Source organism: Natator depressus, chromosome 2 (genome assembly GCF_965152275.1).
Source record: "Natator depressus isolate rNatDep1 chromosome 2, rNatDep2.hap1, whole genome shotgun sequence".
In the NCBI taxonomy this organism is placed as follows: Eukaryota; Metazoa; Chordata; order Testudines; family Cheloniidae; genus Natator; species Natator depressus.
Window position 1 is genome coordinate 263962237 of NC_134235.1, and position 69260 is coordinate 264031496.

Consider the following 69260-nt stretch of genomic DNA (forward strand, 5'->3'; position numbering starts at 1 on the left):
GCGCAGGAGTGGGAGAGACTGGGGGGGGCTCGCCCCAGCACATCTAAGGCAGCCCCCAGCCATGGCACCAGCCGGCCCTGCCCGGCTCCTGGGGCAGAGGAGGCTGCTGCTGCCAAGGGCCAGGCTCCCTGGCCCTACGCCGCGCCCAGTCCCATGGTGCCTGATCTCCCTGCCCAGCGCAGCCGGTCACGCTTCCTGGGCCAGGCAGGAAGCAGCATGGAGCTCGGCCGCGCCTGCTGAGCAAGGCGGCATCGCATCAGCCTCTGCCTGCGGGGCCCCGGAGCGGCTGCCCGAGACAGGACGCGGGGCCCCGCAGCCCTTCCATAGCCCCGCGCCCCCCAAACGGTGCTGCTCCATGCACCCCCCCTCTAGCACCAAGCCCCTTCTCCAGCCAGGGCCGGCTCCAGGATTTTTGCCGCCCCAAGCAAAAAAATTTTTGGTCGCCCCCACTTTTTTTTCATGCCCCCCGCCCCCCGCTCTGCCCCTTCCCAACCCCTTCCCCAAATCCCCAGCCCTGCCTCCTCCCCCGGGCGTGCCACATTCTAGCCCCCACATTGCTTCCGACGGCTCCCCCCTGCAACGCCCTGCCCTAGCTCACCTCTGCTCCGCCTGCTCCCCCGACCGCACCACTGCTCCACTTCTCCCCCCTCCCTCCCAGGCTTGCCGCACCAAACAGCTGTTTGGCGCACAGCAAGCCTGCGAGGGAGGGGGAGAAGCGGAGCGGCGGCGGCGCGCTCAGGGGAGCAGGCGGGGGCAAGCTGGGGGGCGGGGGCACATTGCGAGGGGCAGCATGGCCGGGGCCGGAATGCCGCCCCTAGAAATGGGCCGCCCCAAGCACCTGCTTGTTTTGCTGATGCCTAGATCCAGCCCTGTCTCCAACAGCCCCCTTCTAAAGCATTGAGCCCTACAGCATGCGCCGCAAGTCGGGGCCCCCTTGGCCTGGGGGGCTGCCCCAGCCGAGCCCCAGCCTGGCCGGGACTTTCTGAGGCGGTGACTGCCTACCCAACCCGCCCCGTTCCCCATTCCCCCAGAACCTCCGCCCCCTCCAACCGCTCCTTGTCCCTTATCCAACCCCTCCTCCCAGCCCCAGCCCAGCCCCCTTACCATGCTGCTCAGGGCAGCGTGTCGGGATGCCGCGCGGCCCGCTGGAGCTCGCAGCCCCCACCCATGCTGCCCAACGTGGCAGGCGCTGCAGAGCTGCCCAGGAGCGGTCCGGAGAGCTGGTGCCGGTGGCACGGCACGCTGAGGCCCTGCAAGAGGGAGGAAGGCGGCGGAGGGGCCGGGGGAGCCCCCCTGGCCGGGAGCTCAGGGAGCCCTAACAACCGGTTCTAAAATTGCTTCTCAATTTAACAACCGGTTCGCGCGAACCATTGAGAACAGGCTCCAGCTCACCCCTGGATACAGGTTGTGCATCAGTGTTAATGAGAATAAAGAGACCCACACGGCCTATAGAAATCGGGGTCCCTTATGTCTTTAGGGGACACCAGACCAAGAAGAAAAAAGAGAGTTGACACTTTCATGCACATGTGGAGAATGTAGGAATAGGCAGAATCTCATTATAGAAAGGGAGTGCCCAGAGCGGGAAAATGGGGCTTCCCTTGGGAAAACTCCAGCAGGAATCATCCCTCTACTGGTGATCAATCCAAGAGAGACCCATCAGACCCTAACTCTATCCAGGAGGATGCGCCAGGGTCCCCCACCAGCTCTCACCTTCCCCCGGCTTTGCCCCATTCGCCTCTGCCCTGCACCCTGGGGAGTCAGTACAGGCCTGCACCGTCCTGGGTTGCAAACCACAGTGGCCTGTGTCCGGGGCGGCCCGCAGTCTGGCGTGGGCCAGGGAGGCTCATGATCCCCAGGTGCAGTGGGTAAACCCCGCCCCCGCCAGGGCTGCACCCCCAGCTCCCCACCTCGCCTCTCTGCACCGGGCTCCCCACACCCAACCCGGGCAGCCCCCACAGCCCTGTCCACCCTGCCGGGAGCTCTCCTGGGAGGAAGCGAGCCCAGCCGGACCTGGGCTGCAGGTTCCTTGCAGGGCTGCCTCTGGGTAGCCGAGCCCCCTGCATGCGGCACAATCCCGGGACTCGCTCAGCTTCCAGAGGGGGCCCATGGCCAGGGCCACCCCCGGGCGAACCCCGGCAGAGATGCAGAGCTTTGCACCACCCTGAGCCTGCCCCCTGCAGCCTGGGAACGAGCTGCAGCGAGCTGGGGCTGGGCCTGGGAGCACTTATGGATACGTATAGATTGTAAGAACCTGCTGTTGTAGTAAACTGCTCCCTGATGTAGCAAATGCGTCCAGATGTAGGTGAAATTGCTCTGCGTAGAAATGTGCTTCTGTAGCAGTTGGTGAGACGTCTAGACTGCAAGAAACAGCTTTTGCAAAAGGATGCTACTTTATTTGTACATACTTGAAACCTGTTGCCATGTTTCAGCCTTCCCTCCTAGCTCATGTTTTCTAGACCTTACATTTTCACAAGCTGTCTGAGTGTACTCTCTGTGCCATTATCCCAGCCGTTAAGATTGTGAATCGAAACGTGTCCAGACCTGATCCCTGCAGAGCCCCACTCGTTGTGCCCACCTTATTTTAGCTCCATCTAGGTTTCATTTCCATGGTTTGTTATGAGAAGGTCATGGGAGGCAGTACCAAAAGCCTTCCTAATGGCAAGATAGACCACCTCTACCGCTTGCAGGCTTGTTCCACTGTGGGTTAAAGGGGGCGATCCGGTTGGTTTGACGTGTGAGACTGCTTGAAATACCTTTGTCAGCAAAGTAGGACCTGTCACTGCTGCAGGTAGCATTTCCACACACTCACAGGAATGACCCTGCAAACTATAGGGATGTGGTCCCTGTAACGCTGCACTGTGATGTAGCTACCCCTTTGTCACGGAGTGCCCGGGCGATGCTCTGGAACTGCTCCCCATGAAGCCAGTCAGGACTCTGGGGCAGTCGCCTTCCGGTGAGCAGCCTGTCCACAGGGCAAACAGCTCACACGGCTTCCACCTTCCTGGGTCTGACCTCGGAGCATTCAGCCTCCTCTGCCCCTCCGTGTGCTTCCCACAGCGAGTCCGCTCAGGCGGGGCTCCTGGGGAAGCCAGAGGGTCCTGCACCCCAACTTCGCAGTCAGACGGGACTCTCAGCCAGCCAGTAAAACAGAGGTTTATTAGACGACAGGAACATGGTTTAAAACAGAGCTTGCAGGTGCAGAGAACAGGACCCCTCAGCTGGGTCCATTTTGGAGGGCAGTGAGCCAGACAACCACGTCTGCCCTTCACTCCATGTCCTAGCCAGCCCCAAACTGAAACTCCCTCCAGCCCCCCCTCCTCTGGGCTTTGTTCCTTTCCCAGGCCAGGAGGTCACCTGATTCCTTTGTTCTCCAACCCTTTAGCTCTCACCTTGCAGGGGGGAAGGGTCCAGGCCATCAGTTGCCAGGAAACAGGGTGTCGGCCATTCTCTGTGTCCAGACCCCTGCACACACCTGCCCTCTAGGGCTCTGCAGTGATCATACACCCTTACCCCACCACCTAGATACTTAAGAACTGCATAAGGGAAATTGAGGCACCCCCACAATATTCGGAGGAACCATTAAGAACAGTCCCACTTCGTCACATCTCTCCCCCCTTCGAGATCGAACTGAGCGGGGTCACTTTAGGCGGTGACCTGGGGAAGTTCGAAGCCACCAACGTTCCCATGGATGCCCCAGCGTCTCTGCCATTCCTTGGTAGGAGTTACACCAGGCCCTTCCAGTTTCACGCCCTCCCTTAGGTCGGGGGTGGTCGATAGCACTCGCAGGCCGCATGTGGGAAGGTTTCTGCGGCCCGCCCTTTGGCCACCCCAAAACCTCAGGGGGTCAAACTTGGATTGGGTCTTCTCCCCAACAAGCTGGCCAAACACAGCCACTTGGTTATAGGACTGTTTAAGTTTCTTAACAGCTTTCACTCCATCTGAGACCTTCTCAAAGCTATCCACACTGGGTCTTTCAACAGGACAGTCAGTGGATCCATTCACAACAGAAAATTTCTGGCTGTTAGGAACTGAAACTTTCTTGATTAAATCACTTTCACACCCTTCAGTTGCAGTAAACTGCTTGCAAAGACTCCATGAGGATTCCTTTCCCTAGGGCTTTTCTATGCAACAATTCACCCCTCCCAGAAATTCTGCTCTTACCCTCTTTACCTAGGGCTTGCTCTAGAGGAACACATTCCTGAGCAACAACAGACTCTTTCTGGGTCTCCCTTACATCCAGAATTACCTATGGCCCGTCCGGTGGATTCCTACACAATCCCCTTTCAGGCAAACTGACAGACTTCCTAGATAAATGGTCAGAAGCCTTCTCCTTCCCTTTGCCACACACAAGTTCAGGAATCTTTTCCTTCTTGCTACAGGTTTCCACACCCTCCATAGGTAACACAATCACATCACCTTCACGCTCTCCTTGTGCCCTGGCTAGGATCTCACCCTGATTAGACAGAGTTGCGACACCCTTTCCCAACCACACACGAGCAACAGGCAAAATACAAGCACCAGAATTGTCTGGTCTCTGGGATTTTACATAGACACTAACTGGATGCGACCTAGTTACAGGGCCATTCTCCTGAGCAGACACAAACTTAGGACCATTCCCTTCCTGGGCTTTAGCTGAATCCAGAACCAGCTCTGAGACAACTGCACAACGCTCAACCATCACAGGCTGCAAGGCCCCTTCTGTCTGCTCCACAGACCAAGAAGAGCCGGACACACTTTCTCCTTTACCAGACACACAGCTTGGGATCTCATTCCCCTTGTCCCAGCACACAAGGCTGATCACAGACACCTGCTTGGAGATCAGGGTAGCTCCCTCCACAGGCAAGTCAATACCTCTGACAGGCACAGGCACGTTTCCTTCACTGTCCCAATTCTCCACCCAGCTAACAGGTAAGGTCCAGGGACACTCATCTTCCACTCTCCTCGCCTTCCCACCCTGCTGACTAGACAAAGCCATCAGATCACAAGGCTGCCTAGGCTCATCCAAACTTTCCTTACCAAGCACCTTGCCACTCCCCACAGATCCCCTCCCCTGCCTGTGTCTCCCCCCACTCAGCTGGGGTCTCAGCTCCCCCTGTGCTCAGCGCTGCCCTTGCTGTCGCAGTGGGGGCAGGCAGCGAGCTCGCTGCTTTCCTCACTGCATCAGAGCTAGCGTGAGCCCCCTCTCCAGTGTGCAAGGGGGCGGGGAGCATCCCTCTGTCCCACCCAGCCCCAGGGGTCTGGTTACAGGCAGGCAGGTAGCCTGAGCCTAGCCGCTCCTCCCCCATGCCAGCCAGGTCATCTGCATTTTCACTGACCATTTCCCTCTCCACCGATTGGTTCCCTGGATTCAAATTCAAACCCTTGGCCGTTACAGGAGCAGGGCCTGGATCCTGTCCCAAAGAGACACAGTCACCCCACAACAGGGTCTCACAGCTGGTGTCCTGGAGCACCCTAACAACCAGCCAGCCCCACCCCTCCTGGGTCTGCACAGGGATCTGGGCCATAGGCAGGGCGAGGGGCTTCGTCCCTGGGACCCTCACCCAGCTCACACAGCCCCTCAACCTCTGAGGCTGCACCACCCAGGGCCTGACAACAGTTCTCTCTGTCCCAGGATCTCGCCACCCCAGGAATGTCTCCCCATTGACCATCACCTTCCGCTCCCACTGGGGGTCCGAGGGGCCTGGCCCCAGGAAACTCCACACAGACATATAGGTTGGGGTCAGGAGTGGGAGCCTGTCCACCTCCCCACCCATCTGGCCGACAGAGTCTATGGCCTTGGGACCCAGCAAGGGAGCTAGACACCGGGGCTTTTCCGCAGGGTCCCCCTGGTTCAGATCTCCAGCCTGCTCAAAGGCAGTGAGGTGGGCATCCACATCCCCCCCCCCCTTAACCAGGGGCAGCAATTTAGTCTCGAGGTTCCCTGCGGAACTGGCCCCCCGGGGTCTATCCCCACTCACCCCGGGGGGGTCCCCTAGGCCTCTCCGCTCCCCCACCGCCAGTTCATGCTGCTGCTGCTTCTGCAGCTCTTTCTCGGGCTCTCGCTGTCTCTCACGGTCCTCTTGCTCTCTCGGACTCAGCTCCAATCCCGTCCATCTCCGATCCCCGGATGGGGAACCCGATCGTGAAGACCCTCGTCTGGTCGGGGACAGTAGTCTTGGGGGTGCCTGGCTACTACTCCAGCTGCTCCCAGATCCTGCTATAGCCCCATTTGGGGTCAGGAATCTGTCCCTTAGAGCGGTCATCCTCCTCCAGCTGCACGATTAACTGTGCTTTGGTGAACTTTCCAATGCTCAACCCTCTCTTTTTGCACAGGGTTACAATGTCCTTCTTAAGGAGACGGTGACACACCATCACTCCACTCTTCCCAAGTTGTTGTGGACTCACAGGCCTGTGTGCTCGCAGCTCCCCACGGTTTCCAGGGAGAACCCCTAGTGTGCCAGCCCTTCTCGAGGTCACCACCTCTTTGCCAGGGTCGAGCTGCAGACTCCTCCGCCCCTGGGACCGCTCGCTGCAGTCCCCCGGGGGACCCTGTTACTGCAAAAGTCCTTTTCTCTGGTCACACAATCCTAGGGGTTAACCGCCCCCTGAAACCGTCTCTCTCTGAATCTTCAGCACGCCTAGTCCCCATCAATCCCCCTTTGTTTTACTGCTCCCCAGTCACTTACTGCAGGAAGCGCCATCCACGGGGTGCAGTAGATCCCACCGCTGCCACCAGTTGTCACGGAGTGCCCGGGCGATGCTCTGGAACTGCTCCCCATGAAGCCAGTCAGGACTCTGGGGCAGTCGCCTTCCGGTGAGCAGCCTGTCCGCAGGGCAAACAGCTCACACGGCTTCCACCTTCCTGGGTCTGACCTCGGAGCATTCAGCATCCTCTGCCCCTCCGTGTGCTTCCCACAGCGAGACCGCTCAGGCGGGGCTCCTGGGGAAGCCAGAGGGTCCTGCACCCCAACTTCGCAGTCAGACGGGACTCTCAGCCAGCCAGTAAAACAGAGGTTTATTAGACGACAGGAACATGGTCTAAAACAGAGCTTGCAGGTGCAGAGAACAGGACCCCTCAGCTGGGTCCATTTTGGAGGGCAGTGAGCCAGACAACCACGTCTGCCCTTCACTCCATGACCTAGCCAGCCCCAAACTGAAACTCCCTCCAGCCCCCCCTCCTCTGGGCTTTGTTCCTTTCCCAGGCCAGGAGGTCACCTGATTCCTTTGTTCTCCAACCCTTTAGCTCTCACCTTGCAGGGGGGAAGGGTCCAGGCCATCAGTTGCCAGGAAACAGGGTGTCGGCCATTCTCTGTGTCCAGACCCCTGCACACACCTGCCCTCTAGGGCTCTGCAGTGATCATACACCCTTACCCCACCACCTAGATACTTAAGAACTGCATAAGGGAAATTGAGGCACCCCCACAATATTCGGAGGAACCATTAAGAACAGTCCCACTTCGTCACACCCACATCAGCCATCTGGCATAAAGTCTCTATTACCTACGTCATATCCGTACCGTCCGCATATTTTCATAAAGAATGTAGAGTATAATGTCACACCCCACATGTATGTTTGCTGATCTGCAAATAGTAAAGGGGCATGCAGCTTTGGGTGCAAACACTCGTGACAATAGAATCATAGAATATCAGGGTTGGAAGGGACCTCAGAAGGTCATCTAGTCCAACCCCCTGCTCGAAGCAGGACCAAGTCCCAGTTAAATCATCCCAGCCAGGGCTTTGTCAAGCCTGACCTTAAAAACCTCTAAGGAAGGAGATTCTACCACCTCCCTAGGTAACGCATTCCAGTGTTTTACCACCCTCTTAGTGAAAAAGTTTTTCCTAATATCCAATCTAAACCTCCCCCACTGGAATTTGAGACCATTACTCCTCGTTCTGTCATCTGCTACCACTGAGAACAGTCTAGATCCATCCTCTTTGGAACCCCCTTTCAGGTAGTTGAAAGCAGCTATCAAATCCCCCCTCATTCTTCTCTTCTGTAGACTAAACAATCCCAGCTCCCTCAGCCTCTCCTCATAAGTCATGTGTTCCAGACCCCTAATCATTTTTGTTGCCCTTCGCTGGACTCTCTCCAATTTATCTACATCCTTCTTGTAGTGTGGGGCCCAAAACTGGACACAGTACTCCAGATGAGGCCTCACCAATGTCGAATAGAGGGGAACGATCACGTCCCTCGATCTGCTCACTATGCCCCTACTTATACATCCCAAAATGCCATTGGCCTTTTTGGCAACAAGGGCACACTGCTGACTCATATCCAGCTTGTTGTCCACTGTCACCCCTAGGTCCTTTTCCGCAGAACTGCTGCCTAGCCATTCGGTCCCTAGTCTGTAGCGGTGCATTGGATTCTTCCGTCCTAAGTGCAGGACCCTGCACTTATCCTTATTGAACCTCATCAGATTTCTTTTGGCCCAATCCTCCAATTTGTCTAGGTCCTTCTGTATCCTATCCCTCCCCTCCAGCGTATCTACCACTCCTCCCAGTTTAGTATCATCCGCAAATTTGCTGAGAGTGCAATCCACACCATCCTCCAGATCATTTATGAAGATATTGAACAAAACCGGCCCCAGGACCGACCCCTGGGGCACTCCACTTGACACCGGCTGCCAACTAGACATGGAGCCATTGATCACTACCCGTTGAGCCCGACAATCTAGCCAACTTTCTACCCACCTTATAGTGCATTCATCCAGCCCATACTTCCTTAACTTGCTGACAAGAATACTGTGGGAGACCGTGTCAAAAGCTTTGCTAAAGTCAAGAAACAATACATCCACTGCTTTCCCTTCATCCACAGAGCCAGTAATCTCATCATAAAAGGCGATTAGATTAGTCAGGCATGACCTTCCCTTGGTGAATCCATGCTGAATAGTGCAGAGCCGTGCAAGCTCCATGAGTCTGTGTGAGATGGCAGACAGCGAGGAGGGCCAGGCAGGTTAGTGAGTTTAGAAAAAAACGTGTAAACATTATGTACAAGTTTATGTATGGGATACATGTAAAATGAGTGGATGGTTAACAATGCATTATAAGAAGTTGGATCCCCTGGCCACAACCACCCCTGTCTGACCTGTTTGGTACCCAGCATACACTGCCACACCAAAGCTTCCCAAAATACAGTGGGTGGACAGTGGGATATCTATTCATGGGGCACCTCACTCTGAAACTATACACATGCTTCTGGTGAGTACCCTGACTGCTGAGACAAGGAGTCCAGGAGGCATGCACACAAGTGACATATTTCAGAGTAGCAGCCTTGTTAATCTGTATCAGCAAAAAGAGCAGGAGTCCTTGGGGCACCTTAGAGACTAACAAATTTATTTGGGCATAAGCTTTCGTGGGCTAAAACCCACCGTAGTGACTCTATGCTGACATAACTTGAGTTAACCCACACTTAAAGTGCAGAAATGGCCTTAGGTATGTGAAATGTTTGGGAGTATGAGGGTAGACTAAGATTCATTCAGGTGTTTAGGGTCAAGGCATTGGAACTGGCCTTGCTGCACCCTACAGGCTCAGGAACAAAGAGGCACATAAAAAAAAGAAATCATTTATTTATTACAATGTCTTGACTCGAGGGTGTATAACTCATGATTTTAGAATCCTTGGGGTTGTAAATGTATCCTGGGGTTGTAGATGTGTGTTCATTATATTTTGAAAGGCAAAACTATGAATGGGTTGAACAAAGAATTCGATCAGTTCCTCAGGATAAGTACATTGGCTGTTAGCCAAGATAATCAGGGATGGAGGCCCAAGCTCTGCATGTCCCTAACCCGTCCTTTGACTGCCAGATGCTGGGAGGGGACAATGGGATGGTTCACTGAGTCATCGCCTGGTCTGATCATTCCCTTAGAAGCACCTGGCATTGGCCACTGTCACCAGACAGGACACTAGATGAGGCGGACGACTGGTCTGACCCACAATGGCAGTTCTAACTGTCTGCAAAAATTACAATAGATTTTTTTCCGGGGAGAAAGACGTTATAGGAGATAGTATACGGCCTTCATTGAATATTTGAGAATCAAGCTGTACCCAACGGCATGCGGAAAACCACTAAGGCCTAGACTGAGAGGCAAAATAACAGTTGCAAAAATGCAACCCCCATTGGTGGACTGACTCAAAACAAAGTTTTGACACTAGGCCAGAAATTCCGTCGGAGTGGAAGTCAGATCCAACAGAATAAACATCTGCTCAAAAAATTAGAATTAAAAATTCAGGGAATTCAGCGAATCCCAGCAGCAAATAAGAGAACTTGGGACACTGCTCAGAGACTCCATGCATTCAGACACCGAGGTGATAAGGGGTTCTTTGATTCTGAGGGGATATATGTAAAATGTTTCACTGAATTAAATCTCAGGGATTATCTGCACTGGCAAGTTAAAGTGCTCTAATTTGCTGGCTCAGGGGTGTGTTAAACCTCGCCCCTGGGCTTAACCCCGCCCTGATTTTCCCTTTAGCCCCGCCCCTAACCCTGCCTCCAGCTGCTGGACCCCACCCCCGGTCCATGTCCGCCCCCGCTCAGACCCCGCCCCCCGGCTCCGATTCGCCCGCGGCGCCAAGCGCCGCCCCCAGACCCCGACTGGGGAGACGGGCAGGGGCGTCAGCGGACGCACAGCGCATGCTCCGTGCCGCGCATTCCGAGGCAGGGCGGAGCGCGGCGCTGCGCACCCAGCTGTCCGGGGCGGCCGGCGGGGCTGTCCGGGGCTGTCCGCGGTGAGTCCGGGGCTGTTGGCGGGGAGGGCGCGGCGGCCCGGGGCCGGGCCTGGCTTTTCAGCCGCTGGCTTGGACTCCGCTTTGGGGGAATCGGCTGCGGGGGGGCTCCAGCCGCTCCCCGCCCTCCCCGGGCGGCCCCCCACCTCTGACACGCGGGGGCAGCGCCCCCCAAAGCCCCGGTGCTGCTCCGGGCCCCTCCACACCCTCCTCTCCCGCTGCGAGCTGGGCCCCCCCCCCGGCTGTCTGCGCCCCTGTCTCAGCCTGGCCGCTCCGGGGGGCAGGGACCTGCCCGGCTCCGGCTGCTGCTGGGAGCGGGGAGCAGCCCGTCGGGGGGTGGAACGTGCCCCCGGCTGGAACGGCCCCGGGCAGGGCTGCTGGGGCCGGGCTGCGCCCTGCTGACCCCCCCCCGGGGCGCTGGCAGGGCTCGGCGCTAGGCGCTGGCCTCGGGGGGGCAGGGCTCGGCGCTAGGCGCTGGCCTCGGGGGGGGGGGGCAGGGCTCGGCGCTGGCCTCGGGGGGGGGGGGCAGGGCTCGGCGCTAGGCGCTGGCCTCGGGGCAGGGCTCGGCGCTAGGCGCTGGCCTCGGGGGGGGGGGCAGGGCTCGGCGCTAGGCGCTGGCCTCGGGGGGGGGGGGGCAGGGCTCGGCGCTAGGCGCTGGCCTCGGGGGGGGGGGGGCAGGGCTCGGCGCTAGGCGCTGGCCTCGGGGGGGGGGGCAGGGCTCGGCGCTAGGCGCTGGCCTCGGGGGGGGGGGGCAGGGCTCGGCGCTAGGCGCTGGCCTCGGGGGGGGGGGGCAGGGCTCGGCGCTAGGCGCTGGCCTCGGGGGGGGGGGGGCAGGGCTCGGCGCTAGGCGCTGGCCTCGGGGGGGGGGGGGCAGGGCTCGGCGCTAGGCGCTGGCCTCGGGGGGGGGGGGCAGGGCTCGGCGCTAGGCGCTGGCCTCGGGGGGGGGGGGGCAGGGCTCGGCGCTAGGCGCTGGCCTCGGGGGGGGGGGGGGCAGGGCTCGGCGCTAGGCGCTGGCCTCGGGGGGGGGGGCAGGGCTCGGCGCTAGGCGCTGGCCTGGGGGGGGGGGGGGGCAGGGCTCGGCGCTAGGCGCTGGCCTCGGGGGGGGGGGGATTGCCAGAGGGAGGAGCGGGACTGGACGGGACGCTCCAGGAGGCCTCTGGGGCTTTCCCACCGCGGAGCTCTGTTCCGCTTTCGGCTCCTGCCCAGCGCCGGAGCCCTGCTTGTCTGAAGGCCAGGCCGTGCGAGCTGAGCAGTACGTCTGGCGGGGACAGGCTCGGTGCCACTGGACTCCAGGGACCCAGCCCTGCAATTGGATGCGTGTGGGTGGATCAGGAAGCAAACCCGGAGTATCCGGCTGGGACTGTGCAATGTCCATTTCTAAAGAGCAGCCTGCAGGCTGTGGGGCTGGGGAAAAGGTCCTTGCATGCAGGAGACATGACGTTGCCAGGAGCTGTACAGCTGCCTCTTGAGAGGGACACGGGCCCAGCTAGTTGAAACGTGTTAACAATGAGGATCCACTACCGGCTTTCGGCTATTTCCATGTTAAAATGCACGGCCGAGCTGTCTTGTTGGCATTCTGCGTGGAATGGCTCTTCTGAAAAATCTTGCTAGAGAATGTAGGGTGACCAGACAGCAAATATGAAAGATCCGGAAAGGGGATGGGGGGGGTAATAGGAGCCTATATAAGAAAAAGACCCCAAAATCGGGATTGTCCCTATAAAATCGGGACATCTGGTCACCCTAATAGAATGAGAGTAAAGCTCTCTGCATGTGTAAATGGCTGAGTGGGTGAAGTAACTGTGGGTAGGCAGCTGATGTGCAAAGACTGCCCAGCACTGGCTCGTTAAGAACATGAGTGGCCAGACTGGGTCAGACCAAAGGTCCACCTAGCCCAGTCTCCTGTGATGAGTGCCAGGTGCTTACAGAGGGAGTGAACAGAACAGGGCAATTAGTGAGTGATCCATCCCCTATCATTCACTCCCAGCGTCCGGCACTCAGAGGTTTGGGGACACCCAAAGCACTGGGGTTGCATCCTTGACTATCTTGGCTATAGCCATTGATGGCCCATTCAAATGTCAAAGTATAATTAGGCCGGCCAAAAAGGATTTTGAAGAGCAACGAGCAAAAGACTCAAAAACTAACGACAATTTTTGTAAGTACATGAGAAGCAGGAAGCTTGCTAAACAATCCGGGGCCCAGTGGACGATCCAAGTGCTAAAGCAGCACTCAGGGAAGACAGGGCCGTTGGGGAGAAACTAAATGAATTCTTTGAGTCAGTCTTCACTGCAGAGGATGTGAGGAAGGTTCCTACACTTAAGCCATTCTTTTCAGGTGACAAATCTGAGGAACTGTCCCAGATTAAGGTGTCGTCAGAGGAGGTTTTGGAACAAATGGATAAACTAAACAGCAATAAGTCACCAGGACCAGATGGGATTCACCCAAGAGTTCTGAAGGAACTCAAATGTGAAATTCCAGAACTACAAACTGTGGTTTCAGAGGGGTAGCCGTGTTAGTCTGTATCAGCAAAAACAAGGAGGAGTCCTTATCGGCTATTATCAGCAGGAGGATAAACCGTGGTTTGTAACCTATCATTGAATTCAGCCTCAGTGCAAGATGACGGGAGGAGAGCTCATGTGAAACTGATCTTTAAAAAGGGCTCCAGAGGCGACCCTGGCAATTACAGGTCGGTCAGCCTGACTTCAGTACCGGGCAGGCTGGTTGAAACTCTCGTAAAGAACAGAATTGTCAGAAGCAGAGACGAACAAGATTTGTTGGGGCAGAGTTAACACGGCTTTTGTCAAGGGAAATCATGCCTCAGCAATCTACTAGAATTCTTTGAAGGGGTCAACAAGCATGTGGCCTTTGGTGATGCAGTGATATAGTGTACTTGGACTATAGACTCCACGTAGACTGTCTCCTGAATCTCCACTGGAAACGTTACTCAAAGGGGGGTGGAACTATAAGCCAGGGGGGCAGACACACCAAAGCTTTCTTCCCTTTCTCTCTGCCCGTGGGCATTCATGACACTTGGAGAACGAAGGAAGCAGCGTTGGAGTGGGGGAGGGATCCTGACTGAAAGAAGTTCACCCGCAGAACTGCGGAAACGTGGTGAGAGCAGCTTGGCTTCAAAGTACCCTGGTTGGCGAAGTTAGGCAGGAGCTGCATTTCACTTTTCTTTTCCGTGTAACTGGTTCTGCCTTTTATGCCTCCTTACTCGTACTCACGTAAAATCTCTCTCTTGGTCGTTAATAAACTTGTTTGTTGTTTTATCTGATCCTATCTTTGAAGTGCAGTGTTTGGGAAGCTCCATATGGGACAGTAAGAATGTGCTTCTCATTTTTATGAATTAAATGACACACTTTGTGTCAGCGTTATTGTCCCGGAAATGGCTGGCCTCTACGAGACCTGCATTTCTGGGGGGAAATCTGGGACTGGGAGTGTGGTGGGGTCACCCTGCAATAGAAAAGCCAGCGTGAGTCGGGCTGGCTGCAACTCACCCAGACCTCGCTGGGAGTGACTTACCTTCTGGAGGCTGTGGGTGAGCAGACGAGGCAGGTGGCTACAGCAGTGAAAAAGGCACCCCAGGCTAGAGGGCAGGGGACACAACTACTCATGGGTCTGGATCTTGCCCTGGCTATGTCACAGTTACATACTAGAGTTAAGGAGGCCTTGTGGCACCTTAGAGACGAACCAATTTATTTGAGCATAAGCTTTCGTGAGCTACAGCTCACTTCATCGGATGCATACTGTGGATGAAGTGAGCTGTAGCTCACGAGAGCTCATGCTCAAATAAATGTGTTAGTCTCTAAGGTGCCACAAGGCCTCCTGTTCTTTTTGCGAATACAGACTAACACGGCTGCTACTCTGAGACCTCTCCTACTAGAGTTAGTAGTTCTGCAACTTCACATTTGAGTTCCTTCCGAACTCCTGAGTGAATCCCGTCTGGTCCCTGTTTCCTTGTGCTCCCCGTCCATTTCTTGTCTTATACTTCGGTTGTCAGCGGGGACGTTCTTTGTTCTGTGTTTGTACAGCACCTTACACATTGGGGTCCTGGCACATCGAGTGTCCACAGGATACATACCAAATCACTAATAATATCTTGGTCATTTTTAAGTGTGATTAGAAATTTGCTGGCACAATGGAAAGAAAATAAGATAGTGCTGGGAGGGGGAGGATGAAAGGAAATAGTTTTTCACACCACACAAGCTAGCCTGTGGAACTCAATGCCGCAGGATCTAACTGAGGCCAAATTTAGCATGATTCAGAATAGACTGGCCGTATTTATGGATAATGAGAACATCCAGAGTTAGTGTGGTGAGGATTAGTGTGGGAAGGGCTATGAACCCGCCTGCTTCAGGGCATAAATTGACCCCTAACAATGGGGGAAAGGAAGGAGATGAACCTGTGAGGTGATCCCATCTCAGGTTATCCCGTCACTGCCCACTGCAGGGGTTGCAGCCCCTTCCCTGCCACTGCTGGAGATGGGCCCAGAGCTGGTCCTGTCTGGTAAGCCCTATGACATCCAGCAACTGTTGGACCATTCCCAGGCCTCTTTGAAAAGGGGTCTTAGAAACGGCCCCTTCCCAGGCCGCCGGGAGGTGTTGGCATCGCTGTGCTCAGTCGGGCAGCGTGGTCTGGGGCTGTGCTAGGGGGACCTCCTGTTCTAGGGGGCGTGTTGGCGCGGGGGCTGCGCAGGTCGGGCACGCGGGTTGGGCGCTGCTCTCACTCCCCTCCCTGTTTCAGAGCGGGGTCAGGATGCCGACCAGCGTGGTGAAGGTGAACGACATGGAGGTTTCCACTGAGGGCTCGGACAAGACAGTCATCAACATCACCGTCAACCAGGAGTCGTGGCTGGCCTTCCTGGTCAGGTCCATGCTCCAGAGAAGGGCCAAGCCTTGGGCACCCACCAGCCAGGGCCTTGCCAAGGGCTGCTACCGCGGGGAGCAGAAAGTGCTTGGGGTAAGTGCCAGCGTGGCAGGACGGGGCTGAGATCAGGGCACCGCAGGGACACACAGATGTGTAGTGGGGAGAGCCCAGTGAGCAGGAGCATGTCTAGAGCAGGAGTGCAGCTTACAATCTGTTTGTAAGACCTTGAGGAAAATAGGGTCTAAGGAACAGCCAGCCTGAGTTTGTCTTGGATAAATTATCCCAAATCAGCCGAATTTCATTCTGGGACAGGGTTCCTGGGTGGGGGAAGCCGTAGACGTGATAGATCTTGATTTGGCAAGACTTTGACGCTGTCTCACATGATGCCCTCATAAGCGAACTAGGGAGATGTTGAGATGAAATTACTGTCAGGGGGTTGAAAGACTGAGAGCGTAGCTGTTGGTGGCTCTCTGTGAAACTGGGAGGGCACGTGCAGTGGGGTCCCGCTGGGGTCAGTCCTGGGGCGGGTAGGAGTCAATATTCTCATTAGTGACATGGAGAGTATTTACTTACCATGGATGACCCCAAGCTGGCAGGGGCTGCAGGCACTTTGGAGGACAGGATGAGACTTCCAGACAACCCTGACAAATTGGAGAACTGCTCTGAATTCAAACCGATGAAATTCAATAAGGGCAAGTGCGAAGAACTTCACGTGGGAGGGGAAAAAACAACTGCCCAGGCACAAAATGGGGAACACCTGGCTGGGGGGAGCTGGCGGCTAGAGAGGATCACAAAGTGAATATCCTCGAGAACATGATTCCGGGGTGGAAACGGCTAACCTCCTTCTAGGGTGTATTAACGGGAGTGTCGTATGTAAGACACGGGAAGTCACTGTCCCGCTGTGTTCAGCACTGGTGAGGCCTCAGCTGGAGTCCGGGGTCCCGTTCTGGACGCTGCACTTCAGGAAAGATGTGGCCAAATTGGAGAGAGTCCAGAGAAGAGCAACAAAAACAATCAAAGGTCTAGAAAACTGGGTCTGTTTAGTCTTGAGAAAAGAAGATAAAGACGGGAGCCTTTAAATATGTGCAGGGCGGTTGGGGGTTGGGGTTAGGGTTAGAAAGAGGACAGGGATCCGTTGTTCTCCATGGCCACTGAAGGTCGGACTAGGAGCAATGGGTCCATCTGCAGCAAGGGGGAGTTGGGCTCCACGCTGGCGAATTGTTCTCGCTCTCAGGGGAGCTCGGCTCTGGACCAGGCACCCACGGGAGGAGGTGGGATCCCCGTCACTGGGGGTGTTCAAGAACAGGCTGGACAAACCCCTGTCAGGGCTGGGCTTACTCGGTCCAGCCTCCGTGAGAACTGTGTCCAGCTGTGGGTGGGCGGGGGGGATGGGCAAGGCAGGCTGCTGTGTCCATCTGCTGAGTCCTGTGGGCTGATCTTACAGGCCTGCCAGGTGCTGCTCGGGATCGTGTGCGGGGCCATTGGCGTGATGCTCTGCTTTGCGCCGCGCACGGAGGAGATCTCGTCGGGATCCCCGTTCTGGACAGGCGCTCTGGTGAGTCGGAGCAGCAGCTTGGCTCAGTCACTGGCTCCCCCGCTCCAGACACCACTCGGGCCTGTTCCTGGCAACGCTCCCTGGCAAACGAAGAGCCCGTCGGGCAGGATTTCTGCAGCTGCTCCTCAGCCCAAAGCTGGACCTCTCTCCCCGGGCATGAGCTCTCGGGCTGGGATTCGGGGGGAGTGGGGGGTGTCTCTCTGTAATGCCCAAAGCAGCTGCAATTCTCAGGCTCCGGTGGCTGCTGGGGCTCGTTAGAGGGACATGGCTCGTCAGCGAGTGACCTGTTTTCCAGTCCCCTCTGGCATGGGCCAGTCCGCTGTATGTCCTAATCCCCACCACACTGTGCTCCCGTGGGCCCCAGGGACAGTCAGCCGGCACGCACCTTCAGCCCTGGCCCAGGCAGTCCCAGAGGAAGCCCCAGGGCTACTGTCTGCACAGCGACCCCCTGCACCTTTGCTGGGGACCTTGGGGTGGGTGCTGGGGGTGAGGTCTCGCTCCTGGCAATGCCCCAGCCCACACGGCGCTCACCGTGGTTTCCCTTCCACAGCTCATCATCTCCGGAGTCTTTTGCATTGTGAGCGAGAAGCGTGGCACCGGCTGCTGGGTGAGTGCGTGCCTGGGGCGCTAGGCACCGGCTGCTGGCTCCAGGGGGCTCTGCCCTTTGTACTGAAGGGAAGTGCCCTGGGTGTGGGTCCCAATGACCGGCTACTCCCAGCCTGCCCCCTTTTCCCCATGGGGGCAGCCGCGCTGTCTGCACCCCGACGCCCGGATGGGGGGGAGCATTCCGGACTGGTGATGCCACTTCCGGAAGGATGGTGACAAATGGGAAAGGGTCAGAAAGGAGCCACAGGGACGAGCCGAGGGCTGGGAAATCTGCCTCCCGTGAGGGGCTGCCAGAGCTCGCTGGGTTAGTGTCTCCAGGGGAGGGGTCGGCGGTGCCGTGAGCGCCGTCTGCAGGTGCCCGGAGCCCAGTCCATGCAGGGGAGGGGGCTCTGTGACAGACGGCCCTTGGCTCCGACAGGCAGGGGCCAGACAAGAGCCGCTGGCTGGAGCTGAACCGGACCCGTCCCGGCTGAGAAATAAGGAGCCAGTGAATCCAGGCCACGCGTGTCTCTAACAGCCCCACTCTCGCTCAGCTGGCAGGGCTGGGCCCGATGCAGGAGACCTGGGGACAGGGCCCTGTGAGAGGCCAAGCGGGGTGGGCAGAACGGTCCTGGTGCCGGGAATCTACGAAATCCCTTCTACTGTGTGGCGGGGGACCAGTCTTACTGCACTGATGCCCCCAACCTCTTCTCGCATTTCTGTACACCTACCCCCCGGAGGCTCCGATGGGGCCCCCCCCCATGTGCCATGCTCCCTCAGTAGCGCCCCACCTGCCGGTGGGTGGGGCTGGGCAGCCCCCTGCCCTGCAGTGTCCCCTCCTGCGCTGCAGCCACAGGCCGTGTGCCCCTGCCGAGCCCTGGGGCTGGACCATGGTCCTGCGCGGGCAGGGCGGGGAAGCCGGTGCGTCTGTGCCTCACCCAGTGGGTCCCCTCCCCGCAGGTCTGGCTAGCCTTGCTGCTCACCCTGGCCAGCGTTGTCTCAGCGACCGTGGCTGTGATCATCGGGGCGCGGGATATGACGTGGTCTTTCACCTTCACCGAAGGCTCTTACCTGTGTGGCCCGGCCTCACCGTCGCCCACGGGCTCCGAAGATTTCTGGAGACCGCAGGACTGCAGGTTCGAGTTCGGGAGGCTTGAGGTGAGCAGCCCCCCTGGCGCGGTCACCAGTGTCCCCGGCCCCCCACGCTGCAGCAACGGGCCCCCTCTCTGCAGGCGCCAGCATGGAGCTGGGCGGTCCCTCGCCCCGGCCGGCAGAGGTGCACACACAGTGCCCCGCCCGGTGGGAGACCCCGCCCTCCGCAGCTCTGCACGGGTCCAGGGGACTGGAGCCTCTGCAGGGGCTGTGACCTGCCGGTTGGCCAACGGTCACTTCCAGGGGTGCTGTTTCCTGCCCCAGAGATCCTGTGCAGAGGAGGCTCAGTCCGGCTGGATGTCTGGGTCGCTGAGAGGCAGAGTTCACCCGACGTGCGTCTCCTCCTGCAGGAGTGGGAGGCAGCTGTGCTGTAGTGATCTGAGCCCCAGGACTCCTGGGTTCTATCCTGACTCTGCCACCAGCTGCCATGTGACCTTGGGGCTGGGTCCCTCCTCCTGATCGCGGTGTCCCTTGGGCGAGCCTTGGCTGGAAGGATCTGACGCACAGGCTCCGTACTGCCCCCTGGGGGCAGCCCCCAGGATGGCCTCCGAGGGGCTTGCCCCCCAGCAAGGAGCATGATCATTAGAATGAGGCCCATGGGTCTGAAATGAGGGACCAGGCCCCAGACAGAGCTGTGCGTGCTGCTCCGGCCGATCCAGCCGCTGTCCGAGCACGGAGCCCTGGGAGCTGGCTGGCTCCCGGCCCCGGGCAGGGTGGGGCCCCGTGACCGTGGTGCTGCCTGTCCCCTCCGCTGTTCCCAGAACCTGTTCCGGGGCGTGCGGCTGCTCCTGCTGCTGACCATGGCCACCGGCCTCTGCATCACCCTCTACTCCTTCCTCTACGGCTGCTGGGCCCTGTGCTGCAGGAAGAAGGTAACGGGGGAGCGGGACCATCTCTAGGGCAGGCTGGCTGGGCCCCAGGGCAGCCCCGGCTGAACTCCCAGCAGCGGGGGGCCCTGGGCCAGGGGCTTCCTTCTGCCTCCCCAGGACTGGCATGAGGGTTGGTGGGTCAGTGATATGGGGAGACGCACCCTAGTGCTGTATGGGGGTGGCAGGGGAGGAGACATCCCAGCAGGGCTCCTGGATAGCTGAGATGGCCCCTCCCTGGGCTTCTGTGGAGATCCAGGGGACCCCCCCTTGGGGGTCCCCACAGCATGGGGCACGAGTCGGGGAGCAGTGGGCCTGTTGCCCCATCAGTGCCAGCTCCTGAAAGCTGCCGTGTAACCTGACCTGCCGTGCTCAGTACAAAATGGGTGGAGCGGAAGGAGCCGTCTGATTGGCTGGCAGAGCCTACCTCGCCTGGGGTGGTAGGGTAGCCCCCATCCCATTAGCATCACAAGGCTACTTGTGATAACGGAAGGGGCAGGCAGTCCTGGGGACCCCTTCCTGCTGCTCCCGCCGGCCCTGCATGTCAGCCCAGCCCCTGGGGCGCGCACTCTGAGCCCCCAAGCTCAGAGACCCTCAGTGCCCCGGGAATCTTGCGGTGGCAGAGCGAGGAGGGGTCAGGACCCACCTGCTCGCTGGCTTCTCCTCAGCAGAGGGGTCCAGGCCGCGGCAGGACTCTCCTCTCTGCCCGGGGGGCAGCAGCTTGCCCAGGTGGTGTGCGCTGTGGCAGTGCAGAGCTACGGGCGCCGTCGCCCTCAGCTGGCTGCGCTATTCGGCGCTGGAGCCCTGAGCCCGCTGGAGCCTTAAACCTCTGCCCTGCTTTCAGGACTGGGCCGAGGCGACGGGGAGCAAGGAGCCGCTACTGTCCTCTGACTCCATCCTCCCGCCGGACAAGGAGAAAGCCCAGGTTGTCCAGGATATCTGAGCTCCCGGCCAGGCTCCAGCTTCGCTCTGCCGGGTAACCGCTCTGCACAGCCTGCATCCCTCCCACACCGCCCCGCTTCCCTGTCCTGGCTCTGGAGCTGGGGCATCCCACTGGTCCCTCTCCTGCACCAACTGTAGCCATGTACTAGGGCGAGGGTCTTCCCAGGCCCTGCTCTGACTAGGGCAGCCAGCTGCTTGGAAATAAACAGTCTCTCATGAGTGTCTGTCTTTGCTGGTCCCACTGGATCGCTGGCACTTGCAGGGAGCGAGCTGTGTGTGAACGGGAGCCCTCCACCCCGTACACCGGCTGCACAGCGCCTCCTGCCTTTGCAGGGTGGGAGGAAACGAATGCCAAGCAGGCCACGCGGAGTGACTGATGACGCTGCAAATAGAGGAATAGAACCCAGGAGTCCTGGCTCCCAGTCCCCCCCCCCCCCCCGCTCTAACCATTAGACCCCATTCCCCTCCCAGAGCCATAATAGAACCCAGGAGTCCTGGCTCCTGTTCCCCACTCCCTTCCCAGAAAAATACACCCATGATACGTGCTGATGCCACCAGAGGGCTCTCGCCAGCCGGGTTACATCAAAGTGGGTTGAAGGGCAGAGAGGGGGAAGGGCTCTGAGCCCCCCTGCTGGGGGGCACAAGCTGAGCCTGGACTGAGGGGGTTGGAAGGGGTCCCCAGTGGGCAGCTCCTGTCAGCGCTTGCCTGGGGCCGGGTTCCAGGTACTGTCCTGGGATGATGTGTGAAGGATACAGGGAAAGCAAGATGGCTCTGGAGATCAAACGAGGCGAGCGGCGTGCGGCCGAGAAGTGGCTTGGCTGGGGGTGCAGCAAGTGTTCCCAAGGGGTCAGGTCCATGTCACTGCAAACTGCAGAAAGGACTGAACCCCCTGTGCCAGGCCGGCTTGGGAGCGTGCCATGAGGGTGTGTCTGAGCCACGTGGCTGCTGATCGGCACAGAGCAGCGCAGCTGGCAGGGCGTATGGGATATCAACGGGGTCAGAGCCCCACTGAATGACAGGGGCCTTGCTCTCTGCTCTGCCCCCGGGCAATGGTCCTCGTGCCTGTGCTTTCTGGCAGGGCACAGCTCGCCAGCCCTGCGGGGCCAGCTGGAGACAGGGACTGCATCACGCTGCCCATTTCCAGAACCAGTTCCCGGGGTGCTGGGCTTCCCGCAGGGGCCCCCTGGAGCCAGCCAGCACCAGTCCCACTACTGTGCGCTCTCCTAGTGTGAGCAGGCGGTGAGATCCGGGGCGGGGGGGAGGGGAGAGATGGGTAGGGGGCTGGCTGGGAAGGGCAGGGCTTATGGCAACAGTCAGCAGCAAGGAGGTGCCCCCAGGGGCAGACACTACAGGGTGTTACCCGGTTCCCCCTCCTCCTTGCCCCCATCCCAGGGATGGTCCTGTTCTCCCCCCTGCTACCACTGCTCAAACCACGTTGGGAGCTGCCGGCTTGCCCCTGCCCCGTGGCTGGCGATGCCATCAGCTCCCGCAGCAGGAACACGGTGCCCACACTCGGGGGCTTGCAGGCGAGGAATGGAGGCACCAGCTCTCCTGTGCTCGGGCTGTCGGGCTGCACGGCCTGCAGCTGGCTAATGGAGGCTGTGACCAGGCCTATGCGTTGGTGCCCCACAGAGCCCAGGCCAGGGCCTGTGCGTGCAGATCGCTGCTCCAGGAGACAGTTACCCAGGCTCCCTGTCGGCCATGGTACATTCGGTACCCGGGGGCTGGTGCTTCCTTGTCTTGCTCCTTGTGCAGCCACCTACAGGAGTGCTGAGAGGGGTCTGGCGCTTTCTGATCTGGTGCCTAGGGTGAGGGAGGTCACAGAGCAAAGGGCAGGGGAGGGCCAGGCCCTGTGTGTTCAGGACAGGCTGGCGTGTCCTTGTCTTCAGTGTCGGAAGGAGTGGCCAGCTTTCCTCCCGACAGAAGGGTACCAGCAGGGCCTGTGGGCTCTGTTCCGGGGCTCATGGCTAGTATATTAACCAGTGATTTGGGGGCGCGGCATGGGAGCAGCAACGTTTGCCAGTGACACAAAGGCGTGGAGGTTAGTTTGGTGCAGAAAGGGCCGTGAGGGGCTCAGAGACCCCAGACACAGCTGGGCGAATGGGCGCACAGGGAACCCGTAATCATTGAATGCAGAGTAAGACACGCTAGATGGGGAAAGAGCACCTCCCCGTCTGCCTGCGGGGGTCCAGATGACCCGGCTCAGCCCTGGACAGGGCCTGGGCGTCCCCGCAGACAGCTCGACGGAGATCTCCACTCCACACGCCGCCGGGGTTCAGAAACGCTCGTGTGATGTCAGGATTCAACAGGCCTGGGATGGACGGGGAATATTTGACTCCCTTCACACCGATCAGTGGTGCTGCCAACCCCTGGATCCTGTGTCAGCCCGGGGCTCCCCTTGTAGCCAGCCAAGGGCAGCAAGAGGGATCAAAGGGAAAACTCCCCTGCAAAGAGATTGAACCGACTCGGATGGTTACCACAGCGAGTAGACGCAGGAGAGGGGAGGTGACCAAAGTCTATAAAATAACGACTGGCCTAGACAAAGAGGTTGGGGGCTGCTGTCCCCTCGTTCTCTCATCTCCTCACTCAAGGATGCTGGGACTTTGCATGAAATTAAAAGTTGAGACATTCAAAACTGATCAGTGGAAATACTTGTTTACTGAAGACATAACTCGCCTGCGGAACTCACTGACACAGGACCTAGTTGAGGCTAAGAATTGAGCATGATTCCAAAAGGGATTGGACGTTTCTCTGGATAGCAAGAATAGGCAGAGCAGTGAATGAAATAATGGTGAAAACGTTGTCAGGGGCACTAGACCTCCAGCTTCTGGGCTCAAGCCAAGCTCTGGCTATTAGAGACAGGATCAGATCCATGTGCAAGGCAGGCTATCCCACACCTGCTGCTGTGGGGTTTGAACACCTTCCTGTGAGGCACCTAGTTCTGGCCACTGTCAAAGATGGGACCCGGCTAGACGTACCTCATGCTCATCCCATCTGGCAGTTCCTATGTTGCAGTGAGTCCGAGGTGCAGTAACCCACCCCTGGGTGGACACGGATCAGCATGGAGCCTCGGACACATGGCTGATGGTTGCATAAATAAAAAGAGGGCCCACAGTTTATGAAACAGCGTTTAGCAGCAGGAAGGGGCTCCTGGGTGAGCCTCGAAAACACCTTCCTCGTGTAACGCTGACAGACCCCGGTCACCATCAGGCAGGATCGAAGCTGGGACCTCTGGTGCTAAATGCATGAACCAATGAGCTAAAAACCACTGGCCCTTAACTAAGGCTGTAGCAGACCCATTAATCTCTAAGTGGTCTCGGTGCCCCTAGAGGGGTCAGCCGCCACCCCTGGGAGGTGTGTGGGTTACACTAGGAACACGCCTCGGGGACGGCTGCTGTCTCACAGGCTAGGAGCCAGGCGGTGCAGTCTGGACAGCTGGCGGCTGTGGCCTTTCCGAGGGCTGATCACCGCAGGGGTTGGACTGCAGAAGGAAACAGAGAAATGGGTGTTTCACAGACCCCAGCGTCTGACTCGGGGTGGTTGATGGATGGGGGAAGCTCTGACCCAGGGACTCTTGTGCCTGGCACAGTCCTGTGCTTTAACACTGGCAGTGTGCTAGGCACCAGGTCACTGGACTAGATGGGGGTCCTGCATGACCCTCTTTTCCCAGCAGGACCCCCCTCCTATCCAGCAGGGAAGGCCAGTGTGCTCGGACCCCTGGTTAAGAACCCCTGAACTGGGTCCTTTTTAGCTTTGGCTTATTAACAAGGAAAGTTTCTACCGAACTTCTTACAGGAATAAGCCAAACAATCCAGTATCACTAAAACGGGACGGCAGAACTCAACAAGGCATTTGGGCAGATCAAGAAGTTACCGACAGCCACCACGGTGACCCCAAATTAGCAGGTGATGTGATGCTGGCAGGGGAGGAGGGCAGGGAAATCACTCTGATGGGACTGAATGGCCGTTCATTTCACAGTTGATGGATGTGATAGAAAACCCGAAGGGAGACAGACACCCCGTGGAAATCAGAGGCACCCTGTTTAAACCCGACTAAAGGCAGTGTTATTAACCAGTGGAACTTGCCGCCACAAGATTTTGAGGCAAGAGGGGAAGTAGCATTTGGCGCCCATTTGGCACAGGAGTCAGTGAGTGCCAGGCTCAAGGCCCAGTGGGAATGAAGTCCAGGGGGTAGAAACCCCTGGGGCTTGGAAGCCAAATCTTGGCCGGATCCTGGCCCTGGAGCCTGTTTCACTCTGGCAGCCCAGGGGAGCCCGAGCTGGCGGCGGGCGGGCCTGGCACAGGGGGGCTGCCGGCTTTGTGTGCTACACCCCTGTTTCCAATGAAAACCCAGCGGGAGTTCCCCCCGCAGGACCCCTTTCCAGCCCCATTTCACGAGGGGGGAAGTTTCTGATGCTTGTTTTAAATGAAAACCTGGTACCCGAATGTGGCCAGCCCCGTGGTCCGGGTTCTCACGTGCTGCTCGCAGGCAGGCTTGGGAAAATCAACGGTTTTTAACCAAAACTCATTTTTAAAAAACAAAACCCTGGTAAGGAAAGAACCTGGGGGCGGCGACTCGTTTAGCTGGGGTCGCTGAAACCCCAGCGTCTATTTCCATGGGAACTCGGGGGGCTTCTTCGGCTCCTTCCCACGACACACCCGGACCGGACCAGACCACAGGTCCCGGCATGCTCCGAGCGGGGCCACGCCACCCTGTTCTTCCCGGAGGCGCCCCGGTCCCTGCGCTCCCAGGCGGCTCCGTCCCCAGCACACAGGGCGGCCAGGAAATGGGGTCCGCGGCTCCGCGCCCTGCGCAGGGAGGGATCTGCCCCCGCAGACCCGCTCCCGGGCTGGGGAGGCCCCCCAGGAGCAGCCGGAGCTCGGGCACAGCCGCTTCGCGGGAGTGCTTCCGCCCCTGTTCACACGCCCCAGTGCTGCGTGTCCCGGTCTCTGCAGGGATCGGGACCCCCCGCGGCCGGGCCCTGCCCCGAGAGCTCGGTGCGGATGTAGCTCGAGCCCCAGGGGTGAGCGAAGGCCAGAGACAGGCGGGAGCCAGGGCTGGGCAGTGCCAGGGCTGGGCAGTGCCAGAGACAGGCGGGAGCCAGGGCTGGGCAGTGCCGGGGCTGGGCAGGGCGACCGCTGGGCTGCGTTGGGCTGGGGGCTGGCAGGCCGCTAACGTCCCGGGGGGCAGAATAACCAGAAGATGCTTCACAAGCGGGGGTCACTTTGTGCCCATTTCTTTCCTCCTGTATCTAGTGTGCTCAGTGTCGCCCAGCTCCCCTTGGCAGAGTCGCCCCAGCCGCCACCCCGGGCCCTGCCCAGCGCTCCCTGCCCGGAACCTGCTCCTGCCCCCCCTTGGCCCTGGCTGCTCCCTCGCTGGGACGGCCCCCGGCTGCCTCTCCCCAGCCCTTCCCGTCCTGCGTGCCAGGCGTGGGCTGTGGGCCTCGGGTGCAGCAACATGGCCCCATTCCCTAGGCCAGGCCGCTGGCCTCTCCGTGGCTCACAGGCCCCTGGCTTCTCCTGCATTGCCCGAGTCATCGCTCCCCTCTCCCGAGATGGAAGGGAACAGCCCCTGCCGGGCCCCTCTGCGGCTCCTCTCTGCCCAGCTGTCCCAGAACCTGCCCGGCCCAGTGTAACCTGGGGAGCGGGGGTCCTTTCCCCTCTAGGGAGCACCAGCTCTGAGCTCGCCCCAGGGTCGGGGGAATGGCTGGCTCAGGGGGGCAGGGGACAGGGCTTTTCCCCTCTAACGGGTCCTGGGTCCCGGGGGCCTCCTTTCGCTAGAGACCAAAAATCGGTGCTGTTTGAGGAGCAGCATCAGTATTCTCAGTCCCTTAGAGATCTCAATCCCGGCGGAGCCGGCGGTGCTGAGATGGGGCCGCGTGTTGTTGCAGGTGCCGGTGGCGCTGGAGGACGTGGCGGTCGGTTTCTCCCCGAGGAGAGGGCGGCGTTAGCGGACTGGCAGCGGGAGCTGTACTGGGCCGTGAGGAAGGAGAAGTACGAGCTGGTCACCTCGCTGGGTGAGGCTCCCTTTCTTTGCTGCCACACACATGAAAATCCCTGACTCGGAGAGACCAGCCCCAGCGTCACTGAGCCCAACAGCGACGCAGGTCCCCCGGGATCCCCAGTGATGCTTTTGCTGCCAGGCCAGGGCGAGGAGCACTGGGGGAGGGGTTTTCCCTCGGGCCGTGGGCTCTTAGGGGGCATCCTCCCTGAGAGATGCCATCACGGGGGCTAGTCAGTGGGGAAGATGTCCAGAGGCTGGGGCAGGACTGGTCCAATCCTTGTCCTGGCTGAGCCCATACTGGGGGCCTCGGCCCAGTGCTGCGGGAACAGCACTGACCCAGCCAGGCCTGCTGCTGCGGTAATGGGGTCCCGGTGGGGTATGGCCCAGAATCGCCAGCCCCAGGAGTTCAGAAACCACCAGGCAGACCCCAGAAATCATGAGATTGGCCTGAAAATGGGGAGACTCCTGGTCTCCAAGCTAGTACCCACAAGGCCTCCGCATTAGCTGCTCCCAGCTGGGCTGACCAGGGTCTGGGGCAGCCACTTCCACGGGGCGCTGGAGGGAGCAGCAGGACTGGGACCCCCCATAGCGGCTGCCCCTGGCTCCCCGGGCGAGGAAGCTCCTGCATCAAGGGGCTTGTCTGGGGGCATGAACCGGGCTGAGCCACCACCCAAAAAGCCCTGCTGGTAACTGAGTAACGTGTCCCTCTCGGCTGCCTTGGCTTCGTCTCCTGCTCTGTAACCGTCCCGGCGCATTAACCCGGGAGCTGGGGCTTTCAGGCCTGGGCTCTGATCCTTGCTGGCCCCAGTCTCTGTGCAGTGTCCTCGTCCCGCTGAACATCTGGCTGCCTCATCTGCTCCCCTGCCTGGGCCTGTCTGTGCGCATGGGAATTCAGCAGCCCCACTTCCCCTCCAGGGAAAACCCATCAACGGGGCTGGTTTCCTCGAGTTCTGGGGAAGGGGTAGTCAAAACACTGCTGTGGTGAGCCTTGGAATAAAGGCAGAGCAGAGCTGGGCCTCCCCGCAGTGCGCTCTGCGTCCGGGGAGCGCTCTGCCTTTGTCTGTGCACAAGAGGGGTTCCCAGGGCAGGAGAGAGCAAGACTGCGCCGTGAATAGCCCCGGGGCTTGGGAGGCAAGAGAAGTGGCACCCCACAGTTGTCAGAAAGCTCCTTGGGCCATCGCGTGGCCGGTCCGGGGCTGCCAGGCAGCCTGTTCCATAGGACGGAAGGGAACACTTGTCCTCCCGTCTCCCCATGTGGCCCCCGTGCCAGCCCGCAGTGGCCACAGGAAATCCAGCCTGTGATTCTCTTCCCCCACACAGGCTCTGCAGGCACCGCAGTGGAGGTCGCCTGGAAGGCGGATAAAGATGAAGAGCCAAACGTGAGGGCTCCCCAGGGTAAGCGGGGGAGGAATCCCCCAGCAGGGCTGAGTGATGCTGAGCCCACCCCTGAGCCACTCTGTTATGGAGCAGGGAGGCCTGCAGATAACTCCTTGGTGTGTCGGGTTCTGTGCCGGCCAGGCGTCGGGCCTGGTCCCCTCGGGCACCTGAGCCGCTCAGACTGCTGCCAGCAGCTGCCTTGGGCCCCCTCGGCGGGCGGAAGCTCTGTGCGAGCCGCGCTGCTGGCCGTTCGCAGGCACCGCCCCAGCCCTGCTCTCTGGGGGGACTCGGGGAATGGGTGCTCTGCGTCGGGCGCTGTGTGCCCTGCAAACCTGCTGGGGTCAGTGCCCCGTTTGTCTGGGCCGCCCGCCAGGGGGTGCGGCTAGAGTGGGGAGGGCACCTCCCAGTGGAGAGGGGTGTGTGCCGTTCGGTCACAGCCTTGCTGCCCCGTGGGACCCAGTGGGCTCCAGGACGCTGTTCCCAGCTCCACGGACGCTGGCCCAGGTCTCCGTGTTCTCAGGGCCAGCTTCAGCAAAGCCGCCCGTGCAAGGCCCCATGGCACTTCAGTAGTGTGGAGGATGAGGAGGCAAAGCCCTGGGGCCCTGTGCTCTGCGCCGGCTGGCTGGGCGCCCCCGGGGTAGCTGAAGGGGCTGCGTTGGGGCTGTCCGGTCAGGGACCCGTGATCTCCGAGGTGCCTGTTCTCTCGCTGGGCAGAGGTTCACGCCGGCGCCCCCGGCCCACTAGCAGCTGGATTCCAGCCCAGCAATAGAGTCTCACTCGGGGCCTGCAGCGGCTTCTGTTTTGTCTCTGCCCCAGCGGGCAAGACCTTCCTGGCGTGGCCTGCCTGTCATGTGACTGCACGTGGGCTGTGAGCTAAGCTTGCCCCACGCAGGCGGGGCCCAGCACCCCTTAAGGGACCTGGCCTTGTCCCGGATGGGCTGCTGCCCTGTGCCGGCGGCTGGGTCACTGCTGCTCTGCAGGAGAGGGAGTCCTGGCAGCTGAGCGAGCAGCCCTGGTCCTGCTGCGGGTTTGCCTCACCTCAGTCACCGGTGGCGGCCACTTTGTTAGGCCTGGCCGGTGTGGGACTGTGGATTAACGTACTAGCCAGTTCCTGGATGAGCACATGCTCTGCCGACGCACCTCAGGTCCCAACGCCCTGCTAGCCCCGGCCCTGGGCTCCCCCACGGCTCTGCCGACGCCCCTCACTCCCCACCCACAGCCCCTGCCAGACCGGGCCCTGGGCTCCCCCCATGACTCTGCCGATGCCCCTCACTCCCCACCCTCAGCCCCTGCCAGCCCGGCCCTGGGCTCCCCCCACGGCTCTGCCGCCGCCCCTCAGTCCCAACGCCCTGCCAGCCCGGCCCTGGCCTCCCCCACGGCTCTGCCGACGCCCCTCACTCCCCACCCACAGCCCCTGCCAGACCGGCCCTGGGCTCCCCCACGACTCTGCCGACGCCCCTCACTCCCCGCCCACAGCCCCTGCCAGCCCCGCCCTGGGCTCCCCCCACGGCTCTGCCGACGCCCCTCACTCCCCACCCACAGCCCCTGCCAGCCCGGCCCTGGGCTCCCCCCACGGCTCTGCCGACGCCCCTCACTCCCCACCCACAGCCCCTGCCAGCTCGGCCCTGGGCTCCCCCCACGCTCTGCCGACGCCCCTCACTCCCCACCCACAGCCCCTGCCAGCCCGGCCCTGGGCTCCCCCACGGCTCTGCCGACGCCCCTCACTCCCCACCCACAGCCCCTGCCAGCCCAGTCCTGGGCTCCCTCCCCCACACAGCTCTGTCAGTGCCCCTCACTCCTGACCCACAGCTCCCCACTATTCCAGCCCTGGGCTCCCTGCCAGCTCTGACGGTGCCCCTGACCCACAGCCCCCTGCTAGCCCAGCCCTGGGCTTCCCCCAAGCTCTGCTGACACCCCTCTCTCCCGACCCACAGCCCCCACTACTCCAGGCTTGGGGTCCCCTGGCAGGCAGCTGCTCTGGTGTCCCGCAGCCCCGGCCTGGGGCAGCCTGTTCTGTTGAGGCTGTGGGGGCTTTTCACACCCTCCAGCATGGGACGCTTGTGCACCTGGGAGCCCGGCCCCTGCAGCCCCTTCCCGTGTTGTACAAGGTGGGCTGGGTGCACCTGGCCCTTCCCCATCCGCTGCGAGCGGTGTCACCACGCAGCGCTCGCGCCTTGGCTCCGTCCAGCTGGCCTCTCCCGCGCGCTCAGATAACGCGGGGCCGTTCTCTGCCCCCCCGCAGGCTCCGGTGACGGGCGGTTGGGTTGCAGCGAGTCGCCGAGCCGGGCCTGTGTCGGGGATGGTCGGTTTGTCTGGGCTCCTCGGGTCTCCAGGGTCCTCCTGCACTGGGGACAGGTGTGCGAGACGCAGAGCGACCTGCGACCAGCGGGGGTAAGGGGCGAGGGGCGGGTGCCTGGGACAGATGTGCCAGGACTGGGCGGTGCTCCTGGCAGTGCCCTGGGCTGGCGGCTCCAAGGGCTCCCCCACCCCATGAGCATCCTAACTGTCGCCTTGGAAACGCAGGCAGAGCCAAGTTCCAGGCCGGTGTCTGGCTGCCTCGATTCTCCGTCCCAGTCCACAGTCCCAGCTGCTGGCTCGTTCTGCCATGCAGGGCAGCCTGTCGTGAGACTCGGCCTTCCCTTGCCAGGGCATCTGCTGTCGGCTTGACTGCAAGGGAGGAAGAGGCCAGTGCCTTGAACCATCTGGCTCCAGCGCCCCTGCGCTGCTCCCACGGCTGCCCTCCTTCCCAGGGGCCTCGCCCTCCCGAGGGCCTGGGGTGAGCTCCCAGATGGGGATGGGGAATGCAGCTGGGCCCCTCCTGGCTGCCTCCCTGGGAGGGTGGTGACCATGCAGGGCCTGGGCGCGGCTATCCAGGAGGCGCTGTGGGGGGCGGCTTGTGCTGCGGGTGGCGTTGGAGGACGTGGCGGTCCGATTCTCCCCACGGAGTGGGCGGCGTTAGGGGAATGGCAGCGGGAGCTGTCCTGGGCCGTGAGGAGGGAGAATTTCGAGCTGGGTGAGGCTCCCTGTCCATCTCTTTAGCAGCAGCACAAATAGCCAGTTATCCCCTGTCCTGGCCCCCACTCTGAACTCCTGGCAGGGGGCCCATGACTGAGCGAAGGGCCCGACAGCCGGTCCTCCCCTCCCACCCCATGCAGGGCAGCAGGGCTCAGCCGCGTCCGTCAGCCCCAGGCTTGGGCACCGCTCCAAGACCCCCCGGCCACTGCCCCGTCTCTGGCTGGGCCTGGCCAGTGCTCCCCCAAGGAGCCCGGCTCGCCACCTGGTCTCCCGGCTAGGTGACCATCGCCGCCCGTAGGCCCTGGGATCCATGAGCAGGTTGAAAGGTTCTGCCATGGCAGAGACCGCGACCTCCTCCTCCCGGGCACTTCCTGGGCACTCCCCGCCGGGACCGACTGACCCGCGGGCCAGGCACATCTTGTCACGGTTCCCCAGGGAGCTCCTCTGCCCAGTCGCTAAATGCCAGGTAGTGCCTGTTCCACCTCCCATCGTGGCCTGAGCGTGGGGACAGAGCCGGGAGCTTGGTTCACCAGCTCTGTCATTTCGGTGCCTCTGAGGCCTCAGCCCGGCTGCCCCGAGGGGACCTGGCCTGGGAGCAGCCCTAGAGCAACATCCGCTGGGGCTGGGACTCCGAGCAGCTCAGGGGGGGTCGATGCCTGGGTCCCAGACTGCACCTCTGGCCAAACCCCCAGCTGTCCATGGGCCCTGTGTCCTCAAAGCCCCAGGACCTCGGCTCCCAGAGAGACCCAGGCACCGGCTCTGCGCTCCCCATGATACCCGTGGCTGTAGCGAGCCCTGCAGGCGTGATCCTGCCCCGGAAATCCAGGGTGACGCCTGGCTCTGCCTCTCCAGGACGGGGTCCGAGGGGCTCGGCGTGTCTGAGGCCTGACACATCTCAACGCCCCTCATGCCTGTGACTCCCCTCCACGCACAGGCTCTGCGGCCCCCAAGCCAGAGAGCAGCTGTGAACTGGAGTGAGGGGAAGAGCCCCAGCAGGGGCAGGAGAGAGCGATTCCTGAGCCCCCCAGCACGGGTGAGTGATGCCAGGGGCTCCCCCAGAAAGGCTCGGGTCAGGGGAGGCTGGGAGGGGCTGGGGCTGGGGCTGAGAGTGGACGTGGGGTACAAGAACGTTCCTGTTTCTCAGTGGGGTGGGCTTTGGTCTCCCCTGCCTGCTCCTCGCACGTGTCGGGCTGTCACCTGTCCTCCACTGACAGTATTTCCTCTGCCCGCAGCTTCCTTCTGTCTCGTGGTGACTGCAGCTCCGTCCTTCCAGGAGTGCGGGCTGCCTCCGGGGGTCCCCCCGTCAGATTCTCTCCCGTCTCCCCCCCCAAGGTCTCTAAAACTCACCCCTTGCACCGGGCCTCCTCAGCCCACCCCTGCCCGCTCCCTGCCCGTATCCCTCGGGACGCTGCCGCGGTTCTTGTGCACAATGTTTGAACCTCCGTCTTCAGCGCTGGTGCCGCCCCCCTGCCCCCCACCCTGATCCCCCCCGCCCCGCTCCCTCTCGTGCTAGACGCTCTCCTTGGCTGTCTCGTTCCCTGAGACAGCGTCTGGGGCTGGGGTCATTGCCCTGCGATACGAAGCTCCCCACCATGGCCGCAGTGCAGACCTCATCGCTGCTGGCTAGTTACTGGCTGCACTGGGCTGGCCGTTCTCTCTGTGACATCCTGGATGGGAAATCTCGCCTGCCCCTTCTCCTCCTAGCTACACTCCCCCCGATAATCTGCTGTGGACCCAGGCTCCTTCCCTCTCACGGCGCTGGCGGTAACGGCCGGTCTCTCTCTTTGTGCCCTGCAGGTGATGGAATCTGGGCTGGGGCTGAGGAGAAGCCGTGGGGAGCCCAGAAGTCCCTGGGAGGAGCAGCTGCCCTCCCAGCGCCCCAGGGGAAGGTGCTGAATACCTGCAAGGACGGCGGGCAAAACTTCTTGGAGCGGGGCCTCCTCATCGTGCACGTGCTGAGGACCCACCTCGGGGAGTGCAACCTGCCCTGCGGGGAGTGCGGGAAGATCTTATCCGGGTGGGGCAGGCTGGCGGCGCACCAGAGAGCCCACCTGTGGGACCGGACGTTCACCCGCGTGGCCTGCACGCGCAGCATCGTCTACAGCGAGCACCTGGTGGACAAGGTACGCATGGAGCTGGCCGGAGCGAAGCCCTTCAAATGCACCAAGTGCAGCGACAGGATCATCCTGATGGTGGAGCCGCCGGCAGAGCGTGGAAGGGGCTCCTTCCCCTGCCCCCACTGCCCCCAGGTCTTCCCCGACGTCTACCTCCTGCAATGCCACCCGCTGCGGCACGCCGGGGAGGCGTCCTTCCCCTGCGCCAAGTGCGGCAAGAGTCTGCAGCGGAGGATCGCGCTCGGCAAGCACCACCGGCGCCCCTCGGCCGAGCAGCCCGGCCCCTGCGCCGAGCGCACCCGGCAGGAGCGCCGGGAGAGCCACGCGCCGGAGCAGCCGTTCCCCGGCGCGCAGAGCGGGGGGCACGTCCCCCGGCGCGGCTCCCTGACCGCCCACCTCCGCGCCCGCCACCGCACCTCTGCGCCCAGTGCAGCCAGCGCTTCGGCAGCAAGCGGGCGCTGCCTGCGACCAGCGGGCCCACGCGCCGGACAGGCCTCCGGCTCCAGGGAGGCCTGGGCCACTCACCGGCTGGAGCAGGAGCATCAGAAGCTGTTCACGTGCGCCGAGTGCGGGAAGGGCTTGAGGCGCACGGACAGTGGCTGCGTGCGGGCCCCTCGCCTGCCCCCAGTGTGGCCAGCGCTGCCGCCTGCCGCTGCAGCTGGCACGGCACCAGTTCCTCCACCGGGCGCCAAGAGAGCTGGGCCCCGCCGGAGAGCTGGGCCCCATGCCTGGCCCTGCCACCCCTTCCACGGGCGGTCCTGGGCCCGGCACCTCACCAGCCTGGGCCGTGGCGTACCCACCTGCAAAATAGGGTGAACGGTGCCGCTCCCGGTGGAGAGGGCACGAGGCCTGGGTGGCGTCTGTGGCATCGTGTGGAGACGTACGTGAGAGAGCGGAGAGCTCTTGCTGAGGGGAGCCATGGGGGCAGGTTTGGAGCTCGGCCTTGCTGTGGAGAGGGGTCAGGGCAGCCTGCATGAGTGGGCTCGGACCGCTCCCGTGGCCTGCCCTGGGGGCCTCCTCTTTGATGGGTCCCTTGCCCATTTCCTCTGGGGCACCTGGCGCTGGCCGCTGTCGGAAGCCAGGCTCCTGGGCTGGCTGGACTGTTGCTCCGACCCCGTGTGGCCGTTCTGATCTCAAATGAGTCCCCAGCACCCTGCCTGCAACGCCCAGCCCTGCCGTGCAGCCCGGGGACGGCATGAGAGCCCAGACCGCAGCGAAATGGCAACACCAGGACGTTCCCCGGGGGGCGGGGAGTACGGCCCTCCCTGCTGTCCTCTCCCATCCGACTGACTCTGATGTGCTGTAACGACCAGGGTGTCTCTCGCCCGGGGCCTTTAGGGCTCTGGGTCAGGCTCTGCAGCCTCGCGCTGGGGATCACCAGCCACTGGGCGTCAGGGGCCATGTGCGGGTAACGAACCCCTCCCGGCATCACAGGCCACGCCGGGGCGTGTGCTCAGCCTCCCACGGGAGAGCGGGGAGCAGAACCTGCCTTGGGGCTAGGTGTTGGGAGAAGGGCCGGCAGCTGGGGCTCATTAAGAAGCAGCTTTGGGGGGTGCCACATTTACAAGCTCGAATGTTGCGGGGGGCAGAAAGGTTGGTGTTTAATGACAGCTGAGATTGGCTCTGTGAGCGCCTCAAAGGTAACAAGGGGCTGAGCTACAGTCTGTGTCAAACCACCCTCGTATCCTTCCTGGCCGGCTCCCAAGGCTGGGAGGGAGGTTACAGAGCTCGGCTTGAATGCGGTTTGTGACGTGTCTCCCAGGCCCTCACAGCACACTAGGGAAACAGCCTCCAGGAGCCTCCGGGCACAGGACTGGTTGGAGAACCGCTCCCTGAGAGTCGGTGCCAATGGGCCACAGTCAAGCTAGAATCGCATAGCGAGTGGGGTCCCGCAGGGATCTGCCCGGGGCCCGGTCTAGTGAATATTGTCATCAGTGATTTGGCTAGTGACCGAGAGAGAACGCTGATAAAGTGTGCGGATGATACCAAGCTGGGAGGGGTTGCAGGTGCTTTGGAGGACGGAATTGGAATTCAAAAGCATCTGGACAGTCTGGAGAAATGGTCTGAAGTAAATAGGCTGAAATTCAATAAGTGCCCCCTTAGGTAGGAGCAGGCTGCTGCACACACACACTGGGCAATGACTGCCGAGGAAGCAGTGCTGCAGGAAGGGATCTGGGGGTGCCAGGGGCCTCCAACTAAAAAGGAGTCAATAATAAAACAAACACTGGTGCAAAAAAACCCTCAAACGTTCTGGGATGTTGTGACAGCGTGGGAGTTTGTCATACTATTTTGGATGAATAGTGTGTGTGCCTCAGTTTCCCCCATGTGCTGCATGGTTAATGAGTTGGGGGGAAGGTTTACTCTTTGCGGAGATCCAGGTGTGGCTGACGCCTGGCTGTCTGGGGCCCAGAGAGGACAATGGCCACTCCAACTGCCCAGCCCTTTGGTACCTGGCAACTAACAACCATGGGTGGCCCACCCTATGCGGGGAAGCCAGCCAGTAGTGACCAACTGGAGAGCAAAGGATGGAGGGGGGTCAGTTGAGTTGTTACTTGTAGGCTGGAAGCAGGATTCCTTCTTCTGGACTGGAGGTCAGGGGGCTCAGGACTGGCCCGGATGGACTATGCTGTAACTCTGTATGTGAACTAAGAACTTCCTACACTGTGTTCCAGACATCTAATAAACCCTTCTGTTTTACAGCGCTGGCTGAGAGTCACTCCAGTCTATGGAAATTGGGGGGTGCATTATTCCCTTGGGTGTGTAAATCCTTCCCAGGCATCCAGTCCAGGGGGATTCCCTGCCGGGGGCTCATTGTGTGATACGGGGGTGCTGAAGGCACCGAAGGTTTGTCTCAGAAAACATGACCTACAAGGAAGATTAAAAAATTGGGTTTGTTTAGTCTGGAGAAGAGAAGACTGAGAGGGGGCATGATCACAGTCTTCAAGTACGTAAAAGGAGGAGGGAGAAAAAATGTTCTTCTTAACCTCTGAGGACAGGACAAGACGCAATGGGCTTAAATTGCAGCCAGGGCAGTTTAGGTTGGACAGTAGGAAAAACTCCCTACCTGCCAGGGTGGTTAAGGACTGGAAAACAGGCAGTCCTTGGACTTACAACACAATCAGTTCCTGAAAATTGCGTCGTAAGTCAAAACGTCGTAACTCGGAACCACAATCAACTCCACCGCGGGGCCGGGCATCATCAGGTCGAAACCATTATCATAAGTCGAATCAGGGTGTCCGTTTAGAAACGTACGTGCTGTTCATTGTAAGTTGAACGTCGTAAAGTTGAGGACTGCCTGTAAATTGCCCAGGGAGGTTGTGGAGTTTCTGTCACTGGAGGTTTTTAAGAGTGTGACGAAGTGGGACTGTTCTTAATGGTTCCTCCGAATATTGTGGGGGTGCCTCAATTTCCCTTATGCAGTTCTTAAGTATCTAGGTGGTGGGGTAAGGGTGTATGATCACTGCAGAGCCCTAGAGGGCAGGTGTGTGCAGGGGTCTGGACACAGAGAATGGCCGACACCCTGTTTCCTGGCAACTGATGGCCTGGACCCTTCCCCCCTGCAAGGTGAGAGCTAAAGGGTTGGAGAACAAAGGAATCAGGTGACCTCCTGGCCTGGGAAAGGAACAAAGCCCAGAGGAGGGGGGGCTGGAGGGAGTTTCAGTTTGGGGCTGGCTAGGACATGGAGTGAAGGGCAGACGTGGTTGTCTGGCTCACTGCCCTCCAAAATGGACCCAGCTGAGGGGTCCTGTTCTCTGCACCTGCAAGCTCTGTTTTAGACCATGTTCCTGTCGTCTAATAAACCTCTGTTTTACTGGCTGGCTGAGAGTCCCGTCTGACTGCGAAGTTGGGGTGCAGGACCCTCTGGCTTCCCCAGGAGCCCCGCCTGAGCGGTCTCGCTGTGGGAAGCACACGGAGGGGCAGAGGATGCTGAATGCTCCGAGGTCAGACCCAGGAAGGTGGAAGCCGTGTGAGCTGTTTGCCCTGCGGACAGGCTGCTCACCGGAAGGCGACTGCCCCAGAGTCCTGACTGGCTTCATGGGGAGCAGTTCCAGAGCATCGCCCGGGCACTCCGTGACAAAGAGCAGGTTGGACAAACGCTGTCAGGGATGGTGTAGGTAATACTTAGTCCTGCCTCAGCACTGGGGCTGAACTGGATGGCCCACCGAGGACTCCTCCAGTCCTGCAGTTCAATGATCCTGTGCTTCCCATATATTCACATGACTCCAGGAGCTGGGGCTTTATGTAAAACACCAGATATTGCACGATTTGTGCCCACACGGTGAGCGGTGGCAGTGCTGCTGCAGCAATCCCAGAGCGACCCCGCTGGGTGGTTTGGGAAATGTGCGCTCGCCGACGCTGTCTAAACGAGCATCCCCGAGCAAGGCCTCCCGGGGCGCGTGTTCCACCCCACCAAACCCCCTGGGGCAGGGACAGGACAGAGGTCTCACTTCCAAGGGGCGTGTGTGGAGTCTGCTGGGGCAGGAAGATGCCCTCCAGCCGGCGCCTGCGTGGCCGTGAGGAACAGGAAGCAGAAAGTCAGCACATTTCAATGCCGTTCTCCTGGCTGCGGGGCCTGAAGCCGAGGGTTGGTTTGCAAAGGTGTCGGCAGAGCTCTGAGCTGCCCGAGCCTGGGAGCTGGGCTGAAGCCAGCCCAGCAGCTGCAGAAGCCACTTAAGTAGATACTGTACTAGCCTGTGTGGGCTGTGTCCCCCCAGCATCCCCCCAGCACGGTGTATGGGAGACCCAGACCTCAGGGTGCTAGGACCAGGGCGCCCCCTCCCCCAGCCATGCAGGCTGGGGGAATGAACCCACAGGGAGGCTGTGATGAAGCGGGACTGTTCTTAATGTTTCCTCTGAATAGTGTGGGGGTGCCTCAGTTTCCCCTATGCAGTTCTTAAGTATCTAGGGGGTGGGTAAGGGTGTATGATCGTTGCAGAGCCCTAGAGGCCAGGTGTGTGCAGGGGTCTGGACACAGAGAATGGCCAACACCCTGTTTCCTGGCCACTGATGGCCTGGGCCCTTCCCCACTGCAAGGTGAGAGCTAAAGGGTTGGAGAACAAAGGAATCCGGTGACCTCCTGGCCTGGGAAAGGGACAAAGCCCAGAGGAGGAGGGGGGGCTGGAGGGAGTTTCAGTTTGGGGCTGGCTGGAGACATGGAGTGACGGGCAGACGTGGTTGTCTGGCTCACTGGCCCCCAAAATGGACCCAGCTGAGGGGTCCTGTTCTCTGCACCTGCAAGCTCTGTTTTAGACCATGTTCCTGTCGTCTAATAAACCTTCTGTTTTACTGGCTGGCTGAGAGTCCCGTCTGACTGCGGAGTTGGGGGGCAGGACTCTCTGGCTTCCCCAGGACACCGCCTGAGCGGACTCGCTGTGGGAAGCGCACGGAGGAGCAGAGGATGCTGAATGCTCCGAGGTCAGACCCAGGAAGGTGGAGCCGAGTGAGCTGTGTGTCCTGCAGACAGGCTGCTCCCAGGAAGGCGACTGCCCCAGAGTCCTGCCTGGCTTCATGGGGAGCAGATCCAGAGCATCGCCCAGGGACTCCGTGACAGAGGTGCTGGCCCCTGGGTGAAGCCAGCCTGGCAGCTGCCAGCAATCGGGAACCCTGGTGTCCCCAGCTGCTCTCTGCAGGTTTGACACGGCCCCTCTCCCCTGTGCTGACTGCTCCAAGCCCGCCTCCCTGCTTTGCCTTCCTCTGAACAGGACCCACCGATGGCCCGAAATAACAAGTCACGGCAGCCATCTTGGGTTGCTGGGCCTGGCTGCTGGGCTGTGAAAAACACACCCAATAACGAGAGTGTGGGCAGTGGACTCAGGCTGTCCGTTCTCCTGTCCGAGAGGTTTTTCCAGCTGCGATTCCTGCTGCAAAGCCAGCGATCCACAGTCGTCTGGCTGGTGCGTGTCCCCTGGAACCAGCTGCTGGATTGCGGCAGCTCTCGGATCTGGTAGGTGTCGAGGACGGTGAGTAGTTACCGGGGTGTTACATGCTCACAGGCAGCACCAGGAAAGGTCGTCCCTCTGTCCCGGCCTGTCGGGGAGAACAGCTAGCCCTGACGCGACCCAGCCCTGCTCGCACAGGGAGGGCAGGAGTGCTGTGGGGAAACTCCATGTCCTATCTCTCCTCTCACATCTGGGCCACGATGCCACTAGATAGTAGTTACAGGCGGCTCTATCCCCTGCTGCTCTGGGGGCCACGCCGGGGCCATTCACCGGCTCTCCTGCTTGGGGCAGTTGCTAAGATTCCTTAGTAGCACGATTGTGCCTGGTGCTAGGGTCAGCCTGTGACCCAAAAACTGCTTAGCCCAACTGACAAGGGGGTGGGGGACCTTACCGAGAGCTCCTGCATCAGGTGTGAACATTCTGGGGCACAGAAGAATGTCACGCGCGGTCTTACACGAAAGCCGGGGTCACGCTGGTCAACATCCCTGTGAAGTGTTTCACGCGCACGGTGCAGGAGCTACAGGTCTGGGCCAGCCAATTGTGCTCTTAAGCCGGTGAGGTCAAAGTGGTCTCCAAAAGGTGCCGCCTCTGGGCAGGAGGAGAGGATCCTGTCTCTCTGTTGGGCTGTAAATTCTGCCCATTCACATACGAAGTCAAATGTTACTGAGGAGACCCGAGGTCAGTAGGAACAGAGCACACAGGAAACACCCGGCCCAGGGGCTTGTCCGGGCTGTGGCTAAAGCCGGTGAGCTCGGGGTGTGTCTCAAAGGCAGAGGAGACACACGGGGGTTCTGCGCCCTGGACGGGGATGGAGGCGCATTTGGAAGCAGGGTCTCAGCCAATCTGGCTTGAAAAGACGGCGGAGGATTTGGGGTGAGATGAACTTCTTCAGGGAGTGCGTAACCTGCTAGGCTCAGTCTCTAGAAAGCACCTTACGGTTTGTTTTACACTTAACCATTTGTTTCCAGGGTTCTTATCACCATCCCCTGAGTCTCTGATGATAAACGTGCCCTTGTTTTCACTAGTAACATATCGAAGGGCTGTATGTTCAACTGGGGTGTCCTGGTCCTTCGGGGAACAGCCAGCGTGGTCAGTCTGAGGGGGGCCAGGGGCTGGACATGGCAGGGAACGCTCTGAGGACTCGGGGTTGGTGTGGGCCTGGTGTTACCGATACAGAGAGGACAAGGCCTGTGGGGGCCTGGCAGGCAGTGATTGTGTTGTCAGAGGCTGGTGGGTTCAGGGAGCTGATCCACAGCAGGACCAGACAAGACTCCTTCGTGCTAAGGGCAGGTGGGGGTGAGGTGCCGCCCAACCTTGGGTGCCCTTGGGGAGCATCACGCTGCATTGCTGGGGACAGGGGTTCTAGTCCCCCAACTGCCAGAAGTGACCTACTGCCATTTCTCCATTACCCCGTGGGAATGATGGTTGCTGCCTCCCAAGGTAGGGGGACGAGGATCTGGTCACTGATTGGTTGTGAATGGCACAGAATTGCTAACACCACCCAATGGGAGAGGAGCTTTGAGCTCCGTCTCCAGGCTCCCAGCCCACTGCACCGTCCCCCAGGTTGGCAGGAAGGAATGTTGGACAAGGTGCGAGGCCCTTGCTCTTCAGTGCCCGGCCCGCCCCCTGCTGGCCCTGGCGAGGCTCGCAGGTCGTTACAGGGAAAGCAACCAGCGGAGGAAGGAGGCAGAAACCCAGGGCAGGAAGAGCAGGGTAAGGGGGAAAGTGGCTTTTATCTGCCTCCACCCGTCACCAGGGAGCTGCCCCGGGAGCTGCCCGGCCGGGGGTGAGGGGCAGCTGTCGCTGTGGGGTGAATTGATTTGAATCAGAGCGATTGAAATCAGCAGATAGGAAACCTTCATTTAAAGCCTCAGCTTAAACCCCCACTGTAGGCCTCTGGCCTTGCCCCTTTCGGCCCTTTCCCTGAAGCGGGGGCGGGTCTCGCGGGTCGGTAGCCGCTGGGCTCCAGCTGCAGGTGGCCTTTGCGCGTAGTCCGGCGATGCTTCGCCGCCTCCCCGGAGCAGCTTGGCTCACCGCCCTTCCGACTCTGGCCTTTTCCATTTTTATTAGAAACTGGTGAGGGAAACGTCCCGCCTTCCTGCATGGAGCGAGTGTTGTCGAGCTGGGTCAGGCTCTCCTGGCTCCACATCCAAGCCCGGCGCTTTACTCGACGCTCCGACGGGGGCGGGATAGGCAAGGAACCGGCGACGCACGAGGGCCGGCAGGAGCCGTGAGCGCAGCCCGCGTTCGCTGGGGGTAGCGACCGGCTCACCAGGTCGGGCCGCCCGGACTGGGCAGCACCGGGGCTCTTCCTCTCGCACCTTGGGGTTCGTCGGTTGCCAGAGGAAAATCAACTTTCCTGCTTTTTCGGCTCCCTCCGGCGCCCGCGGCCCCGAGCTCGCTGCGCCAGCTGGAGAAGCGACGCGGACGAACCCCTCTCCGGACCCTGCACGCGGCGGCCGCCCCCCGCAGCCCTGGGTCCAGCGGCCTGGCCAGCGACTTCCACCGGCTCGGCTATTTCCTGCCTCTCCAGCCGGCCGCTGCCCGGCCCTAGGCGCCGCGCTCCGGGACGGCGCTAGGGGAACCAGCGGGCTCCAGGCCCGGCCACGGTTGTGAATTGGAGCCGGAGCCATTTGTAACCCAGCCCCGGCTGCTAGGGCCGGAACAGCCGGGCTGTGAGCCCTGAGGGCAGGGCAGGGGGCCCGGCCGCAATCGCCTCTCCCAGCCGGCGGGCGGGGCCGGGCTGCGCGGACCCCCGGGACCCGGGGCGGGGCTGCCGCTTCCCGGTGTTGCCGGGACACAAAGGCGAGGCTGGGCCGGGACTGCAGCCCCCAGCACGCCAGGAGCCGGCTGCGCCCGGGGCAGGTTGGGTCTAAGCCGGGCAGTGCCTGCAGCCGGCGCGGAGCGCGGAGAGGCGGCCGCCAGCGGGGCCCGGGGACCCTGGCGAGGGGCCGGACGCTGCACCGCGGGGCCGGGCTCGGGCATGTGCCCGCTGGGCGGCCGCGGCGCCATCGCACGCAGGGAGAGCGGAGAAAATGGCTGCAGGGGCTTCGGCGCAGGTAGGGCTGGGCCGGGGGGGGGCCCTGGGGGTGCACGGGGCGCCCTGGGGGCGCACGGCGGGGCCGGGCCAGGCCGCGGGGGGCTCTGGGGGCGCACGGCGGGGCCGGGCCAGGCCGCGGGGGGCTCTGGGGGCGCACGGCGGGGCCGGGCCAGGCCGCGGGGGGGCTCTGGGGGCGCACGGGGGGCTCTGGGGGTGCACGGCGGGGCTGGGCCAGGCCGGGGGGGGGCTCTGGAGCGCACGGGGGGCTCTGGGGGCGCACGGCGGGGCCGAGCCAGGCCGGGGAGGGGGGCACGGGAGGCTCTGGGGGCGCACCTCGGGAAGGGAGGGGCGGTGCCATAGGGAGGCACCGAGGGTTAGCGGAGCCTCCAGCCAGTAGCCACTTGCTGCTTCGTTTGTGCTGCAGCTGGCCCTGGGGGAAGCCAGGACGCCTGGGTTCCATCCCCAGCTCTGGGAGAAGAATGGGGCCTAGTGGATGAGGGGCCAGGGGTTGGGAGTTAGCTCTTCTGGGTTTTGTTCCTGACTTGCTGTGGGATCTCTTTTAGTCCTTGCCTGTCTCTGTGCCTCAGTTTCCCCCTCTGTAAAATGGGGATAAGTGAATAACTGCACACGGTGCAGGGCAGTGCAGACAGATAAGGGGTAATTTTCTCCCCTCCCCCTGTCAGGGCATCTCGGTCCAGGTCACCTGGCAGCATCTCTGCCATTCAAACCCGGCTGCTCCCCACCTCTGCAGAGGCCCCCCCAGCCGCAGTCCCTGCCATTCCGAGCCGGCGAGGCTTGTCCCTGGCTCACTTCCCTTCAGCAGCAAAGGGTGACTCCTGCATCCTCCCGTGGGGCCCGGCGGGGCTTGGTGTGAAGGGGGCAGAGGCCCTGGGATGCTGGAACCGCATGTTGCCTCCCGGGAGTTACACTGCGAAGAGCCGGCGGGGCTGCGGGAACCGGCCTGCCTCGGCTCGGCCCTTGTTCGCTAGCGTTCGCGTTGTGGCCCCGGGAGCCCACGCGCTGATAATGGAGGTGCCAGGCGGGCGGACGGGGGCGCACGGGGCCAAAGCGGCGGTGCTGAGCGGGGCAGGCTGCGGGCTCGGTGTGACGGTGGATAACCTGGTCGCTTTGTGGCGGCTCCGAGGGGCTTGTTTGCAGCGTGGCAGGAGGGAGAGATGGCGGGTGGGTGGGACGGACAGTGAAGACTCGCAGAGAAGGAGCCGGTGGAGGGCAGCAAGAGGGGGCGACGTGGTCGAAGTGAAGGGCCCCGAGCCTGAGCTGCGAGCGTCCTCAGGCCGCCGGAGCGGGTGGTGCTGAGCAGGGGCGCCTTGTTTCCCAGGGGCCCGTGACCTTCGAGGACGTTGCGGTCTATTTCACCAAGGAGGAGTGGAAGAAACTGGCAGGATGGCAGCGGGAGATGTACCGCCACGTGATGACGGAGAATTACCAGCTGGTGGCCTCGCTGGGTGAGCCCCTCGGCCGTCCCTCGTGGGCAGCAGCCCCCAACTCGGATGTTCCTGCTGTGGGGAAATCTGATTGAATGTGACAATCATGGAACCGTGTGGGGCGGGCATGGCGTGGGCTGGGACCAGGGCAGGCTGGGGCAGGTGAGGTGTAGGGTGGGCACTGGGGTGGGCAAGGCATGGGATGGGCTGGGACCAGGGTGGGCGAGGCGTGGGTCAGGCACTGGGGTGGGGTGGGCTGGCACCAGGGCGGGCAAGGCGTGGGCAGGGTAGTGTGGGGCTGCATAAGCTCCTGTCCGTGCACTTCATCTGTGACCTGCGATATCCCTGCTGACCCCTTGTGGGTCTCACTCGGTCCCTGTCTCTGTTTCACCCCGGTTGTGCCTGGTGCCTGGCACTGAGCCCCCCCGGGGAATGGCTTATACCCAGGTCTGGCCTTGTAGCCCTGGTCCACGCATTGCTTGTGCAGGCTTGTCTGAGGGCTTGAGGTGCTGGTGGAGTGGGGAGCCCTGGCGGGGGATGATGGAGGGTTGGGGGGAGATGCTGTCTGGCCCCTGGGGGAATTAACCGCTCTGACTGCCTCACACAAGAAGGCCCTTTAGCGCCAACTCTGATGACTGTTTCACACCTGACACCCCGCCCCCCAGCCAGAGCAGCCCAGGAGAGCCTGAGCCGGGGTCCTGGGGCAGTGCCAGAAACCAACAGTGCTTCTCCCCCGGGCCCAGGCTCTGCAAGCCCCAAACCTGAGCTCGTCTCGAAGCTGGAGCGAGGGGAAGAGCCGCCTGTCGGGGATGGCCAGGACCTGCGAGCAAGGGAGAGCCCCAAAGGCCCCGTCCCAGGTGAGTGATGCAGACACCTTTGCAGACCCAGTTCCCAGCCTGGACCAGAGCTGGATGGCCTGGTGTGCCTTCTCTGGGCGTTTCCCAGCTCCCTGCCCGCTCCAAGGCCCAGCCCCCCTCCTCCGCCCCGCTTTGCCCCGGGTTGTCACTGACGGCTGGGCAGCATGGGCGTACAATGGCCCAGGTGCAAACAGCAACACATGGCCTGAGACGGGAGAATCAGGCCTGGACACTTCCAGGCCCAGAGTTTCTAGCCTGCCCGGGCACAGCTGTAGTGACTGCAGGTGTGAACGGCCAGGTCCCTGTGTAGCTGGTGTAATGGGCATGTCCAGTTATCACACCTGCAAACGCTGTCTCTGCACTACTGCTCTCGGTTTGTTCTCCGCCCTGCGCCTCACGTAATCACGTGTCCTGTTAGCACGTCTGACCCGTCTCTCCGCTCCGTGCCCCTGTCGATCTCCCTGTGCCTCTCCCTGCTGCTGGGGAACATGTCCCACGCTCTCTGCGGGCAGCTCTTGGTCGATTCCCCACCCAGGGTTTAGTGCCCATGACCCAGCAGGGGGCACCCAAACTCTGTCCGGAAGAGCCCCACGTGTGTGACGTGCTGGGACTGACAGATCTTTAATAGGAACTGCCGGCCGGCTGGCCGGCGGACACTGCAGCACCATGGTCTGGGCATGTGTTCTGGTCTCCTGGTTTCCTATTGCTCAAAGCCCCCAGGTGGGGAGGGAGACCAGCTGCTAGAGCAGGGGTTGAGAAAGGGGTGGGCTCCCCCACTCCTGGGTCACAGCCGCTCATCACAGGTGACTCATTCAGGGCTGCACATGGAGGGTTTCCAGTGGGACTGGGAGCTGGGACTCCTGGATTCTTATTCCCAGCTCTGGGAGGGGAATGGGATCTGCTGGGAGGTTGGGAGCCAGGACGCCTGGGTTCTGTTCTGAGATCTGCCAGTGATGTTGTCACGGAGTCCCTGGGCGATGCTCTGGAGCTGCTCCCCATGAAGCCAGTCAGGACTCTGGGGAAGTCTCCTCTCTGGGAGCAGACTGTCTTCAGGACACACAGCTCACCCGGCTTCCACCTTCCTGGGTCTGACCTCGGAGCATTCAGCATCCTCTGCCCCTCCCTGCGCTTCCCACAGCGAGTCCGCTCAGGCGGGGTCCTGGGGAAGCCAGAGGGTCCTGCCCTCCAACTCCGCAGTCAGATGTGACTCTCAGCCAGCCAGTAAAACAGAGGTTTATTAAACGACAGGAACATGATCTAAAACAGAGCTTGTAGGTGAAAAGAACAGGATCCCTCAGCTGGGTCCATTTTGGGGGGCAGGGAGCCAGACAACCACGTCTGCCCTTCACTCCATGTCCCAGCCAGCCCCAAACTGAAACTCTCTCCAGCCCCTCCTCCTCTGGGCTTTGTCCCTTTCCTGGGCCAGGAGGTCACCTGATTCCTTTGTTCTCCAACCCTTTAGCTCTCACCTTGCAGGGGAGAAGGGCCCAGGCCATCAGTTGCCAGGAAACAGGGTGTTGGCCATTCTCTGTGTCCAGACCCCTGCACACACCTGCCCTCTAGGGTTCTGCAATGATCATACACCCTTACCCCACCACCTAGATACTTAAGCACTGCCTAGGGGAAACTGAGGCACCCCCACACTATTCAGAGGAAACATTAAGAACAGTCCCACTTTGTCACAGATGTGCTTTGAGACCTTGGGCAAGTCACAGCCTGTTTCCCCATTGGTAGCTGGGGATGATCTTTTCTCCCAGGAGGGCTGCGAGGCTCAGTGCCTGGGGTCGGAGGGGGTGCGACTGCTCAAGGAAGATGCGGGGTGTGTGGGGTCCAGTCGCTGAGGGCTGCCCTGGGAACGAGGCTTGGGAGAGGTGCTGGGTGGGCTGTGGAGAGCTGACGGGGTCTTTCTTTCCCCTCAGACCCTTCCAAGCGCCGGATCTCGTGCTGCACAACCACGGTCATTTCCAAGAGGAAGGAGCTCTCGCTGGCTGACCGCGTCAAGCTGCTGCAGGCCCTGGAGTCACCCACCGCCTCCCTGTCCAGCGTGGCCAAGCTGTTTGGGATCTCCAAGAGCCAGGCAGGCCGGATCGGCCGCAGCCGGGAGCAGATTCTGGCCGACTGGCGCACCAACGCCAACCCACTGCGGAAGCGCAAGAGGGAGGGCAAGGGAGGGGAGGTGGAGGACGCGCTGTTCCTCTGGTTCCAGCAGGCCCTGGCCAGGGGGGAGAGGCTCTCAGGCCCGATCCTGAAGGCCAAGGCCCAGGAGCTGGCCCTGCACGCAGGCCGGGAGTTCGAGGCCACGGACGGCTGGCTCTGCCGGTGGAAGACCCGCCACAACATCGTCTTCAAGCGGCAGCACGGCGAGAAGCAGGACGCGGACGTCGGCAGCGCCCAGAGCTGGGTGACCGAGGTGCTGCCCTCCCTGCTGGCCGGCTACAGTGCCGAGAACATCTTCAGTGCTGACGAGACCGGGCTGCTGTACCGCGGCTACCCCGACCGGGACCCGCCGCTCCTGGGCGGCAAGAAGGCCAAGGACCGCGTCTCCGTCCTCTGCTGCGCCAACCATGCCGGCACGGAGAAGAGGCGCCTGCTGGTGGTGGGCAAGAGCCAGCGGCCGCGGTGCCTGCCCAAGGACCTGCGCGCCCTGCCCGTCGCCTACGCCAGCTCGGCCAACGCCTGGGTGACCGCGCACGTCTTCCAGGAGTGGGCGCTGCAGTGGGACCAGGAGCTGCGGCGCGACCAGCGCAAGGTCCTGCTCTTCCTGGCCCACAGCAGCGCCCACCCCCGCGAGCTGCAGGCCAAGCTGTGCCACATCAAGCTGGCTTTCTTCCCCCCCAACACCAGCAGCATCACCCAGCCCATGGACATGGGCGTCACCCGCAACCTGAAGGGGCACTACCGGGCGCTGGTGGCGGCCAAGGCCCTGCTGAGCCCGGAGCAGGGGCAGGCGGGGCGGGCGGCCGAGATCGCCGGGCGGGTCACGCTGCTGGACGCCGTTTACATGCTGCACCAGGCGTGGAGCCTGGTCCGGCCGGCCACGGTGCAGAGCTGCTTCCGGAAGGCCGGCTTCCACCTGGCGCCCTCTGAGCGGGAGGAGCTGGACCTGCGGCCGCTGGCCGACGTGCCCCGGCCGGCCTTCATGAGCGAGCAGGACTTCAGCGAGTTCGTCAGCATGGACGCGGAGGAGCCGGCCGTGGGCGAGATGACCAGCGAGGAGTGGGCGCTGGCCCAGAGGAGCCAGTGGGCCGAGGCCACCGAGTGCTCGGAGGAGGACGGGGACCTGGACCCGGGGAGCCGTGTCACCGCTGCCGAGGCCCTGGCTGGTCTGTCTGCCGCCATGAAGTGGTGCCAGCTGCACGGCCTGGTCTACCACTGGGAGAGACTGCTGGAGACGGAGAGCGCCATGCAAATGGCCGCCGTGGCCGAGGCCAGCCAGAGCCGGGCCCCTGGCTGCTCCCGCTACGTGCCCAGCGTGGGGCTGCAGGCTCCGCCTGGGCTGGGCTCGGCCCTGCTCTGACCCCTGCAGTGCTGTCCTCTGACCCACACCGCGCCCTTCCCCCCGGTGGGTACGGGGGCTCCGGCAGCAGGGGCCACATGGCAGGGCAAGCCCAGTGCCGCAGGCTGCCCGCAGTGCGGGGAAGGGAGGGGCCGGGGGTTCTCCAGGGCTCAGTGTCTAGACTGCGGGTAGATCAGGCTGGGGGGGCACCGGGGCTGGGGAGCAGAGGAGGGGAAGGAGTGAGGAGGAGAGGACAGACAGCATGGTGTGGGGGAGAGACGAGGCTTCCAGTGGTCTGGTCATTCCCCAGGGATGGGTCGGTCTCCCCCCCACCCCACCTCCAGCAGGGTGGCCCCGCCCCCTGGGGCTGGAACTCTCCCTCCCCACATCCCCAATAGGGTGGCCAGGTGCCCTAGGGATGGGTCTCTCTCCCCTCTCTGTCTCCCCCTGTAGGGTGTCTCGGGGACAAATTCCCCTCCCCCGGTAGGGTGGCCCAGCGCTGGGTCTCTCTTAATAAGATGGTTTCCTCTGGCAGGTCTGTCCTTGGCGGCGATATCTTCGTGCCTGTGACCGGCTGGCTCTTCCCATGCCCTCTGTGGCTCCTGGCTGCTCCATGGGGTGGCTGGTGCCCTGCTGGCGGGTTTAACCCCTCTACCAGCACTGGCCATGGACTTTGTGTGGACACAGACCCTGTCACGTGATGGTGTCTCTGCTCCGAGCACTCCCTCTGCCTAAAGAGCCCCGGGCGTCCCCTTACACCCGCACAGCTGGCTCTGGCTCTAAGGGGCAGGGGTTGCCCTGTGGGGGGACGTTTCTGACCTTGGCATCTCTCCTTCCTCTGCCCCGCTCCCGCAGGTCGGTGCCAGGGCTCTGCTGGGAGTCCCACCGCCCCCAGCTCCCCCGGCAGCCCTGCCCCAGGGGAATCCCACCCGCTGCCCCAGGGGCTCCCAGGCGTCGCCCGGCGGAGAGATGTGCAGGTGGCCTGGCCAGTAGAACTGGGGCTAACAGCAGGCTCCAGCCCAGGCAGGAGCTTGGGGGTGGCTGCAGCTAGGCTGGACCCTGGGGTGAGGCTGCCCCCGAGCTGTCGGAACGCCAGTTCCCGTGTGCAGGGTGGAGGTAGCTGCTGACGCACCCTTTGCATGGTCCAGGTGACTGAGGCCGGGCCCGGGCAGTGTCTGTGGTCTCATTACCTGTCCTTACAGCCACTAAGCACTACATCTGTAGAGCAGCCGTGAACAGGCATCCCTCGGGTCCCGGCCAGGCCGACGGAAATCCCTGGCCAAGGCCGGTCTCTGGTAGCGAGGGGAACGTCTCAGCCCAGCCCAGGAGCCGAGATCCTTCCCCCCCGTATGACTGGGCTCCAGCAGCCAGGCTGGGGGCCTGTGTGGCTGGGCTGTGGCACGGAGCTGGGCTGCACTAAGCACGCCCGGCCTGGCCCCGCTGGATCGGAGAGCTGCCCGAGCGCTGCCTGTCGCACTGGGCTCTGCTTGGGCTGTGGCTCCCCGACGCAGCGGCTCTGGGAGCTCTCGTGCTGTGAGCCAGCCACGGAAGGGTGAGTTGGGCCGACTCCGATTGCCTTTGTCCTCAGCGGCATCACAGCCCTAAGCCAGGGGCTTTCAGGTTGTGGGCCGCGGACCCCTGGGGGTCCTCAGGCTGTCTAGGATTTCCAAGGGGGCTGCCCCTCCATTTGAAACTTTGTAGGGTCTGCAAATGAAAGAAGGTTGAAACACCCTGAGTGAGGCTGAGCTGGTTCCTAGCCCTGCCCATAGCAGGGGGGCAGGGGGCAGGCTCAGCAGCACGTGGCCGTGACTTGTTCTGAGTCTTCGAGAGCGAAACTGGGTCTGAGAGCAGACGGAGGTGCATGGTGGTTACAGAAGCACATTTAACCCTTTATCTGCTGCTCCTCTGATGAGAAACATCCGTCCCCTGCAGCGAGGCCCCTGCTTTGGCTGGCTGTCCAGGGGGAGTATGGCTGTGAGCGTCGACTGTGTAGAGTAAAATAGCTGCCCAGTGATTTGGACGTTGGGGCTGATTGCTGCCGGCTCTCCCAGCGTGGAAGAAAAAGGGATGTCAGGTATGTCCTTCCACCCTATGGGACACCTGCCCTGGGGCTTGGGGCTTTGATTCTGCAGGGGGGAGGTTGTTCATCCTGCTAAACTAATGTATCCATTGACCCTTTCGTCTGTCCTATGACAACATCTAGTGTTCAAATATAGCCCTCGTGTAGACTCGAATGTTGCTATCTCCATTGCCTTGGCCAAAATCCCACGTGGATTTCTGCCCTTCTTGGTTATGCAGCATGAGTCACTGGGAACAGGGGTATCTGCCGCCAGCCTGACTCGTGTGTGCCGTAGACCAGAAACATGGAACTGTAACAGTGAAATAAAGCAGAGCTCTTGGACACTGCCAGTGCGGTGTGCTGCATTGCTCTCTGTTCAACTTGCTGCACCTTACTGCAGGGGCGTCCGAGCATTGCCTAGCCAAGAGTCCAGTGGCAGCTTGTCCTAGGCCTGTAGCTTTGCTTGGTTCTGATCCTGCAACACTGCAGAGTCAGACACCACAGCCTGCCAGCCGGTGACGGGACACTAGCTGGGGAGGGCTCTGAGTTACTGCAGAGAATTCTCTCCCAGGTGTCTGGCTCGTGGGTCTTGCCCATATGCTCAGTATCTAACTGATCACAGTATTTGAGGTCAGGAAGGCATTCCCCGCCCAGGTCAGATTAGCAGAGACCCTGGGGGGTTTTCACCTTCCTCTGCAGCTTGGGGCCCAGGTTAGTTTAAACTTGCTAGTGAACTTGAAGTCTTTAAACCATGATGTGAGGACGTCAGTAACTCAGCCAGCGGTGAGGGGCTGTTACAGGAGTGGGTGGGGGAGGTTCTGTGGCCTGCAGACGATCAGACAGACGATCACAATGGTCCCTTCTGCCCATGCACACTGAGATCCCAGTGCAGGTTTGCAGCTGGCTCTGCAGAGGATGACTGCAGTGGGCATAGTTCATGCTTTGGTTCAAAACCCTCTTTTCCTGATCGGTCTCCTGCGCTTAGTGGGCTTCATGTCTGTTGAAACTCTTCTGTTTCCCTCCAGCGTCCCACCTGGACCCTGTCAGCTTCAGTTACCTTCTGCCAGCGAGAGCCAGGCTGTGAGACAGGGCCTGTCCCAGCCGAGCAGGATCGGGCCCCAAGGGGTGGGTGATACGCTCTGATGGGGGTTTTGCCTGTTGAGGCTTTTCTGGGGTTCATTTACACTCGGAGGCCAAGAGGCCTGAGTGACTTTGGGTGCCCGGTTTCTGGGGGTGCCCCTCGCGGCCTGGGTCTCTGGCTTCTTCGCTGGCCCTGTCACCGTGCTGGCTGAGCACTATGGCTGCCCGCAACCAGTGACACTCCCCTGCGGGGTGGAGAAGGGAAGTCCCTTTCTCGCGACTCCGCAGCTGTGACGAGTGCAGAGGCTGGTCCCGGCCGGGAGCTGGCAGAGGCTGGTCCCAGCAGGCAAGGGGAGCAGCTACCCACAAGGCTGAAGACCCAAATCAGTGCGTACTCAGCAGTGGTGTTCGTTATCCGCATGGCAGCAATGCCCAGTCCCAGATGAGACCCCGGGCCTGTTGGGCTAGGCACTGGACAGAGTGGGAACAAAGGCAGTCCCTGCCCCAGGGTCAGCCCAGGGCTCACAAAGTTAGACAAATGGGGGTGCGGGGAGGCAGCCAGACAACAGCCGGGGTGTGACAAAGTGAGGTTTTTCACCTTGTGTTGCATGTAAGTCTTGCTGTACTTTACTAATACTGTGCGTGCCTCAATTTCCCTGTGTGCTGCACCAATGCCTAGGTGGTGGGAATAGGGTGTGTGACTTTTGCCGAGGCCCTTGGGGCAGGTGAGGTGGTTCCAGCTGCCTGCATGTAGGCTATGGCCGGTGCCCTTCCTAACCTGAGACCCAGGAGGGGAATGTGACCAGGTCATACTTTGCTCAGGAAGCAGGACGAAGACCGGAGGGAGGCCAGGCAGCTGGGTCCAGGGCAGTCTGCGGTGGGGGACTGGAGAAGGGAAGCCAGGGTGTCTGGCCTGGGATTCTCCAAGATGGACTTGGTTGAAAGTCACTAATTTCTGTGCTAACAAGCTCTGTTCTATGCTGTGTTCCTGTCAACTAATAAACCTTCCATTTTACACTGGCTGAGAGTCCCGTCTGACTGCAGAGTTGGGGGGCAGGACCCTCTGGCTTCCCCAGGACCCTGCCTGGGCGGACTCGCTGTGGGAAGCGCACAGAGGGGCAGAGGAGGCTGAAGGCTCCGAGGTCAGACCCAGGAAGGTGGAAGCCGGGTGAGCTGTGTGCCCTGCGTGCCCTGCAGACAGGCTGCCCCCAGAGAGGAGACTCCCCCAGAGTCCTGACTGGTTCCGTGGGGAGCAGTTCCAGAGCATCGCCCGGGGACCCCGTGACAGGGTTCAGTGGGAGTCTTGGCTCCCCACAATGGTGAGGCAGAGGCAGCTCCTCTGCACGGATACGGCCAGGCAGGGGATTCCCCATTCGCACCCTGGCCGGTCCAATAAACAGCACCGGAAGCTGCCTGTTCCTTTCCATGCCCCGGGCTTTGTAGGTGCAAGGACCCTTTCCCAATCTCCTCACCCCCATGGCAGCGCTGATTGCTGCTGCATTAACACCACAGCAGAACCCGGCTCCTCCATTCACACTGCAGCCAAGCAGGCTCGGGCCGGCCTGTTCCCGGAGGGAGCTGGTCCATCATCCGTACCCCTCGAGGAGAAACCCGGGTATGTCTACCCTGAGCAGCAGCGACTCCGAGCCTGGGCCAACAGGCTGGGGCTCGCAGGGCTCACGCGGTGGTGTTAAAACTGACCGTGGAGATGGCGGGCTGCAGGGCAGGCGTTGAAGCTTGGGGGAGCAGGTGGGCTTCAGAGCCCGAGCTCCAGCCCGAGCCCCACCATCGACAGCTGTTTTTAGCGCTGTCGGCTTGAGCCTGTGCAGTTGGGCTCTGAGTCGCTGCCCTGTGCTGTGTGGACGTAGCTTCAGAGCCCACCAGGACTATTTCCCTGCCTGGCACCTGGGCTTCGGGCTGAGAATGGGGCTGGGCTCCACGGTGGAGAGCATATGCCCCAGGACCCATCCTGCATAACCCTGGCCGTGCCAGCAATACTTGGAATATGTATTAATAACGTTCAGACAAAGGCTGGTAGCTAGTAAATCTACTGGTCTTTATCCAAACCTCTCCACTGTGTCGCTCTTCCAGATACTGAAATGCACAGTTTCAACCAAACCCTTCTGCCTGCAGGACGCGCATTCCCCTGGGATCTTCTCGAGATGAGGTCTCGGACTCTGTAGGGACGCCATAGCCTGCAGGGTCGGTCACCTGGACTCCATCTCAGTCCTTTTCCAAGCACTTCCGAGCCTCGTCAGCAAACCCCAGCCTGGGGTCCTGGCCCCCAGCAGCATTCCAGCCTTGCGTTCATCGCTGCTGGGGAACAGAAATCTGCAGCCTGTATCCAAAATGGTGCGGGTGTTGGGACCCCGGCCTCAGAGCAGATACAGCTCGTGGTCCTGCTTGGATGAGCCGCTAAGTCTGAAAGTCCCCTATTTCCTCCATTGACTCCCTGGGCCCTGTGTGCAACATACGCTTTGTGATGCATCGTCCTTCTTTGCGAGTTGCATTTGTTCACAGGGACGTGTGTGCCCAGCGCATCGCCCAGACAAGGATGGGAACAGGCAGGTTCCACTCTAATATCTGCTGTGTCCCGTGTCTCAGGCAGCTGGGGCGGGGAGCGGAGGGCGATGCCCTGCTGGTTATTAATACGGGTGTATGCGGTGGTGCTACAGTGATCACACGGGTAGCAGTGATGTTGGAGGAGCCCTCAGTGGGTCCAGTCTGGCTTTGGCCCCGGTGTCCTGCATCCAGCCCAAAGACAGAAGGAGACAGTCTCTGCTCTGAAGAGCTTATGATCTAAGGCCCTGATCCTACAACCCCCAGATTGCCTAGCCAGTGCTCTGCTGCCTGAATTGAGGACTAGCCAGGATCAACAGATTATCCAGTCTGACCTCCTGCCTAGCTTCACCTGCTCACCCTGCCCTGAGCCCTGCTGCTCAGCTCCCAGCCGCACAGCACATGCCCCAGGGGGTGACCCAAAGAGCCGGGGGAGGGCGGATGAGGGCAGCAGCTGCAGGATGTGCAGCTACAGCCTCGCTTGGTGCAAGTCGACTGGTTCCAGCCATTCCCCCTTTTTAAGCAACAACGGTCTCCGTGATCCTAGGGGTGTGGTGCGGGCCCTGTCTTGTGGGCAGAGATGGTGCATCTCCAGTTGCTTTGTACACTGGAGGTGGGGAGGCCTTTTACCCGAAGCACTTAGCAAGCCGAGTGGTGCCCTGCTGAAAAGCAGCCAGCTCTGGGGTGGAGCGCACCAGTGACTCCTGAGTGGCACACGCGGGGCGGTGTAAATCCATGCCCAGGCCAGCCCCTGCCTGCAGGAGGAGTGTGGGGGCATTGCCTGGGTATGGGGGTCTCCCTCCCCTGGTCACAGTGCAGCGGGTTTGACCTGGCCGAGGCAGGGGGAGGGCAGGGTCACCAGCCCAGTCCCAGAGCCTGACACGGCTGGGTCCGACTCTGCTCAATGACCCCCTCCCCAGCCCACCCCTTCCTGCCGGAGGAGCCGCTGGGAGCAGCAGAGACAAATCCCAGCCCGACCGGGCAGCGGGAGCCGGAGGGCAGAGCCCAGGCCTGAGGCCAGGGCAATGGCCACAGGTGGCTCTGCTCAGGTAGCGCTGTCCCCGGGCAGCCCCAGCCCACGTGTCCGGGGGGGGGACACAGTGACCCCAATCCCTGCCCCCAGCCCACGTGTCTGGGGGGGGGGACACTGACCCCAATTCCTGCCCCCAGCCCACATGTCTGGGGGGGGGACACAGTGACCCCAATTCCTGCCCCCAGCCCACGTGTCCGGGGGGGGGGACACAGTGACCCCGATCCCTGCCCCGAATGCAGGAAGCACTTCATCAGCCAGGCCATTCTGAAGGTGCACGGCAGGACGCACGGCAGAGCGCGGCTGTTCCCGTGCACTGAGTGTGAGAAACGTTTCACCAGGAAAGACATCCTCAAACTGCACCAGAGGGCGCACAGCGGGGAGCGGCCTTTCCGACGTGCGGGGCGTGGGAAGAGCTTCGCCCAGAAGGTGAATCTCCCGGTAAGCCAGCGGCGCCACACGGAGGAGCGCCCGCTCACTGGCTGTCTGTGCGGGAAGAGCTTTGCCCAGAAGGCCACGCTCAACACGCACCAGAAACACCACGTGCACGAGAGGCTCTTTGCATGTGCTGAGTGCAAGGAGAGATTTGCCTCCAACAGGGAACTCAAGATGCACCAGAGGATCCACACCAGGGAGCGCTCATACATACGCAGCCAGTGTGGGAAATGCTTCACGCAGCCGGGCAACCTCCTGACGCACCAGCGAGTGCACACGGGGAACGGCCGCTCACCTGCACCCAGTGTCAGAAAAGCTTCTCCACCAAGGGCAACCTCAAAGTCCACCAGTGGATCCACACAGGGGAGCAGCCCGTCACGTGCACTGAGTGCGGGAAGAGCTTCACTGTCAAAGGGACGCTGCAAAAACACCAGAGAGTCCACACAAGGTGGAAGCAGCTCGTGTGTGCCAGCCCGAATCTGGGAGGGCTTTCCCAACCTGTACTCCAGCAAAACTCCCATGGAGGCAGGAATGACCACGCTCAATCAGACCCAAGGTCCCGCCAGCCCAGGGTCCTGGCTCTGACAGTGAGCAGCACCAGATGCATCAGAGGAAGGAGTAAGAATTGCAAACTAGGCAAATGTAGGATAATCTGCCCCCTGCCAATATTAGGTCTCATCCTAATCCCTTATCATTAGAAAGTTGCTTAAACCCTGAAGTACAAGATTTAATATCCCTTCAAAATATCTGTTAGCATTAATTATAACTCTGGATATTTTTATTCAATAAATGTTTTTAACCTTTTCTAAATTCTTGCCCTTAACATCCTGTAGCGATGAGTTCCACAGTTTAATTGCCCACTGTATGAAAGTCTTTCCTTTTTATCAGTTTTCAGTTTGCCACTTTTTAATTTCTTTGACTGTCCCTTGTTATGTTATGACAAGAGGGAGAACAAGTTCCCCGTTGTTAGTTGTTGGCTGCGTGTGTGTATTGTGACAAAATTCCTGCTCTACCTTGATGGGTCTTGTGCTTACTGGTGGATTTCCTCGCCTTGGAGCTTCACGGCAGCCCTCAGCTTGGCCGTTTTTCTGAACCCACAGTCCAGCTCGACGATTCCTGTGTCTGACCAGGAGTTGGGAGGATTTGGGGGAACCCGGGCCCGCCCTCTACTCCGGGTTCCAGCCCAGGGCCCTGTGCAATGCAGCTGTCTAGAGTGCCTCCTGGAACAGCTGTGTGACAGCTACAACTCCCTGGGCTACTTCCCCGTGGCCTCCTCCCAGCCCCTTCTGTATCCTCACCACAGGACCTTCCTCCTGGTGTCTGATGACGCTTGTACTCCTCAGTCCTCCAACAGTCCGCATTCTTACTCTCAGCTCCTCACACGCACCCCACAAACTGAAGTCAGCTCCTTTTTAAACCCAGGTGCCCTCATTAGCCTGCCTTAATTGATTCTAGCAGCTTCTTGATTGGCTGCAGGTGTTCTAATCAGCCTGTCTTAATTGTCTCCAGAAGGTTCCTGATTATTTTGGAACTTTCCCTGTTACCTTACCCAGGGAAAAGGGACCTACTTAGCCTGCTCTCCTGCTGCTGCCCTCTGGCCTGGGCTTTCCTTGCTTTTTCCCCCTGCTTTCGGCTCCCCGCCCCCGCCCCCCGACCAGGCCAGACGCTCTCCCCCCTTTCTTTTATTTTGGTTTTTTGTTTTCTTTCTCTACTGTTGCTAGAGTGCTGGCCGGCTGTTAGCCCCCCCTCAGACGCCACTGCCGCTCCAGCTGAACCCCCCCCGAAAGAGGGGGGGGCCTGCCGGCCCACTTCCCAGAGGGGGAGGACCCAGCCCCCAGACCCAGCCGCTTGCTGTTTGTCTGCAGACCCATCTCCGGCTGAGAGAATTTCTTATCACCTGCTCCGGCATCCCTGGAATGGTGCAGCTGCGACGCAGAACAGAGAGAGAAACAGCCATCTACCGGAGAACATCGCCCGGGAAATCTACAAATCACCGTGGAGGGGGCCCAAGACTGAGTAACTTTTGAACTGTGCTCTCGTGTGGGGGGAGGCCTTGACTGTGTCGTGACTGTGTTTGTAGGGACACAGGGGGTGTGACACGGAGCCGCCCCCCGATCCATCTGTGTCCTCCCAACCCCCACATGACTATCCTCATCACTGCCCCCTCCATCGTCATTGCTGGCTGTTTAACATCTGCCTCTGGACTTAGCTGCTCGCCCTGATTCCACCGTGTGGGCCAGAAGCACCAGCCAACCAAACAGGACTCTCTGGACAAACGTATGGTGGTTCATGTGCCCCTCCCATCCCACAGCCTGTCCCTTTTTACCTGACCCCAACTCCTGTTAACCACCTGCCAACTGCCCCTGCTGGGGCATCGGCAATGGAGGGCACCAGAGTGACCTCCACCGCTGCCATGCCCACCGCCTCCCCAGACTCTAGGGGAGCCCCCCCAGCCGGCGGGAAAGGCCAGGGCAAGAAGAAGGGGAAGGGCCCGGCTAAAACCACCAGGCCCTCCGTGGCAGGGGCCACCCCCACTGCTGTGGCCCCGCCACCGACCACGGCGTCCCTCCCCGCTGCCCCTTCCACCAGCTCTGCGGGTGTCCCTCCCTCACCCCCCAGGACGTATGCCCGGGTGGCGGTGGCCCCCCCACCTGCTGCCTCATCATCTCTCCCGCCCACCACCTCCACCACCATCAACAGCAGCCAGGGCCCCTTTCCCACCATGACAAGGAAGCACGGTGTCCGATGCCTCCTGGTGCCCGCCTCGCCCCATGTGGAGACCTACGTGCGGGCGTTGGCAAGCGTGGTGGGGCCCATGGCCATTGTGGCGGCCTCCAAAATGTACGGGAAGGTTGTCGTCTTCTTGGCATCGGAGGCTACCGCCCAGGAGGCGATGGGGGGGGGTGTTTGTCCCCCTAGAGCCGCTAGAGGACCTGGGCGTCCGTCTGGTCCTGACCTCTGTCCCTCCTTTTCTCCCCAATGCTGCCCTGCTATCCGCCCTTTCCACACTGGGGAAACCTGTTTCTGTCATCAGCCCTCTCCCGTTGGGCTGCAAGGACCCCACCCTCCATCACATCTTTTCCTTCCGCCGGCAAGTGCAGCTTCTACTGCAATCGGCAGCGCGTGATGAAGAGGCGCTCGAGGGGTCCTTCCTAGTCCCCAACCAGGAGGCCCATTACCGGGTGTATTTTGCCACGGGGGAAGCCCGGTGCTACCTCTGCTGGGCGTCAGGGCATGTCCGGAGGGACTGCCTCTTAGCCCGGCAAGGAGGGGCACCTGGGATCCCCGAGACCCGGCAGGACATCGGCCCCGTCGTTGCCGACGCCCCCCCTCCTCTTCGGACCACCGCTACTCCCGCTCAGGCCCAAGGGGCACCTCCCCTACAACGCCCAGGCGAGCGGGAGAGCCCCGCCCTCGCTGCTGACAATCTGGCGGAGCCTATGGAGGAGGGTGTGGCAGAGATACCACCAGGCATGGGAGAGAGCCCGCCCCAGGGGGAATCCTCCCTCCCTTATGCTGCCCCACCGTCCCCCCCCAAGTCCCTGAGCCATCGCCTTTACCTCCTGATACGACCCCTGCTAACCAGCCCCCAGATGATGCCATGGAGGGCTGGGCCCTAGTGCAGGGGAAGCGAGGCAAGCAGAAGGCTTGAGCTCCACCTCATCTACCCAAGGCAGAGGCCCCCCGGAAGACCAGGAAGGGGGGCACCAATGCCGAACCTTTCGCTTTGCCCATGAGTGCGTCCAATCCACCGGTGTCAGCCGGGAAAGACGTGGTAGCACCGGAAGGTAGTGTCTCCCCTCCACGGGAGACCCTCCCCTCCGAGACCCTCGAGGAAACCCCTTCTGTCCTGACACTACCCGAAGCCCCCGTGAACCCCGAGGCAACCGTCGTGGCGGGTGCCAGCGGGGAGAACGCCAGGGCAGCGGAAAGTGTCCTCTCCTCCATGTTCAAGGAGATTGAGGCCCTAGATCTGACCCCGGTCACCCAGGGGGAGGATGATCTTTTGCCAGCAAACCTCGATTTGGGCGACCTCACTCCACCCCTCTTTTCCCCATGCTCCCTCCCCCTAACGGCTGCTTCTGCTCCCACCTCCGAGGAGCCCCTGGACTCCTCTATCGACCTGGCCACTGATAGCACCCCGCTGATGACCACCGAGCCTGCTCAGGTGACAGCCAGCGCCACGCGGCCGGGACACGAGCCGTCAGGGGCACCCCCCATTGGTGCGCAGCAATCGTTTTCCTTCGCGGGCAAGGGCCCAACAGAAGATAATCCACCTCCTGATGCTGTGGCCGCTAAATCCACCATAGAGCCCGCGCCCAGTATCACTGAGAGCTCCCTCCCCACCCCCTTTACCCTCAAGCCTGATCGGGAGGTGCCACCATCCAGCTGCTTGCCTCCTGAAACCCAGAATCTCGCCTGCCCCTGCCCCTACCCCTATCCAGTCTACCATCTGTGATGTTATCGCCGCCCCCGGGGCTGTCTCCTTCCCTTTTCCAACCGATGACCCCCAGGGACCGGCCTTTGCGTTCTCCTGCCCCGACCCATTAGGGTCTGCTATTTTCCCTCCACCGCCCCCTATTGCCCCAGGGCTTGAGGCAGGCCTAGAAGCTCCAGCCCATCAGGCACCCCATTGGGGGTCCGCACCCTGCTTGTCCGTTTTAGTGGACCACGGGGCTGCACCAAGGGCCCCGCCAGGGAACAACCGGGAAACCGTAACCCCACCTCCCCCCATGAGCTGCAAGGAGAGCTGCAGAAGGTTTTAGAGGATGTCCGTGGCTCCCGCAGCAAGGTACAGCTTGCTCTCCAGCGATGGGGGGATTTTTTTCAAATCTCCAGGCCACAAGGGCCCTCATGGGGGAAGGTAAAGGGATGGGGAAGCAGGATGCCGCGGCCTACTGGCGGGTCCGCGTCTTCCGTGACCAATTACTCAACTACAGGATGGGTCAAGGACTGTTGCACGGCCCGCTGGGGGATGTGAGCATCCCTGCCAGTGAGGATCCCCCCGGCCCTCCCCTTGACACCTCTCACCATCGCAACATTGAACACCCGGGGTTGTAGGATGGCTCTCCGCAGGTCCCAGGTGCTCCCCTTCCTTCGGGAGGGAGGGTACTCTGTGATTTTCCTGCAGGAGACCCATACGAATCCGACCGCCAAAGATAGTTGGCGGCTGGAGTGGGGGGACAGGGTCTACTTTAGCCATTCCACGATTCGGCAGGCTGGAGTGGCGACCCTGCTCTCCCCCGACCTACGGCCCGAGGTGCTAGGGGTCGCCGAGGCCATGCAGGGTCACCTGCTGCATCTCCAGGTCCATATAGAGGGGCTCATGGTTAACCTCGTTAATGTCTATGCCCCGACATCGGGCCCGGAGCGGCTGCAATTCTATCAGCAGGCGTCCGCCTTCCTCGACACCTTAGATTCTCACGAGCGCCTGGTCCTGGGAGGGGATTTTAATACCACCCTCGAGAAGCGACACCACTCGGGGACCGAGCAGTGCCCGGCCGCCGCGGACACCCTCCGGGAGATAGTTGAACATCACTCCCTAGTGGACATCTGGCGTGACCACCACCCGATGACACTTCCACGTTCACCTTTGTCCGGGTGGAAGCCCATCGATCGAGCCACTCCCGGTTGGACCGCATTTATTTATCACGCTTCCATCTCTCATGAGCCCACTCCTCCAGCATTCGGCTGGCCCCATTTTCTGACCATCACCTAGCCACTGTGACAGCCTCCCTCTGTGCGGAGAGGCCGGGGCCGGCCTATTGGCATTTTAACAACAGCCTGTTGGAGGACGAGAGCTTCGTGACGTCCTTCCGGGAATTCTGGCTGGCCTGGCGAGGGCAGCAGCGTGCCTTTCCCTCGGCACGGCGATGGTGGGACCTGGGAAAGGTGAGCGCCCGGCCTTTCTGCCGCGACTACACCCGGGGCACCAGCCGACGGAGAAATGCAGCGATAGAGCAGTTGGAACGGGAGGTCTTAGAGATGGAGAGGCATCTGGCCGCCAGCCCCAAAGACCTGCTCTTCTGCGGAGCGTGCTGGGAGAAGTGGGAGGAGCTCCAGGCCCTCGAGGACCATCGGGCCCGGGGCGCCTTTGTTCGATCCCGCATCCGCCTCCTTCGGGAGATGGATCGCGGCTCCCGCTTCTTCTATGCCCTGGAGAAAATGAGGGGGGCCAAGAAACACATCACCTGCCTCCTGGCAGAAGACGGCACCCCCCTCACGGAACCAGCGGAGATGTGCGGGAGGGCCTGAGCCTTCTATGCAAGTCTTTTCTCCCCAGATCCGACCAACCCTAGCGCTTGCAGAGTGCTTTGGGAGGAGCTCCCCACGGTCAGCGGAAGCGACCGAGACCGGCTAGAGTTGCCTCTCACTCTGGCCGAGTTCTCGGAAGCCCTCCGTCGCATGCCCACTAATAAGTCTCCAGGCATGGACGGACTGACCATGGAGTTCTACCGCGTGTTTTGGGACGTCCTCAGCCCAGACCTAGTCACTGTCTGGGCCGAGTCTCTGCAGAGCGGGGTCCTCCCTCTCTCGTGCAGGCGAGCTGTGCTTGCCTTATTGCTGAAGAAGGGGGACCTCCGCGATTTACGAAATTGGCGTCCCGTCTCACTCCTCAGCACAGACTACAAAATCGTAGTGAAAGCAATCTCACTGCGGCTAGGGTCTGTGCTGGCGGACATGATCCACCCAGACCAGACCTACTGCGGTCCAGGATGGTGTATCTTTGATAACCTATTTCTGGTTCGGGACCTTTTGGAACTCAGGCATAGAGACGGTCTGTCGTTCACCCTCCTGCCCCTAGATCAGGAGAAGGCATTCGAAGGGTGGACCATGGGTACCTCCTGAGCACTCTGCAGGCGTTTGGCTTCGGACCCCAGTTTGTGGGTTTTCTCTGGGTGCTGTATGCTTCCGCAGAGTGTCTGGTTAAGCTCAACTGGACCCTGACCAAACCGGTCAGCTTCGGGAGAGGAGTACATCAGGGGTGCCCCCTCTTGGGCCAGCTGTACGCTCTGGCGATCGAGCCCTTCCTCTGTCTCCTCCGCAGGAGGTTGACAGGGTTGGTGCTGCGGGAGCCGGAGCTGCGGCTGGTCCTGTCGGCGTACGCTGATGACGTGCTCCTCATGATCCAGGACCCCGGCGACTTGGCACAGGTGGAGGCTTGCCAGGCCATCTATGTGGCAGCCTCCTTCGCCCGAGTCAACTGGGTCAAGAGCTCTGGCTTGGCGGTAGGAGACTGGCGGCAGGCGACCTCCTACCCGCACTTCAGACCATCCGGTGGAGCGCAGGTCCGCTGCTCTACCTTGGCGTTTACCTTTCTGCCACGCATCCCTCTCCACCGGAGAACTGGGAAAATTTAGAGGGCAGGGTGATAGAGCGGCTCCAGAAATGGACAGGACTACTCCGATGTCTCTCCCTCCGAGGGAGAGCACTGGTGCTTAACCAACTAGTCCTGTCCACGCTCTGGTACTGGTTCAACACCCTGGTCCTGGCCCCGGGTTTCCTGACCAACCTCCGGACATCAATTCTGGGGTTCTTTTGGTCAGGAACGCACTGGGCCCCTGTAGGGGTTCTTCATCTACCCCTGAAGGAAGGAGGACAGGGCCTGAAGTGTCTACACACTCAGGTCCGTGTCTTCCACCTCCAGGCCCTACAGAGGCTCCTCTATGGTGCAGGCAGTTTGGCGTGGAGCACACTGGCGCACACCATCCTGCGCCGCATCCAAGGGCTCCGATATGACCAGCAGCTCTTTTATCTCCATCCGGGAGGTCTTCCGCGAGACCTCTCTGGGCTGCTGGTCTTCTACCGGGACCCCCTCCAGACTTGGAAACTGTTTTCAATGACCAGGTCCGTGGTGGCCACCGAGGGGGTAGATCTCCTCATGGAGCCCCTGCTACACAACCCCCAGCTCCATGTGCAGGTGGCAGAGTCCCGCTTGGTGCGCCAGAGCTTGATCCTGGCATAAGTCATGAGAGTCGGAGACCTCCTGGATTACAACCGGGGAGACTGGCTGGATCCCCTGATGCTGGCCCAGCACATGGGGCTCTCCAGACCTCGTACCCCCCGGTGCGTACTTCAGGAGGTGAAGGCCGCTTTGCCGCCTGCTGCTCGAGCTTACCTCGACCGGGTCCTGCTCGAGGACACACCCCGTCCACCCTCTACCCCAGGCCCGCTGGATTTTTTAATTGGACCCCTGCCCTGCAGATCCAATCAACCCCCTCACCTCTTCACTGCGAGCCGGCTGCATGAACTGCAGCCGGTACACTTCCAAACCGTGCCAAGGAAACATCTATACACGCTCACGTTCCACACCCTTCACACCCTCACCCTAGTGTCCCGCCCTGACACCAAGTGGCAAGACCTTCTGCCACCTTTGGAGGGTGAGCAGCCCCGGTGGGCCAGCCTGTATTCCACCTTGGTTCCGAGGCCCGTCGGGGACATCAGTTGGCGGCTCCTTCACGGAGCTGTGAGCACAGGCACGTACTTGGCGCGGTTCACCCCCGTCCCAGATACTTGTCCCTTTTGTAGTGTGAGGGAAACCCTGGCGCACGTATATTTGGAGTGCGCAAGGCTGCAGCCCCTGTTCCAGCTCCTCACAAATCTCTTATTACGTTTTTTGTTGCATTTTTCCCCTCACCTTTCTATTTATGCACTCCCCATCCGTGGCCTCACAAAGTCACGGGATCTCCTAGTTAACCTCCTCCTGGCCCTGGCTAAAACGGCCATCTATAAAACCAGAGAGAGGAGGTTGGCCGATGGAGTTTCCTGTGACTGTGGGGCCGTTTTCCGATCCTCGGTCCATTCACGTATCTGGGCAGAGTTTCTCTGGGCGGCGTCCACTGACTCCCTTGATGCTTTTGAGGAGCGGTGGCCGCTGTCCGAGGTTCTCTGCTCGGTATCCCCGTCCGGTTCCCTTTGTTTGACCCTTTGATTGGGGGAGAGAGTAAGGGACCCTAGCCCCAGCCTTTGCTGCTACAGACACCACCATCTTAGAGGGGTCCTTTCACATGTGGGTGCACGTGCCCCCCCCGGGTTGTCCACCCCACAGCCTGCCCCTCTTGTTGGGTGCTTTCAGAGGAGGGAATTGTTGGTGACACTGGGCGTGGCGCCAGGTAACTCGAGGGGGTGGCAGACCTTGAGAGTCGATGAAGCCCCCTCGCTCTGGGCCATCAGGTAACTCGGAAGGATGGAGGACCATGAGAGTCGAGGAAGCCCCCCACTCTGGGCCCAGGCAAGCTTGAACACTTCCCTCCCCTGAAGCTAATGAGAAAACAATTGTGATTGGCTGCTGTGTCACACATTGCATATGCTGCTGTTTTTTTTGTCTTGTAAGTGTCTTATGCAAATAAAAAAAATACCTTTTTGCTTAAAAAAAAAAATTACTCTCCTGTAGCCATCTGGCCCGACCCTGTCACAGTATTCTTTCTGTGTGCTGTCCCAGCTCTGTGCGGATAGCCGACACAGCACACCTCCATCGAACTGCCCACGAAGACCACAAGACTCAGTTTGTAGCGAAGGCACCCAGCCAGGTTTTTTGTCGACGAAGCACAGTCCTAGCTCCCCGGATCAACGTCTACAGGTACACTAGCACATGTATGCCCGGAACAATGGACCAGATCAATGAGCGGCAGGACTTTCCGTTCCACCCTTGGCTGGACAAAGACACTCCCTCTGTGACCCTTCTTTCATATACGGATACAAACAAATTATGTATTGCCCCTCCAACGTGGTTAGTTACTATGCTTTACCTTGTACATCAAACATCTCTGTCCATCACCCTGTCATCCTGACCTTATCTTTAGGAGGGGGTCAGTGTGTCCTTGTATCATCTTCAGGGAGTGTGTTTACACCATAACCCGGTATCAGGAGCTTCTGGTACCACCCTTCTGGAATGTGTTTGCGTGAGTGTCTTGTGCCTGCTCCTTAGGAATGTGTGTATGTTTTTGCAATACCAGCCCTGTTCTGGCCAGGTTCTGTGAACTTCCAAGCAGACATGTTTTTTAACAGGGCCTGATGACTGTTCACAGCCCGACTTTTGCTAACACTGCACTCCGCTTTATATCAGCAGGGCCTGACTACTATTTCAGTTCAGGCCTAAGGCCTTACACCAGGCCCCTTATACCAGGCCTCATGTCTCAGAATCTCTCTTTCTACTACATTCCCGATCTGCCTTCTCCATCCCATTCATTATTTTATAGACTTATCATGCTCCCTGTCTTATCCATCCCTTTTTGAAGGTAATCAGTCCAGTCTTTTCCATTTCTCTTCAGAGGAGAATTTTCAGACCCTTGATCATTCTCTAGTTCTGGGATGGGGTGCCCAGTGCAGCGCTCAGGATCCAGATGAGGTTGCAACATTGATTTATATAAAGGCATCAGAATATTTTTCCATAATTTTCTCCATTCATTATGCATCTAAATGTCTTGGTTAACCTGTGGATTGTAGCTGGCCATTAAACTGAGGTCTTCATTGAGCTGTCTACAATGACATCTAGGTCTCTTTTTTGGGGTTGATTACAGTTAATTTAGAGTCCTGTCAGATATACAAGTAGCTCAGTTTTTCCCCTCCAAAGTGCACTACTTTGCATTTATCAACATTAAACTTCATTTGCCACTGTGTTGCCCACTCACCAAGCTTGTTTACATCTCTCCAAGTTCTTCAGAGTCTTCTTGAGATGTGACTAACCCAAATAACCTTGTGACATCTGCAAATTTTGCTACCTCATGACTTGCCACTCTTCCCAGATCATTCATAAATACCATCCAACAAGCGACCTAGTAGAGTACTTTGAGGCCTGGCTGTTACCTTCTGCCATGATGAAAACTGACTATTTAATCCTTATTTTTCTTTTTTGTCTCTTAGTCAGTTTTTGATCCCTGACAATACTTTGGCCTCTCCCCTCATAATGACTTAGTTTCTTTAATAGCCTTTTATGCAGGACCTTGCTAGAAGCCTTTTGAATGTCTAAATTACATGAACTCATTTTCCTTTATCCACTAATTTACTAATATGTTAAAAGAATTCTAGTAGATTAGTAAGGCATGATTTTCCTGTCATATCATGATCTGCCAGGTGTTCTACTGTTAATGATCATTTCTGCAAAGTTGCCAGGTGCAGATGTAAGGCTGACTGGTCTGTAATTCCCAGGATCATCCCTACAGCCTGGAACAGTGACTGTTTTAAATGAGAGAGTATCTTTGTTAGCAATCCCTCAGAACTCTTGTCAGGGTAGGAGTCTCCCCAACATCCTCTGTGAAGAGTGATGTGACAAAAATCACTTTGTTTCTCAGCAATATCCTCCTCTTTCTTAATTGCTCCTTTTTAACCCCTGCTCATTCAGTGGACCCACCGATTTTTTTGCAGTCTTCATGTTACTGATATACTTAAAAAACCTCATTTGTTTTTACACCTTTAGCTTTTAGCTCCTCAAAAAATTTTCTGACCCTTCTGGTTTCCCTTTTACATACCACCTGCAATAGTTGTGAAGGATTTAGGACTGCGCTGTAGTTGATTAATACTGTATGTGACATGGGTGTGGTGATATTCACTACATTGGGACATTTACTGTTGAGGAAACCAGTAGGAAGACCAAAGACTGGAGATAAGATATCTCAGAGAAGACACTTCAGGGGTAAAGAGACAGCACCTCAGCTGCTAAGTGGGAAGCTTCTGCTTCCTTGTCTCTAGCCAAGTTACAAAGGGTTGTTTTGCCAACATGAGGAACCCACTGATCAGAAGGACATTAAAAAGTCTCTGCCCACCAAACAGATGTTTGTGTGTGTCACTCTGAAGAAGCTTGACCTTCCATCCCAGCGCGATGAGGCTTTAGATGAGAGATGTGTGGGCTCCTTATTGCTTTAAAATCCTTTTTCTGTTATGTTGTTCTTTGTTCCTAGAACAAATTGTGGGGGAGAGTTGAGAATCATCTTCCCCTCTTTTGTGATGGCCCAGCCCAAGTGGCTGATATTAAACAGTAATTTGGATTAAGAAGGGTAATTTGGGTCAGCCTTCTAATTTCCCATTTACATTCTACAAGCAGTAGTCACAAGTGATTCAGGGGCTGGAAAAAATCCTTTAAAAGCTCAATCTCTGCAGTTTAACAAAAAGATCAAGCTGTAGACTTGAACATAAGGACCTACACAGAGACAAGATATCACAGAATCATAGAATATCAGAGTTGGAAGGGACCTCAGGAGGTCATCTAGTCCAACCCCGGGCTCAAAGCAGGGCCGATCCCCAATTAAATCATCCCAGCCAGGGCTTTGTCAAGCCTGACCTTAAAAACTTCTAAGGAAGGAGATTCCACCACCTCCCTAGGTAACGCATTCCAGTGTTTCACCACCCTCCTAGTCAAAAAGTTTTTCCTAATATCCAACCTAAATCTCCCCCACTGCAACTTGAGACCATTACTTCTTGTTCTGTCATCTGCTACCACTGAGAACAGTCTAGAGCCATCCTCTTTGGAACCCCCTTTCAGGTAGTTGAAAGCAGCTATCAAATCCCCCCTCATTCTTCTCTTCTGCAGACTAAACAATCCCAGTTCCCTCAGCCTCTCCTCATAACTCATGTATTCCAGTCCCCTCATCATTTTTGTTGCCCTCCGCTGGACTCTTTCCAATTTTTCCACATCCTTCTTGTAGTGTGGGGCCCAAAACTGGACACAGTACTCCAGATGAGGCCTCATCAGTGTCGAATAGAGGGGAACGATCACATCCCTCGATCTGCTGGCAATGCCCCTACTTATACATGCCAAAATGCCATTGGCCTTCTTGGCAACAAGGGCACACTGTTGACTCATATCCAGCTTCTCGTCCGCTGTAACCCCTATGTCCTTTTCTGCAGAACTGCTGCCTAGCCATTCGGTCCCTAGTTTGTAGCGGTGCATGGGATTCTTCCATCCTAAGTGCAGGACTCTGCACTTGTCCTTGTTGAACCTCATCAGATTTCTTTTGGCCCAATCCTCTAATTTGTCTAGGGCCCTCTGTATCCTATCCCTACCTTCCAGCGTATCTACCTCTCCTCCCAGTTTAGTATCATCCACAAATTTGCTGAGGGTGCAATCCACACCATCCTCCAGATCATTTATGAAGATATTGAACAAAACCGGCCCCAGGACCGACCCTTGGGGCACTCCACTTGATACCAGCTGCCAACTAGAGATGGAGCCATTGATCACTACCCTTGAGCCCGACAATCTAGCCAGCTTTCTATCCACCTTATCGTCCATTCATCCAGCCCATACTTCTTTAACTTGCTGGCAAGAATACTGTGGGAGACAGTGTCAAAAGCTTTGCTAAAGTCAAGGAACAACACGTCCACTGCTTTCCCTTCATCCACAGAACCAGTTATCTCGTCATAGAAGGCAATTAGATTAGTCAGGCATGACTTGCCCTTGGTGAATCCATGCTGACTGTTCCTGATCACTTTCCTCTCCTCTAAGTGCTTCAGAATTGATTTCTTGAGGACCTGCTCCATGATTTTTCCAGGGACTGAGGTGAGTCTGACTGGCCTGTAGTTCCCAGGATCCTCCTTCTTCCCTTTTTTAAAGATGGGCACTACATTAGCCTTTTTCCAGTCATCTGGGACTTCCCCCGATCACCGTGAGTTTTCAAAGATAATGGCCAATGGCTCTGCAATCACATCCGCCAACTCCTTTAGACCTCTCTGATGCAACGCATCCGGCCCCATGGACTTGTGCACGTCCAGCTTTTCGAAATAGTCCCGGACCACTTCTTTCTCCACAGAGGGCTGGTCACCTCCTCCCCATGCTGTGCTGCCCAGTGCAGTAGTCTGGGAGCTGACCTTGTTCGTGAAGACAGAGGCAAAAAAAGCATTGAGTACATTAGCTTTTTCCACATCCTCTGTCACTAGGTTGCCTCCCTCATTCAGTAAGGGGCCCACACTTTCCTTGACTTTCTTCTTGTTGCTAACATAGCTGAAGAAACCCTTCTTGTTACTCTTAACATCTCTTGCTAGCTACAACTCCAGGTGTGATTTGGCCTTCCTGATATCCTCCTGCATGCCCGAGCAATATTTTTATACTCATCCCTGGTCATTAGTCCAATCTTCCACTTCTTGTAAGCTTCTTTTTTGTGTTTAAGATCAGCAAGGATTTCACTGTTAAGCCAAGCTGGTCGCCTGC

At 59.9% G+C, this 69260-nt stretch overlaps 1 protein-coding gene and 1 pseudogene across 1 annotated transcript; both read left to right on the plus strand.

The window, feature by feature from the left end:
• The first annotated feature begins 8889 nt into the window (after positions 1 to 8889).
• LOC141981973 (transmembrane protein 176B-like) lies at positions 8890 to 20886 on the plus strand. Its single transcript, XM_074943587.1, has 8 exons — positions 8890 to 8932; positions 10514 to 10704; positions 15445 to 15660; positions 17012 to 17122; positions 17673 to 17729; positions 18668 to 18865; positions 19621 to 19731; positions 20570 to 20886. The coding sequence occupies exons 1-8, from the start codon at positions 8890 to 8892 to the stop codon at positions 20666 to 20668; spliced, it is 1026 nt and encodes a 341-aa protein (XP_074799688.1). The 3' UTR covers positions 20669 to 20886.
• Positions 20887 to 22860: 1974 nt separating this feature from the next.
• On the plus strand, positions 22861 to 36082 carry LOC141981974 (uncharacterized; annotated as a pseudogene).
• Positions 36083 to 69260: the final 33178 nt, after the last annotated feature.

Excerpts from the sequence above, each read along its gene's own strand:
- LOC141981973 (XM_074943587.1), top strand. The coding sequence starts at position 8,890 with ATGAGTCTGTGTGAGATGGCAGACAGCGAGGAGGGCCAGGCAG. Across the intron at positions 8,933-10,513 it reads CAGCGAGGAGGGCCAGGCAG|ACCCCGCCCCCCGGCTCCGA; the intron begins GTTAGTGAGTTT and ends GCCCCCGCTCAG. Across the intron at positions 10,705-15,444 it reads GCTGTCCGGGGCTGTCCGCG|AGCGGGGTCAGGATGCCGAC; the intron begins GTGAGTCCGGGG and ends TCCCTGTTTCAG.